At 46.2% G+C, this 70,557-nt stretch overlaps 3 protein-coding genes across 6 annotated transcripts in view; 2 read left to right on the top strand and 1 right to left on the bottom strand.

Annotated features, from left to right (window-relative positions):
• The window catches only part of Adprh (ADP-ribosylarginine hydrolase), a 9,150-nt gene extending 1,149 nt beyond the window's left edge, over nucleotides 1–8,001 (top strand). For both annotated transcript variants that reach the window (XM_050148713.1, XM_050148714.1), the window contains 3 exons: nucleotides 2,310–2,664; nucleotides 6,096–6,456; nucleotides 7,222–8,001. In XM_050148713.1, coding sequence (XP_050004670.1) covers nucleotides 2,352–2,664; nucleotides 6,096–6,456; nucleotides 7,222–7,636 — 1,089 coding nt within the window. In that variant the 5' untranslated portion in view covers nucleotides 2,310–2,351 and the 3' untranslated portion in view covers nucleotides 7,637–8,001. The remainder of the gene's footprint in view (nucleotides 1–2,309; nucleotides 2,665–6,095; nucleotides 6,457–7,221) is intronic.
• Nucleotides 8,002–14,848: 6,847 nt separating this feature from the next.
• Pla1a (phospholipase A1 member A) lies at nucleotides 14,849–49,692 on the top strand. Of its 2 annotated transcripts, XM_050148712.1 has the most exons (11): nucleotides 14,849–15,120; nucleotides 31,075–31,276; nucleotides 32,804–32,981; nucleotides 33,390–33,498; nucleotides 34,190–34,291; nucleotides 36,250–36,339; nucleotides 38,868–39,035; nucleotides 41,466–41,555; nucleotides 45,772–45,880; nucleotides 48,567–48,731; nucleotides 49,273–49,692. In XM_050148712.1, exons 4-11 carry the CDS (start codon nucleotides 33,456–33,458, stop codon nucleotides 49,355–49,357), a joined length of 852 nt encoding a protein of 283 aa, XP_050004669.1. In that variant the 5' UTR covers nucleotides 14,849–15,120; nucleotides 31,075–31,276; nucleotides 32,804–32,981; nucleotides 33,390–33,455; the 3' UTR covers nucleotides 49,358–49,692. The 2 variants fall into 2 exon arrangements, with proteins under 2 accessions (XP_050004669.1, XP_050004668.1); XM_050148711.1 differs by lacking the exon at nucleotides 31,075–31,276.
• Nucleotides 49,693–67,294: 17,602 nt separating this feature from the next.
• Nucleotides 67,295–70,557, bottom strand: part of Popdc2 (popeye domain containing 2) — a 17,041-nt gene continuing 13,778 nt past the window's right edge. For both annotated transcript variants that reach the window (XM_050148701.1, XM_050148700.1), the window contains exon 4: nucleotides 67,295–68,255. In XM_050148701.1, the coding sequence (XP_050004658.1) occupies nucleotides 68,173–68,255 (83 nt within the window). In that variant the 3' untranslated portion in view covers nucleotides 67,295–68,172. The remainder of the gene's footprint in view (nucleotides 68,256–70,557) is intronic.

Below are 70,557 nucleotides of genomic sequence, written 5' to 3'. Positions count from 1 at the left end.
TGCACACACAAGGAAGCCAGTGCTTTGGCAAGGATTTCATGTGTGGTGGGAATATTCAAAGCATCGCAGCTTGAATGGAAAGGGATCCTGGCAGCTGGGAACCAAGGAGTGCTAAGTGTTACAGCCTGGGTGGAAAAGCAGTCTGGGAATCGGGGCCAGGGAATACTGAGTGTTACAGTTCGGATGGAAGAGTATTCTGGCAATCAGGGGCTAAGGAATACCACAGGTCATAGCAAACATAGCGGCTTACAGCTCTGGTCTAGGGAAAGGTTTCTCCAGTGTAACAGCTCTGTTCCAGTTCGGCTCCAGCTCCTGTTTCCTGGAGTGTAGGAGTGTAGTTACTCCCGCTCTGCTAGTGGGGAGGTTTCCCCAGCAAAAGTGTTAACAGCCCTGCTCTGCTCTGCTATGGCTTCCACGAAAAGTGCATTCCTGTGAAGGAAGGTCTCACTCAAACCTCATTCAAGAGATTTATTGGGAGGGAAGAATCCAGGAGGGTGCCAGGGTGCCAGGGTGGAAGGAGACAGCAGCAAATCATATAGGGTTTCTTAGGAGCCAAGTTTTTCCAGGGAGAAGATTTTCAGGGTGGGAATCGATCAGATTTCAGTCCCTTGAGCTCAGATTTGCTAGAGCTCGTGCTCAGGGATTGGTTGGTTTTCTGCTCAGGGATTGATTCTTTTCTGCACAGGGATTGGTTGGTTTTCTGTTTATTTGGAGTTGGTCAGGCCCTCTAGTTTGAGGGCCAAATTGTGTTTCTTTTGACTCTAATTTCAAGGCCAGGGCATATTTCTTTTTCTGACTGTGATTCTAGGGCCGAAGTGTGTTTCTTTGGCTCTAGTCAGGGTGTGTTTCTTTGGCTGTGGTTACCAGGCCAAAGTGTATTTCTTTCACTGGCTTAGGTATCAGAGCCGGGGCGGGTTTCTTGGGTTGGCCCTTTTCCCCTTCCCCTACACAATATCATCTGTGATCCAGTACTATAGAACTTTTATTTATTTATTTTTATTTTTGGATTTTTGAGACAGGGTTTCTCTGTAGTTTTGGGTGCCTGTCCTGGAACTAGCTCTTGTAGACCAGGCTGGCCTCAAATTCACAGAGATCCGCCTGCCTCTGCCTCCAGAGTGCTGGGATTAAAGGCGAGCGCCACCACTGTCCCGGCATAGAACTTTTACCATATATAAAGCAAACAGGGACTACAGAGATTGCTTAGCAGTTAAGAACACTGGGTGCCCTTCCAGAGGACTCAGGTTTAAGTCCCAGCACCCACATGGCAGATCACAAATGCCTATAAGCCCAGTTGTAGGGGATCAGACATCCTCACACAGACACACATGTAGACAAAAAGCCAGAGCACGTAAAATAAAAACAAATCATTCTAAAATGGAAAAGCAAAAATATTGCTGGTAAAAAGGAAGAGTGTGGGCAAAGCTTAATTATGGAACTGGTTGTTGGTGGATAATAATCATAAAGTTGTGTTCTCTATACACTTTATGGGAACTCATTCATTCCTTGTAACCTTCCTCTGGGAGGTTGTTGCTGTTTGTTTGTTTTTAAATCATTATCTTTCTAAGTGCCGTCCAAGAAGTTGCCCAAGGTCAAGGCCAGGGCTGAGGCCACTTGAAGTCCTTAGATGGAACTAGAAGTCTGGGGTCTGCACGTTTTGGTTGTAAGCTTCTGTTTCCTCATCTGTGAACACTTACCTATTAACAAGTACTTCAAGGAGAGATACACTTGGGCTTGGGCTGGAGAGATGGCTCAGTGGTTAAGAGCATTGTCTGCTCTTCCATAGGTCCTGAGTTCAATTCCCAGCAACCACATGGTGGCTCACAACCATCTGTAATGAGATCTGGTGCCCTCTTCTGGCCAGGCATACACACAGAAAGAATATTGTATACATAATAAATAAATATTTTTTAAAAAAATAAATAAATAAAAGAGATGCACTTCCAAGCCGCATGTCACCTAAAGGAGAAAACTACAGGCCTGGGTTGACTTGTAGAACCTAATGGGTGTGCCACTACCCAAGAGTCCAAGATAGAGCTAGAGACCCGGCTTGGGAGTTAGTTCTGTGCTAGTATCCCAGCCACTGTTAGCTCTGATTCAGTTCTCTTAACACTTATAAAACTGCGTTATCTTTATGATGCTTGACTTATTCGGCTTAAGATGCACCTAGTAGCAAATCTCTCACAGCGCAGTGATGAGGATCAAATGGGATATATTTAATAAAGTGCCTGCAGGGAGAGTGCTCTGTAAAATACAGAGTTTTATCTTTTACTTGCTTTTTTTCTGACTGATCTTTCTCTTTCTTCCTGCAGGTGTCTTAGCTGTCCCCCAAGACCGCCTGTGCCAGGCGCAGCATGGGTGGGGGGCTGATTGAGAGGTATGTGGCCGCCATGGTGCTGAGTGCAGCTGGAGATGCCTTGGGGTACTTCAATGGGAAGTGGGAGTTCCTTCGGGACGGGGAGAAGATACACCGGCAGTTGGCCCAGATGGGTGACTTGGAAGCCATAGACGTGGCACAGTGGAGAGTCAGTGACGACACGGTGATGCACCTGGCTACGGCAGAGGCACTCCTGGAAGCCGGCACATCCCCGAGCTTGGCTCAGCTGTATTCCCTTCTAGCTAAACATTATCAGGACTGCATGGGGGACATGGATGGCCGGGCGCCAGGTGAGTGCTGCTGGGAGGAGGTGGCTCCTGGGGACAGAGAAATGTTGGTGGGACTAGGGATTGGTGACTGTCTCGACACTCAGGAGGACTTTGACTTCAAAACCAGCCTAGACTCTGGAGTGAGATTCTGTTTCAGAGAACCAAAAGTAGAAAAAAAAGTTGTGGGGCATTTAAATATCAATGAAATGATAGTGTAGATTTGAATTCTTGTAACTTATTTATGGTGGCATCACAGTTTGGTAAACTCTGCAGATGAATATGGAAAGGTTTTATCCATGAAATAAAAAAAAAGTAGGTTTCAGAAAAATATTTTATGGAAATAATGTCATGTGCCAGGTGTGTTGGCGCATATCTGTAATCCCAGAACTTGGGAGGAGGAAGCAGGAAGGTCAGGAGTGGGGTGGTGTGGGAGGTGGTAGAGATACGGCTCAGCAGGTAAGAACACTAGCTGTGCAAGCGTGAGGACCTGAGTTCAAATCCCCAGCACCCACATAAACAATCACATGTGTAGCCCCTGTGCAAAAGGAGACAGAGACAGGAGGATCCCTGTAGTTTGCTGGGCTATCTCTAGACCCTGTACCGAGAATCTGAAAAAGAGACAGGACACCTGGCAGCCACCTCTGTCCTCTGTATGCACATGGGCATGTGCTCAAACACTACACACACAAACACACACACACAGAACAGTTGCTTCTCTCTGTTGAGAGAGGTCTGGAAGCATATTCATAAATATGTTCATAATTCTACCTAAGTTATAGAAGTAGATGTCATTTGTTATTTTCCTTCTATTTTCTATATTTTGTTATGAACAATTACAAAGAAAACTGTTTTTGTTTTCTAATTAAGAAAAAAATGAAGACTCTCTTTTGTTCCAGTTCTGCACACAGTGGCTCTTACCCACTTTGGGAACTTATTGTGGTCCCCTAGGGGCCTCCAGGTTTATGTCACCTTTTCCCTGACCAACCTCCCTTCCTATAAGAGTCTGTTGGGGAATTATTACAAAGTGTTATACAACTGTGCCACAAGGACATGTGCTCAAACATTTAAAAGTAATAGAATAAAAAATAAGCCATGTAAAGATAAAATATACAGAGAGTCTGAATTATGTGTATTATTGTGTTTTCTTTGGATTTTTAGATGGTTAATGAGTTAACTGCTGAAAAACATTTGATTCTGGGGGTTGCTAAGCTAAACCAACATACATATTTTAAAGCTATCTTGACTTCAAAATTTGAGTCTAAGGATATATTACTTTGAAAAAGAAGCTCTGCTTTTGCTTCTACAGAAGATAAGAACTTGTGGATTCCTTCCAGGCTAATGTGGTTTGATGGAACATGACTCCAAAAGGTCTCTATGAACCCTAAAAATATTTCACCCAAAAAAACAACAGGAAGCACCTTGGAGAAACAATGCCCAAATTCCTAAAATGATTATTTATAAATGTTTGTTTTCATTTAAAGGGGGTTTGTTGTAAGTGGTTAATGGTCACAGTTAATCTCTTTCTAAAAAATGGAGGGGATATGATATAGAGATAAATGCTTTACATTAGTATAGATTTTGGTCTGTTGGTACAAATTTAAGGTTAATTTTGTTATACTACTTTTGTTTAAAGTATTATGTTTATACCACTCATTTAAAATACAATGTAGAGTTAAAATTACAGATTAATAGATAGTCTTTTGTAATAGTCAAACTTGTAGTCATATTAGGTTTTCTAGGTACACAGATATATTTCAGTTACATAGATAATCTTCAACACTTCAAAGACCTACAGAATATTGCATTTAAAGGTTTTAAGAACTTAGAGTTTTCTCAATAGTGAGACATGCCAGCTTCTGACAGCACCAGTTACTTTATAGAGAGGTTGATGGGCATTAAAGAAATTCATTATGTAATGAATTTGCCTTCAATGTGACAAAACTATCCATTTGGGCAAGAAACTCTTACCTGGACTGCTTTATGGTATTCTTTATAAACTGGACATACAAGACCCACAGAAAAATGACTGCTGAACTTGCAAAAAGAAGGTGAGACAGTCCTTCAGGGTTCCTGCTTCATGAAAAAGTCTTCCAGACATTCTACAGGACACAGAAGAAAGTGACTGACAAACTGCCAATATAGACAAAATAGTCTTGCAAATTTTCTGCTTCATGGAAAAGTCTACTGGATACTATGGGCCTGTAGGCTGAAGATGGATACCCAATGTTACAGAAGAACTTTGGGTGACTATCCAGGCAGTGAGATGTCTTTGTCAATTCTAGAGTTTTGGAGGTTGCTTACAATGTACTTCCTGTTTACTTAGGTAATATTATATCCTTCTGGGCTCTTTGATGGATTTGAAGATAGGTAGTTATGCTTATAGTTTTCCTTAGTTATAATAAAAGATAAATATGAAACTTTAGACTCACAAAGATAAAATAGATAGAATATTTTCTTTAATTTTTCCAGATACAAACAGACTATTGTAACTGTAATTCTTGCTTTGTACCCATTTTGTTATGTGTAATTTTACTATGTTAAAGTTAAAAACCTTCCTTTTTATTTAGACAGAAAAGGGGAAATGATGTGGGATGTCCTGTATATGTGTTGCTTTTATTGGGTCATGAATAAAGCTGTTTCTATCAAGGGCTTAGCAGAGTAAATAAAAGCCCAGTCTCCATTTACATAAAATGGACAGTGGACAAAAGGTCAGTGGGACAAGCCTCCTTTTACCCCTGTCATGTAGGGGATGGCCACAGTCTGTTGTTCCTGATCTGAACCTAATGTTTCTTCTGGAACTTTCTCTTTCTGATAGTCAGTAACCCCAATGGGAACCCCAACAGGCTCTTATTAGACTCACTGAGGACTTCAGCTATGGATTCTGATTATATTTCGATGGTCACTGACTAGCTGCTTCTGTGATCTTAAGTTCCCTAAGTTTTGAGTCTGATCTTATTAAAAACAAATACATGATAGCACACACCTGTGGTCCCAGCACTTGGGAAGCAGAAGCAGGAGAATGACTATGAGTTTGTGGCCAGCTTCGGATACAATAGAGAGTCCCAGGCCAGCCTGGTTTATGTAGAAAACCTTTCTTTCATAAATAAAAGCAAATATGGTACAGCAATCCCAAGGCTTACTCCATGTATATGAATTACTTTGTTAATTCATAATATCACACTTAGGATTATATATAAAAAAGGACAACTATTGGGCTGGGGTTTGAAGTTGTGGGGCCATCCATATCATATGTTCCGCCCATATCATATGTTCCGCCCATATCATATGTTCCGTCCATGTCATATGTTCCGTCCATATCATACGTTCTATCCATATCATATGTTCATGGCTTTCCTTTTGTTTCAGAGAAACTTGGGAGTCTGTTTTGTTCTTTATTCTCACAGGTCCTTTGTTTTGGTCTCTGACCCTTCTCTCTACCTGACTCACCCTAGGTGGTGCTTGCATGCAGAATGCCATGCAGTTGGAGCCCAACAGGCCCGATGGCTGGAGGATCCCCTTCAACACCCACGAGGGTGGCTGTGGAGCTGCTATGCGTGCCATGTGCATCGGGCTGAGGTTCCCTCACCCCAGCCAGCTGGACATGCTAATCCAAGTGAGCATCGAGAGTGGCCGCATGACCCACCACCACCCCACAGGCTACCTGGGAAGCCTCGTGTCGGCTCTTTTTACAGCGTATGCCGTGAATGAAAAGCCACCGAGGGAGTGGGGAAGAGGGTTGATGGAGGTGTTACCAGAAGCCAAAAACTACATTATCCAGTCAGACTACTTTGTGAAGGAAAATCTCCAACACTGGTGAGTGTCTGTGTATGCGCATGCACCATCCGTGTGCCTAGGGTTCAGAGGTCACAGCTGCCATCACAGTTCTTCACATTCCTGTTCCTCCCTGCTAAGGAGACCACAGTCCTTTCCAGTCGTGGTTGCCTGAAGCAGCCAGTTGGGTGCCTTGGTGTGTGGGCACCTGTAGTCACCTCAGTCCTATTCTTGACTCCAGCTTCCTATAAATGTCTGTGACCAGCCTGTGCAGAGACGCACTTTTCTTGGTCACCTCCTGTTTCTCTGAGGTTTCTTTTTCCAGTATTGCTTTGAAGCAGTATTTCAGAGCCTTTGGTTAGAATGTTCGAGAGATAAGTTTCCTCAGGATCTGAGTGACAAGGCCACCTCTCCCCTCTTCATGGCTTACTTCACATCGGCTTCCTTAGAAGCAAAGGGCTCAGCGCTCTTACTAAGGGTGCTCATGTTGTGGTGTCCCAGAGTTCTCCTGGAAAGGTAATAAGGTGTTGCTCTGGACCCAGAAGAACCAATGTTTGTTTCCTGTTCCGCCGCCCTGACACATATCTTCCTTACTGAGCAACTGAGTCCATACCTGGTCTCAGTGGGTGGTTAGTAAAAAATGGATGAATGGCTTGTAGAGTTAATGCTGTTTTTTTCCCTATGAGTTTATGACACTAGTATGAGGGGCTGAAGTCATTCTGGACTTTTCTCTATTTACATATCTACCTGGTATTTTTCCATATGGCTTTTGACATTAGCTTTTTAAAATTGATTTCCCCTCCGCAGGTCTTACTTCCAGAAAGAATGGGAAAAGTACCTGGAACTTCGAGGAATTTCAGATGGCAAGTCAGCTCCCGTCTTCCAGAAGCCCTTCGGGGTGAAGGAGAGGGATCAATTCTACATCTCCCTGAGTTACTCTGGCTGGGGCGGCAGCAGTGGACACGATGCCCCCATGATCGCCTATGATGCCCTCCTGGCTGCGGGGGATTCCTGGAAGGAACTTGCACACAGAGCCTTTTTCCATGGCGGAGACAGCGATTCCACAGCGGCCATCGCGGGCTGCTGGTGGGGAGTGATGCACGGTTTTAAAGGAGTCAGCCCTTCTAACTATGAGAAGCTGGAGTTCCGACAGCGGCTGGAAGAGGCAGCTCGGGCTTTATATTCTCTCGGGTCAAAAGAAGACACTGCATTTGGCCCCTAGGATAGGGTGGTGTTTTCTTTTCCTTTCTTTTCCTGGTGACTTATTTCTTCATAGCCGTGGTTCTGCTCAGTCTATTCAAGTATTCTCATCTCATGCTCAGATTTTAGCGAGGACAAGTTCCTTGGGCACGCTTAGCTCTGACTTCTCACACGCTTTTCCTGTGTCCCCACGCTTCCCTCCTCTCCCCGGGTTCATCTCTATGTTTGAGAATCTTTTTATTTCAGTTGGTGATGTCAGCTTTTCCCCTTCCAGAAGCACTTTGTATTTGAATCTTTGTTTTTGGATCATAGAAATTGTTCCAAATGCTTTGTCTGAGTTTTCCTCAATCGGGTCCCCCACCTACCTCAAGTAGACTCAGGCAAAGATTTGAGTGCAAAGAGTTTCTTTGGGAGGCAATTCCAGGAAGTAGGAACAGGGAAGTGAGACCCGGAGGGAAGGGAGCTCACAGGCTGTGTGAATGAGCATGAATCCCCGTGGCCATTCGAGGTGCATTCTATGGGGGTCCTCTGCCTGAGGCAGTCCTCAGCGTTGTCCTCATGAAATGCCGTGCCAGTTTTGAGTGTGTGTCCACTGATGGGTTAAGGACCATCCCCAGCAAAGCTGTCAGCTCCCTGGGACATCTCAGCTTGTCCATGTGCAAGCCAAACATGAATGTCCTCAAGGCAATGGCAAGTTATACGTCCTGAGAACAGAGGGCCCTGTGGGGATCCTAAGAGCATCGTTATCTTAGTCAGTGTTCTCTTGCTGTGACGAGACACCATGCTCACAGCACTTCTTATAAAGGAAAACATTTAATTGGGGCTCGATTACAGTTTCTGAGGTTTAATCCGTTATCATCATGGCAGGAAGCGCAGTGGCAGACATGGTGCTGGAGAGGTAGCTGAGAGTTCTACATCCGGATCTGCAGACAGCAGGAAGAGAAAGACTAGGCCTGGCATGGCCTTTGGAAACCTCAAAGCATATCCCCCGACACACACTTCCTCCAACAAGGCCGGAACTCTTAATCCTTTTAATTCTTTCAAACAGTGCCATGCCCTGGCAACTAAGCGGTTAAATATATGAGCCTTTGGGGGGGCCAATCTTATTCAAACTACTCCATCTGCGGGCTGTTCTCCATCCAAAGGTACTAATGTACATTACTTCCTTTCTCCCTCTATCCTCCCCTCTCTCTTTTCTGAAAGGGTCTATAGCTCAGGTGGTCTCTAAGGCCTCAAGTACCTAAGATGGTCTACCTGCCTTTACCTCCTGTGCATTGGGATTACAAACATTCAGCGTCGTGCCCAGTGCTGAGGATCAAACCTAGACCTTCGTGCTCGTTAGGCAGCCATTCTGTGAGCTGAGCTACATCCCCAGCCCTGTACTTTAAAACGATCATCTCCTCCTCCTCCTCCTCCTCCTCTTCCTCCTCCCTCTTCTTTTTGAGACGGGGCCTTAATACGAGTCCCAGTGGGTCTCTGACTCAGAGATCTGCCTGCCTCTGCCTCCTGAGCAGCACAATACAAGGTGCGCCACCAAGTCCTCTCCTAAATCTGTTGCTTCTTTGGCGCTGTGGCACTGACTTTCCTAGCTGGACTCCTGCCGTCCCCGAGCTGTGCAAGCTTGGCTTGCCGGATGCTGCCGTTAGCCGTCCTCAGTGCTGGCCCTGTCGTGCCTCTGGACACACTGTGTTATCACCTGTTTGTCTCTGTGCTCTGCACGGACACTTGCTGGTGCCTCGCTTACTCAGTGTGGGTTAAGCGTCCATTGCTAGGTAGCCTCCCGTCCCCCAAAACTCTCCAAGGTACCTTTACAGATAGCAAGCTTATGGCGTCGAGCCGCTAGTTGCCTTCTAGTGGGTCTGTCACCTCCTTTACATCTTGATACTGCTTTTCTGTCGTGTCCTGTTCCATTTCACCCACAGCCCTAATTCATAGCGCTGTCCCCACACTGAATCTGTTGGGAGGTGGTTGGGTACCCTTTTGGTCACTCTCAAGGGAACACGGGCCTAGCAAAGGTCCAGCCGCTACAGTTAAGTCCCTATGGTCACTTCAGTCTTCCAGGAGGCTTCCTCACCTGGCTCTCCGCCAAGGGTAAGGACAGGAACTCACTTCCCTCTCTAAGTACAACCACAGAGTTCTGACTCCTGCAAGTTCTCTTTCAGTTTCCTGGTGCTCACTGGGTTTGTGGGAGGGAGATCTCATCACACTAGTTTGGGGTTTGACTTTCTAAGCCCTTGGGTCTATTTAAAATGTGAGGGAGGAAGTGCAGGAGACTGTGGGCATGTTAGCATCTGCTGAGATCTGGGGTAGGGCTTTAACCATGGAGGCAACAAGAGAAGGCCCTAGACATCCTGTTCTGTTCGCATGCCGAGTCTCACTTCATCACAGACACCCTGGGAAATTCCAGGATTTCTCAAGCCCCCCTCTTCAATTACCACTCTGAACCAGTGATCTTGGAAAGCAGGGAAAGGGAGGGAGGAGTGAGAGGAAGGATGAGAACGAAGAAAAAGATGATCAATGAAATGGATAATGTCCAAGCACATCAATAAAAGTGAGGCTTCAGCACGAGCCTGTCATATGGATCCATTGGACACATGTGCCGACAACCAGGGCAGTCCTGTGCAGCAGGGCAGGACAGACAGAGCTCTCTCTCTTTTGATGTGCATCATTTGCTTTCTTTGCTGCCTAAGGTTGCTAGGGGAACAGTTTCCTCTGTGACCTGCAAAGTTTACATTGTCCTAAGTTGCATGGTCACCAGTCTCCAGCCGCAGTCACCGTCAGCCCTCATTCTCGGCCTCACTGGAACAAGCAAACATGCATCTTTCCTTTGTTGGCAGCTGTGGCTGCTGCAGGGTCGAACTGGAGCCTATCAGACCAGTGCATCCAGATACGAAGTAGTAGGCAGGCTTGCCATGATTACTATCACTATGTTGTCTTTGGGATGTAGGAGTGGCCTCTAAGGGTTTTCACATCTGGGAAAGGAAAGAAGAGGAGGGACAATGTGTTGCTCTGCATTAAATGATTCATAGCAACCAAACCAATGGCACGGTGGGTCAGAGGGCTGCTGTTGTCCATGCAAAAATCACAGCTTGGGAGAGAGAAGCTGAGCTGTATGCTGTATTTGACTATAAAGATGGGATAAACATTCAAGCCTTTTCCTTACTCCTACACCACCTGACACTTAGCAGCGGGTGTGAGGCAGTTGTTTCTCTAGACCCTCAGCCACTCCCCAGAAGGCTCCAGCTGCTTGCCTCAAATCCTGTGTTGACGTCATCCACGTAGGGTTAGCATCAGACCCACAGGTTGAGGGTTCCAACCCACAAGCCTTCCCGCTTGAGACTCCCTTCCCAAGTCCCAGACTGACCTGTGTGTGTCTCATGACTGTAAGCCAGACTCCCCACAACTTCCTTCTTACAGCCGATTAAGTCCTGGGGGCAGCTTGCACTGCTCGGAGACTCTTCGGCGTCACCAGCTTGCTATACAGGCTACAAATGGGGAACAGATAGAGGAGGTGCACAGGATGCGACATACGGGCAGAGTTCCTTGGTTCCCCCCCCCGTCTGTGAAGCTGTGGACTGAAGTTTCCATTTATCGATAGAGAACCGTGCTTCCAACCACAGCCCTCCCCAGCACACCCTGGACTATGCTGTTCAGTGCTAGTGCATGAAAGGCTCACTGCACTTACTGGGCTTTCTTCAAATAGGTATTCTAGCCGAACGACATTTATTAAAGTTTAAGTTGGCAGGGCATTCCATGCCTGTGATGAATCCAGCATTCTGGAGGCGGAGACAAGAAGATTGCCATAATTTTGAGGCTAACCTGGGCTACGGAGTACATGTAAGATCAGCCTGGTCTACATAATGAGCTCCAGGCAAGCCTAGACTATCTACTCTGAAAACACCTCTGCCCACCCCACAACAGGCTATTTAAATAAAACCTTCAAGTTCATGTTAGTACAACTGGCAAGTGGAAGGAAGTGACAGTGACTGAGAGGCTGAAACTGATAAGGGGATTGTTGAACATGGTCTCGAGAAGAACAATCTCCAACAGAAGGACCTCTACCAGTGACATCTCAGCGGAGGAGGGAGCATCTGAGGTTAAAGTGGGCTTTCTGGGTCCCCCAGCCTTGAATGCGGGAGGCTTGGGCAGGTGGCACTTTTGCTTCAGGAAATGGTGACGGATGGGCCGTTAGAACTAAGGAAGGCCTGCTCTGATGCCATGCAGAAGCCTGCCTTTGGGAGTCCGCTCTGCTGCCAGGCATGCCCTCTGGGCCTCGCGTCACTAGGACTAACGGAAGGTAGGGGATGCCGCCTGCCTCGAGGGCTGCTGGGAGGCAGTGGACCACCCACAATAGTAGCCACATTTAGAGGACAAGTATGTGGTGTCATCTTCTCAGATTAAAAACTTTCTCGGCTACTTTGTGTGGACTTGGGAGAGTTATTTAGCCTGGTTCTGCCTTGATTTCCATGTACAGAGCAGAGATAGTAGCATCCCTGGTCCTGTGGACTCCCGTGTGACATGTGGCAAGTTCTCAAAGGAAGGGCGACAGTAGGAAACGGCTAAGTGCTGGTGACATCTCTTTAAAAAGTGCAGCTGGTGTCTTCTTCCTGCCAGCCTGTGATAAGATGGGAGATACAGGGAGAATTCCAGACATACCACTTCAAGCCAGTTTCTTCCACGGCTTGGGAAACTGTTTCACTCAATCCAAGGGACCCACGTGTCTTTGTTTCCTGAGGGTGTCTCTTGGTTCTGCCTTGCAGTACTGCACCCCAGAGATAAGCCTGCAAGACTCACAATTTTTAGTTTAAGAACAAACGTTAGCTATAACATTTTAGCACCAAACTTTCATTCTAAAGCTACAGATGGTTCTCAGCACAGGCAGAGCCCTGGAGTCATTTGTGGGTTCAACATCTTTCTATTGCGAGAAACCCCACCCTTCCCCCTGACCTTTTATCTGGACAAAAGCAGCCCAGGTCTGCATCTGGAAAAGCAGGATTATTGCTTTAAAGCTGAAAGTTGTGACTGGGGTGTAGCTCAGTTTCACAGCCCTTGACTAGTGTAACAGGACTAGGGTTCAATTGTCAACACTACCCTGGTTAAGAACAAAACAAAACACACAAACCAAAACCCAGAATGGGGTCTAAACCTTGTGGTGTGGTACAAAGGGCACATGGCCTTCTTTCTCGGGCACTCTTTAGATTGTGAGAAGTGGCTTCACTTCTCATTACTAACTTAGACCAAGACGGGACTTCTTCTCCTCTTCCCAAGTTATAGGAAGCAGATTTACAACCCGCAGAGCACACAGTCTAGGATGCATTTTAGCCAGATCCCCAAGACCCAGGAATGCTGCCCCCGGTATGTGTTCCACTTGCACAATAGCTGAGGGACTCAGAGAGCAGGCAGCCCTGAGTGTTATACACAGGAGACACATCATCATTCTGTGGGTTAAGACGTTGATGATCCTCCTGCTTCTGGGAAAGAGGAGGCGGAAGGGTTGGAGCAGGGCCCAGATTCATCTGGTCAGATCTCGGCTGTTTCCAGATGCTGTGCTCCCTGCGTGGTCTGCCATTGATCTTGAGGACGACTGGCAAGAAAGGGGAACTGGGACAGTTGGAGATAGTTCATCTGTGCCTGGCTGCTGTCCTCACTTGTGTGCACGCGCACACACATGCTCACATGTAAGACATACAGGGCATCAGGAGTGGAGACTCCAATGTCCTACCCTCAGCTCGAACTGAAGAGGAAGTTGCAGGGAGATTAGGCTCCTGAGTGTTGTAGGATGAATACCGTTGGGGTTGGGCCCCCAAATTTTATGACGTGGTCCGAGCACCCTGGAAACAAGAATGAGGAAGCTCTTAGGTACATTTGTGAGCCTGAAAGGCAATGTCTGAAGGTCTGTGGGGCTGGAGAGATGGCTGAGTGGGGACAGGCGCTTGCCACGCAGCCTGATGACCTGAGTTTGATCCCTGGGCCTCACAAGGTGAAAGGAAAGAATTGACTCTTACAAGGTGTCATTGCAAACTGCAGGCACATTCATGCACTCCTTTGTACACGCGTGCGCACACACACTGTGTCTAATAGGTTAGGACCATGTTGCTGTTCTAAAAGGCAGGGGCGGGAGTGAGATAGAATATCTCCAGACGACTTATAAGAAAATGGTGATCATGGGGCCTCCTGCGCACTCTGGGAACTGGAAGCGGAGGATAACAGTGGGTAGAGACTCATTCTTCACCCTACATTTTCAAACACTGTAAATCTCAAAAATTTATTTATTTATTTACTGTGTGCTTGTGTGCATGCACGTGTGCGTGCGTGTGCGTGCGTGTGTGTGTGTGTGTGTGTGTGTGTGCATGTGTGTGCAGACCAAAGGTCCATGTCTGCTGATTCCCCTTTTAAGACAGGGTCTGTTGCTGAATAAGGGACTCACCAATTGCCTAGTCTGCCCCAGGGATACTTCCAGAGCAGAGCCCGTGTTCTGGGCCTAAACTGTCTTGCTCTAAACACCTACTCTCTATCAGTTTCTCTCGATGCTCCCTGGTGGGACTGTAAACACACATGTCAACAGCACTCCCTGCAGAGAGCCTGCCTGCCGTCAGGTCCCTGCCCTGTGACAGTGTGCATTCACGACAGGACCGCTGGCCTGTCAGAAGCGCTGCTCTGTCCTAGGCTGCAAGGAAACACCTCCCTGTGGTCTCCACTACCCCTCGGAGTGAGGATGCCCCATGATAGGACAGACTCCCTGGCTCCAGGCCCAGCGCTAGCCCTTCCACCGACAGTGTCTCTGTGCCACCTCCTTTTCTACTGTTGCTCCTTTACCTGTGCACTCAAGCAGCAGGAGGTCTTTTGAGAGGTTAGATTCACATTCTAGCACCAGGAGGCTGCAGAAGGCAGCACTCTGCAGAGCCACACCTGGTCTCCTCTCTCCCTGTCCAGTAGGTGTGCACAGTGGTTGGCTGCACGCTGGGTGAGGCCCCAGGGATCCAAAAGTGAAAGAGGCTTCCAGCCTCCGAAGGCTTGGTCTTCCCAGGGCCAAGCTTGTCCACAGAAATTCCATCCCAGTGAGAGTTTTGTAACCACGAGGAGATGAAAGGCTGGCCTGCTCATCACTGACATTTCATAATGGGAAATGGGAGCGGCGTGGAAAGCCATTTCCTGATCTTGTTTGGGGCAGAGAGGAAGAACAATGTGTTTCAACGCTCCTTGGTTTAAGAAAAAAAAAGTGTGGGAAGGGTGCTCGTTTTCATTGAGAAGAAGAAACCGAAAACTCCAGGGGTTAAGCAAATAGGAAGGGTTATGTATTTATTTATCTTATAAGTCACGGAGTCAGTTAACGATTGCTGAGTCCCACGTGGGTGTTGCATGTTTGGTGGGAGGCTGGACTATGTGATCCTTAAGACTCTCCTTCAGACTGGCTCCAAGACTCCAGTTCAGCGATGCCTCTTGGCCTCTGGGAGAGATGCTTCTGGCTGTGGGGACTGCTTTTCTGGCTCAGCCTTGGAAGCTCAGGTAAGCCAAAGGCTGGGGCCTGGGGTGGAATCTTATTTCTTTAACTGCTGCCTTACGCAGCTCTGACCTTGGAAGGTCCCCTAAAAGTCCTTGATCTCTCCAGGGGCGATTTTAGAAGAAGGGGGAAAACCCTCCCATCATAATGGGAATGGTGGCAAGATCAGTGCCTACTCGGTGACCAGAGCTGAACTTCCCCTGATCCCCTGACTCAGTTTTCTACAGCCCAAATCACAACCCGCGTCACCTTGTACAAGTCAAGGCGACTGTAACAAAATAAACTTTGATTTACTCTCAAGTGCATACACTTTTGTCCTTCAGCTAGCCACTGTTTCAGGGTGCAGTTAACTTTAAATTTGCCAAATAAACTTTAGAAAACTTCCAGAACAATTTTGTCATTGAGATTATTAGGTGTTCTAATTAGACCAACCCAGCTCAGGCTTCGGTCAACCCAGGTCAGCCATGTCCCTTGGTGGACTCATGATAGGTCGTCTCTGTTAACCCCAGACGCCTGGCAGAGTGGCTTCCTTCAGATGCCATTTGCATCATATCTTCCCCCTGGTGAGAGTCAGAGCATGCTTCCTACATTCTTGATATAGTAATTACACACACACACACTCACACACATGCACACAGATCCATACACTCACACATGTACATACACATATGCACATGCACGCACGCGCGCGCACACACACGGAGAGGAGAGCAGCACTCTCAGAAGGGGCCCCTCCCTCCACCTCCCACCAATAGACTGCTTTTCTGTCCTCTCTTAAGCTGTTTCTCATCTCCCAGCTTCTGTACTTCCACCCGGAGCTGTTCTGACTTTGGGGCTGTTCCTAGCCTTCCCCTCTTGCAAGGGGTTTTTCCTGCTCCCTTGCAGCAATCTGCTGCCCTGCTCGCCACTCCTTCCCTGCTCCAAGTCCAGCTCATGTGGATCTATTCTGTCCTTGCAGCCTGGGTGCATTTTCAAGGTTCTGCTTGGCTGCGTGTTTTTGGTTTTTTTTTTTTTCCCCTCCTCATTTGTTTGTTCCCGCAAGGGGGGAATGTTTGGGGCTGCAGTCTCTTGCATACACTTAGCTCACTGAGTGGTACTGCATTGCTACCCAACGGCCAGGCACGAGTCGGCAGACATTGACTGGATGCGGGCTTTGTGTCTTGGTGACTGCGAGGCTTTGAGGAAATGACCTTTCTTTCTGTCTGTCCTTGGTGACTATCCTTCCCAAACTGGGATGCTGTAAAGGACTGCATGCAGTTTGTGCAAGCCTCACCTCTGGCAGTTGCTCTTGTTCAGGTGGTTTTATTATTACTGAATAGTTGATGGGAGAAAGGGGGACAGAGCTGCTACAAGTCATTTTGGAAAAAAGATGGGAGGCATCTCTGATGCTCCCAGGAGAGCTGTGGGTGCTTCTGGGGGAAGGGGACTCAGCAGGTTCCTTGGCTGCTACACAGCTGCTCCTAGCCCTTGTTGAGGGGCAGGAGGCAGTCACTATGGAGCCGGGCTTTGAACTCTGAGCACGGGAAGACACATTTCCTTTGCATCCTTTTCTCTCAAGCAAAGAGAAAAGCCCAGGGTCTCAGACACAGACAGAAGGGGACCAGAGGTCCTAAGCCAGGTTCCTGGTTGGGGTGAAGCCAACAAGGAATCCAGTTCTAAGTGTGGGGAGGATTCCAGGTGCCCGTGCAAGGAGGGAATGGGAAATACTTGCCAGCAAGATCTCAGGAGTCTTCACCATCCTGCGTGCCTGGGCCTGGGGCCCTTTCTTCACACAGCACGGCTGTTTTGAGACCGCCCACAGGAAGAAGAGGGAGAGGAAAGGGGGATTAAAGGAGACAGAGGTCAAGGCAAAGGAGAGGAAGAGATCAAAGGAGCATGAATGAAGGAGACAGCAATGTGCCTATTGACCGCTATGACCCTGCCTTGATGTCTTTTTTTTTGTTTTGTTTTGTTTTGTTTTGTTTTGTTTTTCGAGACAAGGTTTCTCTGTGGTTTTGGAGCCTGTCCTGGAACTAGCTCTTGTAGACCAGGCTGGTCTCGAACTCACAGAGATCCGCCTGCCTCTGCCTCCCAAGTGCTGGGATTAAAGGCGTGTGCCAACCACCACCCTTGATGTCTTTCTTGGCTGGGCACCTGCATGCTTCTTCATGGTCACTCAGGTCACGGCCTCAAGGGCGTTCTTTCTTTAAATTTCATTAATTGATTGTGAGTATGAATGTGTGTGTGTGTGTGTGCACATGCGTGTGAGTAGATCAGTGATCATGAAGTCAGAGGGCAACTTGGACATCAGTGGAAATTAGTTTTCTTTCCCAACCATGTGGATTCCAGGGATCCATCGCAGGTATCAGACTGGATGATAAGCAGCCTTAAGAGCTGAGCCATCATGGTCCCTGAGCATTTCCTAAAGTCACCCCTAGCCTGAGTCAAACAGCATCCCAGGGGTTCTGCCAGCACCACATTTCCTAGCCACGGGCCCCGTGATCCAGCTTCCCACAAGGTTTCAGGTTTATTTCCACTTTCTCACTAAAACTTTGGAGCTTTTGAGAGGAGATGTGCCTGGTCTTTTATCCTTGAGTCCTTCTAGCCTGGAGTTGAGGTTGCTTAGGAGGAAACATCTGGGTGTGGGCCTCATTTCCATTTGCTGATCTTTATGTAAGGGTCCCTAGGGTGGCCTACATTGCTTACTGCTGACAAAGTGACCCACAGACCAGTTAAGAGCACAGCTGTGTCCTCTGGGGACCAGAAAGCTTAGGGCCTATTAGTGTTGCACAGGGACAGAAGCCGCTGAAGAGAAGCAGCCGGTAACGCCTGTGATACCCACCCTTCAACAGCCAGCTGAAGGTGATGCTGTCCCTTGCACATCTGATGGGAGCCCACCTTCCATTCAGCTATGGTGGGAGTCTCCACCCTTTTCCCATTTTGCAGTATCCGCAGAGCAATGTGATGGAGGGAGCTCACTACTTGGAACACGGGAGTCTTCCGCCAGCTCCACACTGGGGCAGCCAATATTTAAGCCCACATCCTCCTCCCTATTGCTTACAAATCCATTACCAGCTGGCATGACACACAAATAAAGACAACCAAATAAAGTGGAAAACCACAATTTCTAAGATTTAAACTGTAATAAAGTATGAAATTATATTCTAATTATAAAAATATACCTCTAAAGTGTGATCCCATGACAAATACTTTATGTGTGAGCAGAAAAAAAAAATAACGACATCTTGAATTTTGCAGGAAAATGGATGGAGCTAGAAAACATTATTTTGAGTGAGGTAACCCAGACGCAGAAAGACAGTTATCACATGTACTCACTCATAGGTGGTTTTTAAACATAAAGCAAAGAAAACCAGCCTACAAACCACAATCCTAGAGAACTTAGACAACAATGCTAACACTAAGAGAGACTTCCATAGATCTAATCTACATGGGAAGTAGAAAGTAGAAAAAGACAAGATCTCCTGAGTAAATTGGGAGCATGGGAACCTTGGGGGAGGATTGAAGTGGGGAGGGGAGAGGCAGGGAGGGGAGTTGAGAAGAATGTAGAGCTCAATAAAAAATACTTTTGGGCCGGGCGGTGGTGGCGCACGCCTTTAATCCCAGCACTTGGGAGGCAGAGGCAGGCGGATCTCTGTGAGTTCGAGACCAGCCTGGTCTACAGAGCTAGTTCCAGGACAGGCTCCAAAGCCACAGAGAAACCCTGTCTCGAAAAACAAAACAAAACAAAACAAAACAAAATACTTTATGTGTGTAAATAAAATACTTTTATTTATGTAAAACATTTATTCTGTGCCTGTGTGTGAAATCCTTCCGGTGGATTTAACTCACGGTAGAGCTCTTGCCTAGCATGTGTGAGATCCTTGGTTTAATCTAAGCCAAATTAATTATCATTCACCTTAACCCCAAAGCAGGATTTGGTGGTCTTGGGACCATGACCTTTTCATATCTTCTAAACAGACAGGATGCTTTTGTGTGTAGGCAGGGCATCTAGGATGACGAGGAAAGATTTTCAATTTCAATTTCGTCAGCTATCAGCCTAGATTCTTCAAACCCTCAGGCCACACTCTGGCCTGGTTTGTCTGACCTCCCCAAACCCTGATTCCCACAGCCTTGGTCCCGGAACCCCATCTGCTATTCTGGCCTTGACACGTACTCTAACCCATCTATCTGCCAAGCCCTGCTCTTCCCTTGGGCAAGAGTCTTTCAGTCTCGGGCTCACACCCTCTCACTGCATCCACATGAATGCTGACAGGACCATTTCCCGTCAGAGTGTGCTCTCAACGAGGGCATCACTTCATCGTGGCAGAGCTAGACAAACAGCAAGGTTCCCAGAGCCTTCCTGATATCCACTCCCCCTGAGGACTGGCTGGTGGTGAGCTTGGGAAGAAATGCACCCACCCATTAGAACTGAACACAACTCCTTATTTTGGCTAGAGGGTGATGACTGGAACAGCCATGAAGCCCAGTTTTGACCTGAAACACTCCACTAACCAAAGCCGAGGGGGCTGGATTGTGCAAAAGAGCGAGCTTGGAGTTCAGTGGGGGGGGGGTAGCTTCTATGCTGTGTGCCTGACCTGAGAAACTCTGTGTGAACATGAGGAGGGAGAGAGTGTGTCCTCCCCCCAACCAAGGAGTTAGGCCACTTGACTTTCATCCATGTCACCTGCCACATCTGTGGTCTGTGAATGTTCCAAGTTCCCCTTGACAAGGTCTAGAACTCTGCTGTTCCCAGGGTGAAGGTGACCAGCACAGTACCAGCCAAGAGCCTCTCCAAGCCTCAGAGGGACGAGTGCCGTGGCTAGAGAATGGTCCTGGGTACAGTCATGTCCCCTTCCCCCTGAATGAAAGGCGGACACTGGCTCTGGCTGGATGGCTGGATGGTTGACTTCCTGATCCCTTTGCCTTCAGAAAGCCCTTGGTGTATCAGGAATTCCCGGGTCTGCTAAAAGGGAATTTTTGGCCCCCAAAGCCCAAGAGTGTTGTCTGAGTTAATTCTCCCAGAGAAAAACTACGCCAGAATCACAGAACGTAGAGGTTCAGTTCTCTTTTCCCAGGGAACCTGGACTCCATTACCTGGAACACTCCTTACCACCTCCCATGTCTTCTACAGAAGACTGTCCTGGAATGGCGTCTAAGGTCTTTCCTCCCATCAACCACTTCTCTTTTCTCTGAAGAGTCTTGTGCTCTGGGTTGACTGACATATTCTTCAAGGCCTAGTGCTTTTAAGTTTTCAGAATAGCTTTTTTTCCCCCTCTTTGGTTAAATTCTAGGTATTTTCCATAACAAAACCAACACCAAATGAATATATAAATATATGCAATCTATTCCTGATCGTATTTAGTTTTTCTCTGAAGGCAGAAACACGCTAACAAAATATGCACAGAAGTTACTTCTGGGGAGAGGGTATATGTAAAGAAACTTTTAAGATTTTTAATTTTATTTTTTAGGGCTGTGCAGGGATTTTCTATATTGGTAGACTATATAGCACCCCTTTGCACTGTTTTGAATCATTATTTTTTTTTAAGTGATAGAAGAGGCTAGAGGGATGGCTCAGTGGTCACAAGTCCTGGCTGCTCCCACAAAGGACCGGGTTGAGCTCTCAGCGCCTACACGAGGGTTCACAACTGCCTATAGCTCCAGTTCCAGGGCATCTAGCAATATTTTCTTGACTTTTTGGACTTCTGGCATGCATGTGCTACATAGACATACATGTAAGCGCTCACACATACACATAAAATAAAAACAAACAAGTTTTTTAGAAAAGGGTAAGGACTCAGGACAAAAGTTAGAAAATACATAAAATTTATGTAAAACTACAATTAAGTAGTTGGGAGAATACTACCTATGGCCAACATACAGACACAGTGTTTAACCTTTTTGGCTTTCCAATGCTTCCTCCCATTTACTTTTTGATTTTTTAATTTGAATATAAGAAAATTACAAAATAACTTAAGAATATAAGAAAATTCATTTAAAAAACATTACCAACTTTCTAACCATCCAAACAAAAGAAGCAACGTGAACTTCTTTTTACTTCGGACCCTCTTTGACGTCACATTTCAGGTTATTAAGTCATAAACTAACACAGTATTGCTTCGTTTCTCCCCAGATTTTTTTCTGCCATGCACGTTGCTACAGTGCAAAGCATTTGAGACTGATGTCTGAAAACTGAACCTCTGAGAGAGTGCAGACTCGGTGGTTCCTCTGCCTTGACCACCAAGTTCTTCTCCAAAGCAGCTGGTTCATGTTACAGCCCCTCCTGTAATATAGAAAATCTCATTGCTTTTCTCACTAATATTTTGGCTTATTGTATTATTTAGTTATTGCTGAATTGATACCTAGTGTAGACTTTTTAATCCTTGTTCCCCACTCTGAGAATTTTGATTTGAGGAACCAATTTTCTTTAGTTCTAATAATTACTTTATAAATATTTTTGTCTCTCATTGTCTCACTGAGGTTTGTCTTTTGTGTGTGTTTTGAGACAGGTTTTCATTATGAACCCTGACTGGCATGGAACTTGCTATGTGTGTAGGCCAGACTAGCCTTGAACTTGCTTTGCTCTTCTTGTTTTTGCCTCCTAAGTCCATGTGTACTGCTGGGGTGGCCTTGCCTTCTTTCAGAGAGCCACGACTAGGTAAGTGTTAGAGCCTCTCCCCCCTTTTTTTTTGTTTGTTTATTTTCTGGTGGAGCTGCATATTGAACCCAGGGTTTTACTTACTCCAGGAAGTGTTCTACCATCGAGCTACAGCCTCCAGCATGTTTTTGTGTGTGTGTGTGTGTGTGTTCTCGCGTGCACTCGCAAGTGCACTCTCATTGGCACTAGGAATTAAGCTAGGGCTTTGTACATGCTAAGCACACTTTTACCTTGAAACTACACTCATAGCACCTACACATTAACATTTTAAAAGTTTCTAATACTTCTGTGCTATACGTGCAGTGCTGATTCTTTTTATTTCCATGATTGCCCTTTTCATTTTCAAATGAGACAAACTTAAAAAAAAATTCTTGCAAGAGACTTTAAAGTAAATATACTGCTAATACATAGGGTAAAAAAAATGAAGATAAAAATGTTACAAAATAGAAATAGGCACAAACACAAATATATATATAGAAAAAAACCCAATTGGAAAATTAAAACTGAAAATACAAAGGGTGAAAAAAAATGAAGCCAGAAAATATTACAAAATAAAAATAGGCACAACAACAAGAACCTATATAGAAAAAAACCTAATTGGAAATTGAAACAACATCACCACCAAAAAAGAACAAAGACCACATCATGGTTAATTAGAGGTTAGTTCAAGGAATAAAGGGATTTTTAAATTATAATTTCGTTTTTATTTTTTTTGCTACTGTGTATGGGATGTGTGGGAGAGCCTTGCATGTGGAGACCAGAACATGCCTTTGGAGCTGGACTTCTCACTCGACTTTTTAACCTTTGGATTCAGAAATTGAACTCAGATTACCAGACTTACGCAGTAAGCACCTTTACCTGCTAAGTCATCTGGCCAGCCCTAAAAAGATTGATATTTGAAACACTAGACAATATAGTAATCTAATTCACACACAAGCAAACTACAAGAAGAAAAATTATATGCACACCTCATAAAAATGGAAAAGCCCAAACAACAAATGCACTTGATGGAGAACGTCTGCTAGGGTCTGGCAGCAAGGACTGTGTCTTTCTCTCTCTTTCAGTGCTTGCCTGTCCTTGATGCTTGGTTTAAGAAATGTCTGGGTGCGTGGGGCACATCGGAGCATGGCTCACTGAGCCATGTCATATACTCCTAAATTGTGTGTGTGTGTGTGTGTGCATACGTGTGAGGACACATGTACATGAGTTCAGGAGCCCATAGAGGCCAGGAGAGGGCATCAGATTCCCTGGAGCTGGAGTTACAGGTGTTGGTAAATCATCTAACGTGGATGCTGGGAACCAAAGTCAGGTTCTTGGGAAAGGCAGTGCATGCTCTTAACCTCTAAGCTGTCTCTCCAGCCCATGATCAACTATTTTATTGTCTTTAAATACTGGCATTTCCCCTCTCTTCCTTGTCAGACTCTCTAATTTATACCACTTTATTGTCTTGCTTCATTGACAAGGATTAGGACATCCAGTAAAATACTTAACAAAGGTAACAAGGCAGACAACCTTCTCTATTTTCAGCTGACAGGGTCTGTGTAATTCCAGCTAATCTAGAATTTAAGATCCTCCTGCCTCAGACTCCTGAGGCAGGACTATAGGCACATGCCACCACACCAACAAGAACTGATTGGTTCTCAGTTTTAAATGAAGTCACATCTATTGAGATGAACATACTATTTTTACATTAATATTACAAATACTTCAAAAATATATTACTATTAAAATCTTTATTTTTTTGTATTAAACCCTGGTTGACCATTGTGTGTGTGTGTGTGTGTGTGTGTGTGTTATTAGGTTTTTGGTTTTTGTTGGATTTTTGGGGGGTGGTGGTTTTTGTTTCGGTTTGGTTTTTGGTGTTTTGAGACAAGCTTTCTCTGTGTAACTGTCCTGGAACTTGCTCTGTAGACCAGGCTGGCCTCAAACTCACAGAGTTTAGATTAAAGGCATGCTCCACCCCTGCCCAGCAAACATAATACATTTCTGTGCCCTTTGTTCTTGTTATCCTTGATGGATTTTGATTTACTAATATTTTATCTAGATTTAATAGTTCGATTATTATCATAAAAAGAGTTTGTATTCTGTCTCCCATTTGCTGTTCTCTGGACTAATATGTGAAATTGAGGATTTCAGGGTTGATAAAAGCCCTCTGTAAGTCTGTCTGGCACGTTAGGGTTTTATGACCAATGATTCGAAAGCTACATTTCAATTCTTATGTGTTATAGTTTTTAAAGAATGCTCTGTGTTTGTTTGCTTGTTTTTTTTTCTTTCCTGACTATGTTTTGGTAAGCTATGGTTTTCTAAGAAAGTATCCATTTTAGAAAAATTTATAGCTTCAGTTTCTGGCTGAGTAAAAAATATGTTCTTTTATGGTTTGAAAAAAATCAGTTGTGTCTGTATTGATTTCCCTTTTCTTTTCTTGAAATTGTTTACCTGCACTTTCTTCCTTTTCTATTACCCTGTCTTATCAAAAGTATATCTGGCTTATTATTCTTTTCAGAGAACCAGTTCTTGGAGTGTCTTGTGTGTGACAGGTGCTAGGCTAAGCAGAAGAGTGAAGAGAAGGCCTTGCTTGAAAAATCTATTCTAGTGGGTGGTGGCACTGCCAATACTTTGGAGGCAGAGGCAGATGGACCTCTGAGTTTGAGGCCAGCCTGGTTTACAGAGTGAGTTCCAGAACAGCCAATGCTGCACAGAGAAACCCTGTCTTTTTTTTTTTTTTTTTTTTTGCTATGTATACAATATTCTGTGTGTGTTTATGTCTGCTGGCCAGAAGAGGGCATCAGACCTCATTACAAATGGTTGTGAGCCACCATGTGGTTGCTGGGAATTGAACTCAGGACCTTTGGAAGAGCAGGCAATGCTCCTAACCACTGAGCCATCTCTCCAGCCCGAGAAACCCTGTCTTGAAAAAAAAAACAAAACAAAATACCCAAAGTCTATTCTAATGTAAGGAAATAATCAATAAACAAGTCCAACAAAAAGTGCAGAGTATATTAGAAATTGTGTATGTAGAAATTGTGTCTACACAAGTAAAGAGATCAGGGTAAGAGAGATTGAGGGAATTTGGAGGTGCAGAAGAGGAAAGAAAATGGCATCTGACAGGCAGGCTTAATGGAGCAGACGGAGGGAATTAACCATGCACATGCCTAGCAGAATGTTCCAGAAAGAGAAGACAGCCTGTATCAAGAGCATCTGAGGGAGAACCAAGGCGATTCTGGCTGGAACAGAGTGTGCAAGATAAGATAAAGAGAAGTGAGGTCTCTGTATTCACAGACAGGCACTAGGGCATTCCCAGGGCTGATGAAGTTTCTGTATGAATTTTCCTGTATTGGACGCTGGGTCTCTTTTCATTTTCCCTGTGAAGGGACAATCTATACTGGGTCATCAGAGTGGTATTAAAGTAGTTTTAAAGGCTGTCTGGACAGCCTTTGGCCAATGACTCTGATGGGAGGGGGTTAGGCTTTCATATATTGTAATTGCCAGATGATTCATTAGTTGCAATGATAATATTGCTGGCATTTGTTGTAATATGTCTCTTCTCCACATGTTGTAGAAAAGTACCAAGGCCGCACAGTGCCAGAAGGAGAATCTTTGTCAGTCCAATATAACATGTTAGTGCTTTTTTACAGAATCCTGTTGGCATCCAACAGTTTGTAAAGGCTAGTCTAGATCTTGGCCAGTGCAGGGGCCATTGTTCCTGACTAGTAACGGAATGATCTGCTTTCTGTTGTATGGCTGTCTTCAAAGGTCATTAACCTTTTGTTTTAAAGTGGCTAGAGAAGGCACGGTTTCCCCAAGATCAGTAGTTTTCCAGGCTCACAGTGCACAAAGGCATACTTGGTCAGAATACTGGGCCAAAACACTTCCCTGTACTGGAGAGTCACTGTATGGCTCTGCTCCCTGAAGCATGTCTGAATTACTAGGAATGCTATTTCTAAGGCTTCTTCCCGCATGTTATCATACTCGTCATATTATTGTGCTTTCATCAAGTATTATCCTGGGACTGAGGAAGTTTACATACTTGCTTATAGTCCCAAGGAGGAACAATATCCCTGTTTAAATTTTCTCACAGTATATCAGTAAATGGAGCATGTATGCCATTGGCCAGAGACCAGTTTTCTGCAATTCTTTAAGAACTCGAAAGCAAGTGGGCAATGTTGATGCACATTTGGGTTTTGAGGGTTTCAAATCCCAGGCATTGTAAGAGCTGTCTCGATAGGGATTTAGTCCAATTATTTTCCCATCGGTCATGCCCCTCATCTTCCATGACTAGTCTTCTAAAGTAAGGGAGTATATGCTGAATTTCTGAACTGGATTGGTGAGAATGAATATTTGTTGGAAATGTGTGTAAATATGGTGTGTTTGAAAGGGGAGGCAACCTGTCTAAATTGGTCTCCTTGAATGTAGGAGCAGTAGTCCCCTAGTGAGATGTCCTGATGAACTTCCTCTTGTGGTCCTTCTGAAGAGGGTTCAACCAATACATCATTACAGTCTAGACTGCAAAAGAATGACAGGGATTTTATTCCCTTTTTCGTGGGCTCTTTTTATATTAGCTCCTATGTTTTCCCATTTGTCAACATCAGCAGCTTGCTCAGAAAGCAAAGGACTGGACTGTACAGTCCTTTGTACAAAGTTGCAGAGCTGTTGTTTGAGATTTATTTTTCTCCCCTGGATCTTAACAGACAGCTCAATAATTTTGTAAAATGCTTTGCCGCAAATGATGGAGAAGAACACTTACTAGTTCACTCTCTCACTTAGGGTCATGACTCCTCGGCTGAGAGGACTGAACTCCTACTCTCTGCTTCTATTTAAAGAAAAAATGTCTTATCTTCTCTTAGGGTCGAGCCCCACAGATCAGGTGCAGGTTGCAGGGGTCCCCGTGACCTTCACTGGCAGCTGAGAGACAAGCCATGGGAAACCGAAGGCAGCTTGGCACAACACTCGTCAGTAGCCAGGGAGTGACCCTGAGTGGTTTATTTTAGGCTTATTTAAGCACAGCACAACCTGGGGATAACTATTCCTGTGATGGATGACTAATTCGATCCCAGAAGCACACAAAGCATACTAAATCCCTCTGAGGAACAAGATAAGCTAGATACAGATCAGACGTGACTAAACCAAAACTCTTTGTAAAACACACAGACACCTTCCATAAAGATGGGTTCTCCAGACTGACTGAGAAAAACAAGCACAGAGAGGATCTGGAGGAGGGTCTCCAGCCACATGGACAGCACTAAGGTCGCCAGTCTAGAAAACGTGTCTGCTTCAGCCTTGGGGGAGGGGGAACAAAAACAAAAACAATGGGTTTTTTGTTTCTTCCCCTGAGGGAACAACCCTTTGTGCTTAGCATTCCAGGTTCCCTTAGTGCAGTGGTTCTCCACCTTCCTAACGCTGTGACCCTGCAAACAGTTCATGCCGTGGTGACCCCCAACCATAGAATTATGTTTGTTGTTACTTCATAACTGTAATTTTGCTATTGTTATGAATCATCATGCAAATATCTTTGTTTTCTGATATTCTTAGGTGATTCCCGTGAAAGGGTCATTAGGTCCCACCGAAGGGGTCATGACCCACAGGTTGAGAATCACTACATATCTGTGAACATAAAGAACTCTGTGCCCTCTACAGGGAATGGCTTTCAAGAGGTTAGGCAAGATCCTTGAGAGCCCTGCAGCCCAATCTGTGGACATTAGCTTCTATTCTGAATGAAGTACCGAAGGTCACTGTGCTGCAGGTAGACCCAAGGGACCCGGAGTGCAGGCAGGAACAGCAAGGACAAGCTGGGGCAGTAATCAAGAAATGGCCACGGCTCAGCCCAAAGTCGTAGCTAGGTAGGGAGGGGTGGCTGAATTCTGAATATGCTATTCTGATGACAACTGGGGCCTTCCTGTTTCTTTCGCTATACCTGGAGTAGCTGTGTTAGTCTTTCCTTAAGGACTGACTTGCCTAAGCAAGCTTTGAATTCACATTGGCCTTTGCCTCCCCAATGCTGGGATTAAAGGCGTGTGCCACCACGACTGCCTTGAGAGAAAAGTTTTAAAAGTCGAGCAGTGTAAAGAAACTGATTGGTTAAAATGGGGGTGCCGTCCCTAGTCAGAAGTGTGTGAGCTGCTTCCGGTTGCTGGGGCCTAAGTTTGGTTTCCAGTTCTCCACTTATTGCATGGAGTTTCTATTCGCTAACTTGGGGACTCAAGTTGCCTTGGCATAATGGCCTCCCAGTTGTTGTAATAGGAGCGGCGGGGCTGTGTCCCCAGTACCCCGGCTGCCTGGCTAGCTTATGCCCCAAAATAACAACACACAAACTGTATTCATTTAAACACTGCTTGGCCCATTTCTATCTAGCCTCTTATAGGCTAATTCTAACATATTAATCTAGCCCATTTCTTATCATCTGTGTAGCACCTCTAGGTGCGCTTACCGGGAAGATTCCAGCCTATGTCCATCCTGGGTCGGAGCTTCATCGTGTGTGTCTCTGAGAGGAGCTATGGAGTCTGTCTGAGGTGTCTGGCTCTGAGAGGAGCTGCATGATTTCTGACCTCACTTCCTCTTCCTCCCAGCATTCTGTTCTGTTTACTCCACCCACCTATGTTCCTACCTATGAGGGCCAGCCAAGCAGTTTCTTTATTTTTTTTAACCAATGACCTTCCTCCATCACCCAGTGAGTCACGTTGACCCTGCAAGGGCTGCATTAGGCCACTAGATACAGATTTTAACGTGTTTATTTTACCACCATTCAGCTTTTGGATGTTCTTGGCTTTCCATTGTGATTATTCTTTAATGGGTATATTAAATAAACACTGCTTAGGGTTTTTAGACTTCCCATGTATTTTAAAATGCATTTTTGTCATTGGTCTCTAAGTTTGCTATTCATTTAGATGCTGTTTTCTGAGTGGTGTTGATCCTTTGGTGATTTCTGGCTCTATTAGTTGGTTTTTGTATTCCTACAACAAAATACCCGATGCAACTAACTTTCAAAAAAGTGAGTGTTCTTTAGCTTAAGATGACTTACTTTGGAAAGTGCAAGGACAAGACCGAGCAGCCCTGCTGGGTTGTCCTCTTCTTTGAATGGCGTGCTAGGATAGAAGAGGCATGAACGGGAGAAAAACGGCAGGCGTATAAAGAGTTAAGTGAAGACTCTGAGGCCCTGCCACACCCCCTTCCAGGGCATATCTAGGACCTCACCAGGCCTCCCTTCTTTCGGTGCTGCAGATCAAACATACACATTGTATAAGTGTTCTGCCACTGAGCTACCTTCTCAGTCTCTGTTTCTTTCAAAGGATTTAGTCCTGCCACATGTGGTGACACAATCCTAGTATTCAGGAGGCTGATGCAAGAACCTTATGAATTTGAGGCCAGTGTGGAGTCCTGTATGTAAGAAGATCCTGTGGTAAGAAGCTGTTAGGGCCAGGCTCTGGCTCAGTGGTGGTGTACTTGCCTAACTTTACCCTAGGATCAATCTTCAGTACTGCTCACACACAGAATGAGGAGGGGGGGGGGAGGGAAAGGAAGTGCTCAAAAAAGAACATTAATGCCAAAGGCTGGAAAAGGCAGATGAAGTAGAATAGACAGATATTTCTCATCTACTGTGTGAGCTCAAATCGTAGACCGAGGAGGTCGCCACGCTTAGAATGGGCTTGATCCCAAGAGTGCCGAGGACCTGGCTATTTGGAAGGGTTACATCAGAGGCTGGGGCTCAGACTCAGCCATGTGGTGATACTGGATGAGGGTTCTCTATGGTTGGATTCCCAAGACCCACAAACTATAGTTTTACACACACTCCGTGTGTGTCCTAGTTACTTCTGACAGCATATGACCATGGCAGAATCTAAAGGTGCTGCCATCACTAGAGGTCTCCATGAGAATGAGTCTGTGATCTTTGTTCTCTAGCAGGGACTCTCGGAAGCTGCCACAGTGCCACAGGTTGGGTGAGACTGCATCTTGCCTTACTCCAGTCTGTTCCTGTGAGAAGTGCTGGGGGCAGGGACCACAGCTCCTCTTCATAGAGATAGGTAGACATAGGGATTGGCTGCTCTAATCATATAAGCCATATGTTCCTTTGGGGAAAGAGCTTTATGTTGCCTTTGTTTGTTTATTTGATGCTGTTCTTTGATGACTTCGGCTAAAAATACCCAATACGTTGGAGGACATTTATCTAAGGAGTACATTGTAAAGTGCTATAAGTAGGTGTGGCTTGTGAAGGGTTTTTTAAAAAATATTTTTGGAATTTATTTAACTTATTTATGTGCGTTGGTGTGAAGGTGTCTGGAACTGGAGTTACAGACAGTTGTGAGCTGCCATGTGGGTGCTGGGAATTGAACCAAGGTCCTCTGGAAGACCAGCCAGTGCTCTTAACTCCTGAGCCATCTCTCCAGCCTGGCCTGTGAAGGGTTTTACGGTGTCAATCAGGGCAGGTTCTTTCTGGGATTCACAGTATCCCAGCCTGTTTTCCTTGATCTCTTCCTGTGCCGTTTGTTTCCCATCATCTTTCCTCTGTTCCTGTCAAAATTTCTTTCTGTAAGGAACCAACAATATTCTATTAAGGTCTCATTGTAATTTAACCATCATTGTAAAAGTTCCCTTGCTAAACATGGCCCCGTTCTGAGGCACGTGCTGTTAGGACTTCAGTGTATGATTGGGGGTGGGGCAGGGCTTGTATTAGCTACTTCTCTCCTCACTGTGAGACCAGGACTGACAGAGGAGAGTTAAGATAAGAAGGATTTGATTCGTCTGAGGGTTTCAAAAGGACACAGTGCTTGGTGACGGGAAGGCACAGCAGTGGGGCATGAGGCGCCGGTCACACCGTGGCTCTAGTCACACCGCATCCACAGCCAGGATGGAGAGAGAGATGAACGCTGATGCTCATCTGGCTCCCCTCCCCTTTTCTCCTCATTATTTGGTCCAGGATCCTGTTTTGTGGAATAAAGCTACCCACATTCAGGGTGGAGCTTCCCTCCTCACCTAATCCTCTCTGAAGACGCCTTAAAGTCACACCCAGAAAGTATGCTTCCTAGGAAACCCGAAATCCAGTCAAGTTGACAAGGTTAACTTCCCAGGTTACTTCACTCAGTCCCACAACAGCCCTTCCGCCATGGTCCTTAACGCCCATATTCTCTGGGCTTTCACTCTGAGGCATGAAACATAGGCACAGATTTTCGCTCACAGCACTGATGCAACTTTTGACAGGTGATTCATCATTGAGCTCGCTGATTCAAAACACACCCTGTGCTCACACTTCCTGTTCCTTTCTTCCTTCGAGGACACCGTCCTCCTAAGAAGAGATGGCCACACTCTGAATGCTCTTCTGCTTTGCTTCCCCCAGGGAACATAGCTCCTACCACCCAGCCATAGTGCACTGACTTCCAGAACGCCAACATCCTCCGAGGCACCAACCTCAAAGTCCAGTTTCTTCTCTTTAGCTCTTTGGACCCCAGCTGTGGGCAGCTGGTAGAAGAAAGCAGTGACATCCAAAACTCCGAGTTTAACGTCAGTCTGGGAACCAAACTAATTATTCATGGATTCAGGTGAGAGCTAAGCAACCAATAGGATCTTCTCAGCCAAGAACCAGAGAGTCCATAATGCCATGGGGAGATTGTGGGGAGGCTGGGGAGGCATGGATCGAGTGCCCATCCCATGTTCCATCACTCACGTGAACTGTGCACCCACCGTGTGCCTCATTCTTGCGAGCACACCCTTCATCCTCTACCCGGTCTTTAGGACCATGGCAAGGCCTTTCCAGTTTCCACATCTAGATTGAAGAGAAAGGTGTAGCTATAGTCTCCATGGTTCTTAGGCAAAAACCTGCGCCGTTGTCCCCAAAGTGTGGTTGAACAGCATGATTCATCTTGGAAAACGAAGTCGTAGTCTTTACGCAGGCACTCAAGGGTAACAGCCTGGTACTTTCTGCCCAGGGTTTTAGTTCCTCTTTTATTCTTCACTTTTCCCCATGATTTTATAGAGACACTTTTGCTTATGGTATAATTTCCATCCTACGCGGGGGTTAGCATTTCTCAGGAGCCTGACAGTTCTGCGGTTTCTGGTATCCTACCTTCCAATTCAGTCACAGCCCTTCCTTCAAACATCTCTTCCCCCAAAGCCCACTGACAAGACATGAAAACAGAGAAAGTTTCCGAGAAGAAAGGGAAGAAGAGACTGTGGGGCATATAGAGTGGGAGCGCCCATTGAAGAGGTGCTCCCTCTTCTTCACATCTGGCCTTTCTCCCAGCCACATCTGCCCCTCGTTGTCACCCTTTTCCCACAGTCGTTTCTTTAGCAAGTCTTACATCCAGCCACCACCGCAGGCAGAGTCTGTGCCTCTGGCCCGGGATGGCTGATGGAACCAGAACATTCATCACACAGCTCTGCTCTCAAGCCTCGAGGATCACTTTCCAAAGTGCATGCCCCATCTGCAGTCCTGTCTTCTCGTGAGCATGCTGACAGTGTCCTACAACAGGAGCTGGGATGTCTTTCCATGCTGTTAGGAGAGCTTTCTGAAATTTTTCTATCATTATCTTTTTAGAGGAGTCTTAAACTATAGGTTCTAGACAGACAGGGACTGGTCTTTATAGCTTGGAAATCACCCAGCAAACCCTTAGACCCACAGGTACTCAACAAATGTGCTGTAAATGGATGGAAGGGCACGTGGATGAATGAAAAGCCTCCTCAAGGAAAGAACCTAGCATTTAAAATGAGAGTTTTAACTTAGTTAAGGCTGCACGTCTTCACTCTAAGGTGCAGAGCTCTCCCTCGAATAGTACAGAGAGAGCAGGGCAGGAAGTCTGCAGAGTTTAGCACAAAGGGGCAGACTGAAGACAGGTGTGGCTGGAGTCTGCCCTGCGTTCTACATTCTTACCTGGAACAAGAGACACTTTCAGATAATTTGCATGAAAGTTCCACAAATACTGAATGATGTCATCCCTCTACTCAAGGCACTCTGTGACTGGCTGTCCTTAGTCTTGACTTCTCTAGTTTGGGGACTAAGTTGAGTTTCTATCAATGGCTATCAATCAGGTTGGTCAGCAATGTTTCTTTGTATTTTGATTTCCATCTAGGGCATTAGGAACAAAGCCTTCTTGGATTGACAAGTTTATTAGAACTCTCCTGCGGGCCACAGATGCCAACGTGATTGCAGTGGACTGGGTTTACGGCTCTACAGGCAACTACCTCTTTGCTGTGGAGAATGTGGTCAAGCTGAGCCTGGAGATCTCCCGTTTCCTCAGCAAACTTTTGGTAGGTAGGGAAGGTTTAGGTTAGTTTTGTACAGGACGGAGTATCCACAAAGAAAAGGACCCCCCTTGAGGTCAGAAGCAGGAGCAGAGTCACTCAGGAAGCTGGTGGGTTTTCAGCTTAAATCTGGGGCTGAATTCTTGAGGTATTGACAGGCAAGGTACTGAACCTCCCCAAGGTCCCCAGTCCCTAGTAAAACGTATCATTGCACAACAAATATCGAATGCAAAATTTAGTAGTCCTTCCCAATAAGTGACATGGTCATTATATACTTTGTAGTGAGGGAAATTGGGGGTGCAGAGTCAAAAAGAGAGAGAGAGAAAGACAAGAAAAAGAAAAGGACCAGTGATTGATGGATGAGAAGTCACTGTGGCCCAAGTGGAACCCACTGTCGACCATTGTCCATTCCAGGAGCTGGGTGTGTCGGAGTCCTCAATCCACATCATTGGTGTCAGTCTTGGGGCTCACGTTGGAGGCATGGTGGGACATTTCTACAAAGGCCAGTTGGGACGGATCACAGGTGAAAAATTTTCCTCTCTACCTCTCCTTTCGGTGAATACAGAGAGAGATCACTTCAGAGACACCCGTGAAGGGAGTAGAGGGGGTGCTGAGCCCACATCCTTAAGCTGCTAAAATGGATCTATTGTTGGCATAAAATGGTGTCACTGTTTCATGATCTCCAGTGTCACTATGAGAGCACATGCATTTATTTCCAAACGTAGGACACACTTATAAGATGGGTTGTAATAAGCCATAATTGGGATTTGGTGTGAAAATCTCCCCAGACAGTGTTTACCTACAAACACAGAGGGGTTTATAATTCAGTCGTCACTCTCAGTAAGGATGGGGGCTGTCTGGTAAATACCCTACCTTCTTAGTTCTTCACTTGGACATCTCTGAATCATGACTCACAGAATGCTCCAGAAAGGTCCTATGGGATGAAACCAGTAGGCCCTGGTTTTGCCAAATTGATGATACTGTTATGTTCATTTTAGAGCCAGAAAACTGGGCCACAACAGAAAACAGACAATGGAGTGTGTGGGGTTTCCTGGCTAAAACGATCCTGGACTGCGTCTTCCCATCCTTGGTTCTGGTTGGATGATTCTATGAGCTACACTAGAGGGACTGTTGGGGAAGGCAAAGTGTAGGTCCATGGTGTTTCTCAGAGTTGAGAGGGAAAAAAGGGTCCTAATAACAGTCTGTGTTTATAGGTCTAGATCCTGCTGGACCAGAGTACACCAGAGCCAGCCTGGAGGAACGCTTGGATGCTGGAGATGCCCGCTTTGTGGAAGCCATTCATACAGACACTGACTGTGAGCTGGGCGATGTGCCTGGGATGAGGGAGAGCACATGGGACAGGGCTAGGATGCTCGCATCTAGTGGTGTGGTCCTGGCCAGAGAGCCCTGCTCCTGGCAGAGCTTCTGTTTAATAGTGAGGAATGTATCAGGATGATTTTGAAGGGCTCCTCCAGCTCCAAGATCATTCTTTGGCTGCCATTGTCATTGTCATTGTCATTGTGACCATGGTGATTAGTAGTTTTATTTTAAGCTCCCAGTGGGCAGGAGGACTCTCACTCACAGGCTAAAATTGTTTGTTTAGTAATTTCACCGATTCAGCACCAAACCCTGTGCCGATGGGGCATTGCTGTCTGGATGACAGATGGGAAAATCAGGCTGCTTTTTTAGGTTGTCTGTGACTTGTCCCTGAGGACAGGGTGGGGGCATTTCACTCCCCAGACTCACAGGCAGGTCAGGATTTCCCTTTTCCCCAGAGGACAAGCCTAGTCCTAAGTCAAGGGAGAGAATCCCCCTTCCCATAGTTACACCCACAGGGAAGTTCACCTCCACTCAGTCCAACTTGTCTTTCTGACCACCTGGGAAAGGAGGGAGACAATCACCCTCATTTCTACCAGAAATCAGATGTCCCTAGGATATACCCTGTGCTCGGTACTACTGCAGTGAACAAGAGAAACAATGTTAGTTCTTGGCCAAAAGGGCTTACTATTTAAGGGAGAGAGATGTCTGTGTCTCATCCCTTTAGCTCAAAAGACTTCTAGCATCCAAAGCACACAGGCATAAAGAAGCCCATGCAGTGATATTGTCCAATCCCTGTTCCTACCTTCACTGCACAGATACTCACCAGGAGCCTACAAGCCTGGCTTTGTTGGGTTAACTTATCTTGCTCATCACCAAGGTAAGGTCCTTTGCTTAAGGGGAGTCAAATTCATGGAGACAGAGACACAATGATGGTTGACAGAGAATGAGGGAGGAGAAATGAGGAGTTGGTCCTTAATATAAAGTTTCAGTTTGGGACAGTGATGTTTAAGCAATATAAGGAGGTGATAACTTCTCAATATAAAAGTAGACAATCAGTAAATGCACGGAGCTGTCTACTTAAAAATTAAGATGGCACCTTTTTGCTATGTGTATGTTATCATGATAAACAATGAACCCATTGTATCCACAAAAACAATTTAAAAAAAATAAAGTAGAACTCGTCCATCCCCAAGCTCACTAAATATGTTTCATGTTAGATTCAGAGTTCCCTGGCTTAGGCCTCTCTGGCCTTTTGAACTTGGAATTTTTTTCTGTATGGGATTAAAAATAAGAATTCTGCTTATTCAATCAATATTTAGTGAGCTAGGTAGCCAGTCCTGAGAATCAACAATGAATAAGGATACGAAGTTAGGCAACTGTCCATTTATTCATCCAATAACTATTTATTAGCTCCTCACTGCGACCAGGTATTGTGGTAGGTACCAAGGACTCAGAAGAAAGACAGCGACAATAGCACAAGGGACAGGAAAATACCTGAAGGCTTCATCTGAGGAAACAGACCAGATGACAGACTGTTCCTATCACATGCGTGTGGTCATTACACGTGTGTAAGGAAGGGTGCTGACTGCAGAGGGGCCTGCTTCAACAGGCTGAGCAGGATGTGTGCAGCAGGCAAGGCTCGGTGGAGGAGAATGAATCAGCCTGCGGAAGAGCGAGGGGAAGAGGGACGAAGCAAGGCCTGGATGTGGACTGTGGCTTGACTAGTTCTAGAAACAGAAAAGAGAACCATGTGGTTAAATGTGTTGTTTGTTGATTTTATCGGGCAAACCTGGGTATCCTATAAACTGGCTCTGGTGTGCTTCCTCTCAGCCCGGTTTGCCTTGTGACGTTGCACAGCCCATTGGAGTGAGGAGGACACTGACTCCCAACCGCCCTGATGCGGACCAGGAAAGTATGTCTGAAACAGAGACTAACAGGGTTCCGCCCCTTTCAGATTTGGGTATCCGGATTCCTGTGGGACACGTGGACTACTTCGTCAATGGAGGTCAAGACCAGCCTGGATGTCCCACATTTTTTCATGCAGGTCAGCAAGCCAGGGAGAATTAGTATTTACGTGCTCCACAAGCTGAAACTCACCATGGTTCACCCTGATCAGCCAAGGGTGGGCCACGTGGGGTCTTTCTGATGATGCCCTCTGTGTTCTACAGTGTGGGTCACGTGGGGTCTTTCTGATGATGTTCTACAGTGTCTTGCAATTTATTAGTTATCGTTGGAGCCCATTAATTCTGGAGAGTTGTCTCTAGTACTGGAAGCTGACCTCATGTTTGTGCGTCATCCCATTTTATGTTACACTCTGCCATGATCTAACATTGATCAGGCCAGTAACACCTATTCCTTCCCAAGATGTGATCTGTGGCAAGACCCATAGGAGCTGCACCCTCTCTAGAATGGAGCTGTGGCACAAGCAAGACGTCGGATCAGAGCTTCATGATGAAGGCTCACTTTGCCCAACACCATACAGTTCTCTTTTTTCTTTCCTTGTCTTTTTTCTTGCCTTGTCTTTTCTCTCCTCTTCTTTCCTCTCCTCTCCTCTCCTCTTCTCTTCTTTCTTTTCTTGTTTGTCTGTTTTGAGACAGGGTCTCTTTTCATAGTCCCTACTATCCTGGAACTCACTCTGTAGACCAAGCTGGCTTGGAACTCACACAGATCCAGCTGCCTCTGCCTCCAGAGTGGTGGAATTAAAGGTATACACTGCTATACCCAGCCTCCAAAACTATCTTAAAGATAATTTTTTAAATCATATTGTCACCTAAATATATTCTTTTGGAATTCTCTTTTTGAAAATATTTAGCATGTGTTTTAAATTATAAGTATATTTAAATAACAAATATATTTAATATCTATTTTAAATAATACCAAATCTATCAAAAGCTAAGCAACAAAGATTGTTCAGCCTTACATTTTTCTTAAGATTAAAATCGATATACTGGCATTTTTTTTGGAAATATTAAATGTTGATTTCTGTATGTTTGTAGTAGTCTCTTATTTCACCAAATTCTTAATATTTTAAGGATTCTTTTGTTTGGTTTTGAGGTAATATCTCATGCTATAGTCCAAGCTGATTTCAAACTCCCAGCTGTCCTCCTGCCTCAGCCTCCTGCACCATCATACCTGGCTTCATTTTAAGGATTCTTTTGACAGTTTTTTTTAATCAAATAAATACTTCTTTGTGCCATATTTACTGATTTTTCAAAAATGTGCCTCTTAGAAACCTTTACAACACTTAAGCACTACTGATTAGGAAGCGGTTTGGTTTCAATGATTTTAGAAGCTCTTAGTGGCATTTTAATTTATTTATGATGCAGTTTGAGAAGGGGCTAGCTAGCCTGTCTCAGTTCCCTGGTGATGCTACAAGGAGCTTGGCAGTAGAAAACATCCAGACCATAGAAGAAAGGAATGTGAACACAGTTCATCCTTAATTGTCAGTCCAAAAGAGAATCCCGTGATGCAGGGGGGAGCCAAATGACCCTAAGATCCTATAGCTGTGGCTTACTCCTTACCTTTTAGCTCCAGACTTATGTGGACTTGAGCATGCTTGTGTGTGTGTGTGTGTGTGTGTGTGTGTGTGTGTTGCATGCACAAGAGTGGTTGCAACTTTTAAATCGTAAATAACCAAGACTGGGGATATGATTCAGTGGTTAAAAGCACTGGCTGCTCTTCCAAAGGACCCAGGTTCAATTCCCAGCACCCACATGGCAGCTCACAACTGTCTGTAACTCCAAGATCTGATACTCTCACACAGAGATACATGCAGGCAAAACACATAAAATAAAGAAACATCAATGCACATAAAATAAAGAAAAATAAAAGAATAGTAAATAACCACAATCAAATCAAGTTGGGGTAACTGGGTTACTTGGAAAGTTCTTTGGATCAGTTTCTGGGCCAGGTGAGTTACAGCACGTATACTTCACAAGGCTAACCATGAATGGCTGCTGACTCTAGGCCAGGGGTTCTCAACATGTAGGTTGCAGACCCCTTGGGAGTTGAACAACCCTTTCACAGGGGCCATTTAAGACCATCAGAAATATTAGATGTTTACATTATAATTCAAAACTATGGTTATGAAGTAAGCAACAAAAATGATTTTATGGATGGGGGTCATCGCATCATAAGGAACTGTATTAAAGGGTCACAGCGTGAGGAAGACTGAGTACCACTGCCCTCAATGATCTCTTTGCTGGGTAGGAAAACTGTTTTAGGAGTGTTGATGAGGAAGATATACAGGCAGAGAGGCAACTGTCTAAGCTGTAGGAGTGGTACCCCCAGCTCTGTGTGCTCCCATTTTTCCAGAGAGTTTGCCTAATCATGTAAGAATCAATCTCAAATCAAGCAATTGTCTTGGCAGGCTATGTTTCTCAGGAAGGTTAAAAGTGAAAGAGAGATCAAGGTAACCATGTCCATTAATGTCTCTAAAGTGTGGCTCAGGGGGCAGCCCATCTACTCACAGGCTTCTGTGCTCTAAAATCCAGTAGAGGGATAGTAAATGGCGGGGAGGGAGTTTCCGCCGGTCAGGGCTGAAACTTTGTTGTGGCTGTTGTCTCCTCTCAGGCTACAGTTACCTGATCTGCGATCACATGAGGGCTGTGCATCTCTACATCAGTGCTCTGGAGAACACCTGCCCCCTGATGGCCTTTCCCTGTGCCAGCTACAAGGCCTTCCTGGCTGGAGACTGTCTGGATTGCTTTAACCCATTCCTGCTCTCCTGTCCGAGGATTGGTAAGATCTCATCCCCTTGGCTTCCCTTGGCAATTTAGGAGAGTTCAAGGACTATTCATTCACCACCTCTTTTAGTTTTAAATAGTTTAAATAAAAAAACTATTATTTTTTTCTAGCATTTTATATATGAGTGCCATATTGACATTGTCATTTCTTCTTCCCCCTGCTCCAAAGACTCCTGCTCTTCCTCCTTCTGAAGTTCAAGACCTCTGTTTCTATAATCATTATTGTCAAACACACACACTCACACACACACACACACACACACACACACACACTTGCACCCCCCACACTTACACACACACACACACACAAAGTCCATTAGTCTTATGGACATGTGCTTAGGACTGACTACTTGTGTTGTAGGAAGCTGCTTGTTCGTTCCCAGCTGCCCAGACCAGAAAATAATCACATCTAAACTGTATTATTAAAATCACTGCTTGGCTTATTAGCTCTAGCTTCTTTTTGGATAGCTCTTACATCTTAATTTAACCCATTTCTAGTAATCTGTGTATTGCCTCATGGCTGTGGCTTACCAGCAAGGTTCCTTCCAGTGTCTGTTTGTGGTGAGGCTACATGGCTTCTCTTTGACTCTGCCTTCTTCTTCCCAATATTCAGTTCAGTCTTCCCCGCCTAGCTCGATTCTACCCTATCACAGGCCAAAACAGCTTTGGGCTGTCGACAGGTGCTGTTACTGTGCATGGCTTGTTTAGACAACCACGTTGTCAGAGCACTTCTGACCTAAGGCCAAGAGTCTACCCATCTGGGAAAAGAGCTAACCATGAGGTGTTCAGCCTGCTCTCACCTGGAAGATGGCAATTTTTGTTTGTTGTCCCCATACCCTTTTAAGTGATCCCTGATGTCATTCTGCTCTCTGTGTGTGTCTGGTATATATTCACAGAGCTGCACACAGGTCATCTTTAGAAATGGGAGACTGTGGTGGCCACAGGGCATCTGGGAAAGGCACGGTGACTAATTGCTGGGCAGCTCAAGTGTGTTTCTGTATGATCCAGACCAGACTAGGGAAAAGACACTAAGGAAGCTGAGGAATGAGGCCTCCACCTACTCCTGTGGAGACCACTGTACCTCATATCCTAGGGGGTAAAACTCTAGGGAAAATATAGCTCTTTCCTGTTTCCACAGTTTTCAGCTCCCTACCATCCCTGGCTGCCACTCAGAACACAGCAACGTGTCATTGCTCATACGGTGACATGGTAGTAGCTTGGAAAAATGTGAAAGGCAGTCAGTGATGTGGGATTTCCCTCTGTATGTTGTGAATGTATTTTATTACCATTGATCAATAAAGAAGCTGCTTTGGCCTAGAGCAGGGCAGAATGTAGCAAGACAGGAAATCCAAGCAGCTATAGAGGAGGAAGGAAGGTGGAGTCGGAGATGCCATGTAGTTGCTGAAGGAGAAAGATGCTGGAACAGTACCAGTAGGCCACGGCCTCATGGATTAATAGAAATGGGTTAATTTAAGATATAAGAGCTAGCTAGAAAGACACCTAAGCCGTTGGTCAAACAGTGTTGTAATTAACACAGTTTTGTGTGACTATTTGGGTATGGGCAACCAAGAAACGAACAATCAGCCTCCACTTACAAGATAGTGTGCTGTAACAACACACACCAGCATTGTTTCCTCCCCCATGGTCAAATGTCTGGCCTCCCTTCTGAGATGATGGGCCAAGTGGTTTAACAGCTGCTTCTCACTGCCCATTTCTCTCTGTTCTCCCTCACACTGAACCTCATCTCTAAATACACCCTTCCAAGTATATTATCCAAGGTTCTTCACCCTGCAGGTCTTTGTCCTAAGTTTGATCTCATTCCTGAGCATGCTCTATCCAACTGTCATCTTCCAGTCTTTGGAGCAACGGGATCCAGGTGCCGTTAAAGCAGCTATGATATGAATTAGTTTTCAAGTTAGACACAAAACATTACGTTTCTTACAATTACCTGCAAAGAATGAGTCAAATGAGGGCAATGAGAGGACACAGCAGCCAGACTCTTTCCATCAAACCTGAAAACCTGAATCACACTCCCAGGATCCACATGGCGGAATGAGAGAATTGGCTACCTAACCTACCATAGCTGTTCCCTGACTTTCACGTGTGTGTTGTAGCATGCTAGTGTGCCCTGACTCCCCCAACACCCGCACAGACAAATAAATAATTTTAAAAGAAAATAAGTGAATGTATAGAACAACCCGGAGAATGCACTCTCTGTTGACGTTCGTGTTTACACCCCATTGGACTTTGTTTGGCTCTTGGGGCCCATCACACAGTGTGAGACAGAACACGGGAGACAGAACACATGTGCAGTCGAGTATCTGCAGAACAGGGGGAGCATGAGTGAGTCCACGCCTGCCTGGAGACTGTGAGTCCAGGAAATGTCCTTCTCACAGCTATGCCATCTTTGCTTCTTTATTTCCAGGACTGGTGGAACAAGGTGGTGTCAAGATCGAGCCACTCCCCAAGGAAGTGAGAGTGTATCTCCTGACTACAGCCAGGGCCCCATACTGTGGTGAGCAGGGAGGAAAAAGGAATACTTGTGCTAGCGGGAGGATGGGGATGTCCAGGCTTCCCACGTGGGTTGCATGTAGCCCAGCGTAGGAGTCCAGATGGGAAGTGATGGGTTTGGGCAGAGGTATCCTGGGAGGTAGTCTCCGGCAGAACCAGAACTGTGAGAATGGATCCAAGCAATGCCACAACAGGGAGGACTTAGGACTCAAGAGCATCTCTCTGATTGCGGTTTCTCTCTCCTTCCTCTCCTCACTGAAATATGTGCCCTACTGGTTATGATAGCGCACACTTTTAATCCTGGCACCCAGAATGCAGAAACAGGAGGATCTCTGAGTGTGAGGCCAGTCTGGTCTACACAGTGAGTTCAGGACAGCCAGGGCTATGCAGACAAAGCTTGTCTCAAAATGAAAGAAATTAAGGAAGGGAGGGCGAGATGAATGGAGGGAGGGGAGAGGGAGGGAATGAGGAGGAAGGAAGGAAGGAAGGAAGGAAGGAAGGAAGGAAGGAAGGAAGGAAGGAAAACCTTTGTTTCTTTCCTAGGGGTACCGTGACTCTGGGATACCTGACTCTTGCCATCCTCTGTATGTCTTTCCCCCTCCTGGTTCCCACACGACACACCTCTCACTCTAGCGAACATCCTGGATCAGATCCCCTGAGGATTCATGACCTCTGCCCCCTTCTCCTTCATAGACACAATCTAGTTGATCACAGATACTGCTTGCTGCTTTCCTTTGAAGCGAAGATGCCAATGATTACGAAAGGTGCAAACTTAAAGCAAAAGTTAGTCTTGGAACCAATGAAATACACAGACACTAAGCCAGGGCTCTTCTTGTGCCATTTGTAGCTGCACAGGGGTGACTACACTTCCCGGTTTGTGCTCATTGTCTTGGGGCTCTCCTGCCTACCCCACAGTGTGTACAGGACAAAAGGATGCTGATTTGGATGATAAATTATACAGTTCCCTTAATTTGAGCTGATTTTCTCATTAGCTTGTGTTACATTGTTGGAGAGGCCTGTGTGACGACAGCCTTCCATTTACCAGAAAGGCCCAGTGTCATGGGATTTGCAGCTCAAAGCTCAGACTCTGTGGCCACACAGGCCTGGACTTGAATCACAGCTTCTCTGCTTTCCAGTTGAGTAACTAGGAGCGAGTTACTTCACCTTTCTGAAACCCAATATCCTGCTCTGGAAAATGGGAACAATCACAGGACCCACACACGCAAGTCAATTGTGAGAGTAAACTAGGGTGGAGGAAGTCAGTGCCGTAGTGACTCAGAGCCAGGCACCTAATCCTTCCCTTCCCTTAGGCAGGGAATCTGAGACCTAGATGATGATGTTTTGAGCTCCACAGATATAGCTATGTCTGAGGAGCATAGTGGTCTCCAGTCAGGTTTCCATGACAGGAGGGTCTGAGAGGCAGTACCTGAGACACACAGCCCGGTGAGGAAATCAGGATTCAACACCAGGTCTTCTGACCTGGTGACATGGAAAGCCATGTCACCTCACACCACCACCCTCGGTTCCTTGTTCCTCCTTCTTGTCACTCTCCTGGCAGCAGTGCCATCAGGGGCCAACAGTAAGGCTGTGGTGTGTAGTGGCAGAGGCAGGGCTTCTGAGACCAGATGACCTGGCTTCTCATTCCGGTCAGGGCAAGTTGGCAGCAACGTGAACAGGCTCCTCTGTCTGTGTAGCTAAGAATACACTGGGTAGGGAAGCCGGGGGAATCTTGGGGGTTCTGGGTGTCTTAAAGGTCCCCGCTGAGGCCATCACAGACCTGTACATTTCTGGTTCCGTGTTGTTGCAAACCCCCAGCAGCATAGTCCTATCTGTTCAAACACCACAGAGGGGCACAGGCAGGAAACCAGCCAGTGTGGACGCCTGCTTGCTCCCAAACTCTGAACCTTTTTCTAAGGACAGACTCAGAGTACCACCCTTGCTCCAGGCCAAGCAAGTCTGTACCGCTTAACTAGGCTTCAGTGGGGCCACGGGCCAGCTCCAGCTCTCCAGACACTCTCAGGCCATCATGGTGCTGGGCTCCCACACTCAGCCTGCATCCACCTCAGCAGTGCTCTTCAGAATGGTTGCCTCTCCTCCCCTCTTGATTTCTGCCGGGCATGTGCCCAGCAAGGGCTGATCTTCTACCCAGTCATGGTTTTAAAAACAGTATTAGTTTTCCCTTGTGGAACAGCTTTTCGGTCCGTTGCATCTTTACCATTGTAAGGCAATGGAGGGACAAAGAGCGTCCGCGTTTAGACAAGATGGCACGGGTTGCCAGCATCAGGGCCTGGCCTTAGGTTCCTACCCTCTGACCACCCACTCAGGGCTCCGGGTGCCACTCTCTGAGTCATCTTCCTGTACCAGTTCCTATTCACCCAGCAACAGTCCAGGCCCTCCTTGGGTTTCTAGGGCACTGCGGAGAAGAGAGAAACAGAACCGAAAGAAAACGTCTTGGCAAACATAGAAAGAGATGGCATACACTTCATGTTAAACCCCCTGAAGTTTTCATAAGTCAGCTAACTTTTTCCACACCACAAATATCCAGCCCTATTCAGAAATCTTACCCATTCCATAGCAATTCACACAGAACTGACAGAAGCCATGCGACTGTCTCTTTGGAGGGGACAGGATCACAGGGTTTTGTCTCATGAGTTCTTAGTATGTTGGCATTTGTCAAGGAGTGTGTTCCTAAGCCCCCTGGGCTCGGATGGATACCACGGCTTCTCTAACTTAAGCCTTGGTAGCTGCGTCCATTGGCTCTTTCCCCAATGGTCAGAGGAGAGAGCACAGGTCGGGAAGGGTAAAGGGTTACATCTCTAACCATCTTCCCATCATGGAAGGAGCCAGGGCAACTAATGGAGACCAATGTGACTGCAAAATACTCTCAGATGCCCCTTAATAAAGAGAATGTGTTAGTAGCATTGCAGCCCGTCTTTACCCTCCTCTCCTTACCAGACAGATTATTTCACGTTTCCATGAGTCAAGATGCTCACCTAGTCTATGTTGATGATACCCACCTTGAGAGCCCTAGGACCTACACTGCTCAAGGGAGGGTCAAAGTAACAGCCACCAACACTGTGCGTGGGAGGGGGAGAGGGCGCTGTGTTTTGTTAAATAAGTTGTTTATTTAGCATATGTCCTTGTCTGAGCTATTATAACAAAATATCCGCGCCTGGGAGATTTATGGAGAACAGAAATCTACTTTCTCAGCTTCTGGAGACCAAGAAGGCCAAGGTCAAGATGTTGATATTTGGTGTCTGAGGACTGTTCTCTTTGCTTCTAGGATGGAATCTTGCTGCTGTCATTGAGTCTTTACTTAATAGAGTGTAGAAGGGCCAAAAGGTCCCTAGATAAGTACTTCCATCCCTTTTATGGGGTACTGATTTATTCAGGAAGCCTCTTGGGCTCTCGTTGAACCTGATTGGCTAACAGCACACCAGAAAGATCTGGGGATCTGCCTGTCCCACCCCTACCAACCCCATAGCAGCGGGTTTTCTGGCAACTGCTGCCACACCCCGCCTTTTGCACGGTTGTCGGGGCTCCAAATATAGGTCCTCACGCTTTCACAACACTTGACCGTCTCCCCAGGGATGACGTTTAAATGTGACTTTGGGGGGGTGTCGACATTCAAACAATAGCAGTATATGAAGATTTCTCTTGGATAGTCTCAAGATTCCATTACTGCCATCAAGATGGGCTAGCAGGTAAATGAGACTCTCGACAAGCTTCCTGACTAAGTTATTCCCTGAAACCCAGATGGAGGACGGGAGAACCAGTTTACCGCAAGTTGTGTTCTAATTTCCACAGGCACCACATGGCGTGCGCGCACACACACACTAAGTAAACTCAAATGCAATTTTATATACATTACGTCACTGCAATAAAGTCACCAAACAGGGAGGAGTGAACCACTCTTGCACTCTTGCATGACAAGCAATTATTAGAAACTAACATTTCCTACATGTCCCCTAGGTGAGAACACTGTCCTCAGGCCTTTGCCTACATTGATTCACCCCGGTCCTCACTCCGGCCTGTGGGATAGCTACTTAACTCTTTAGGAACTTTGTCTTTGAGGAAGCCGAGGATCCGTGACAACTAGTAACCTGTGCCTCCCACAATGCTTTGGAGCTAGAGAATCCCAGCCATGCCCTGTTCTGTGGGTTTTTTCCCTCTGGCAGCTGTGCTGTCTGCCAAGCCTTTGCTGTGCTTTGGTTTCCTAGTGCATCATAGTCTCGTGGAGTTTCATTTGAAGCAGAAGAGAAAAAAGGACACCAGCATCGAGGTCACCTTTCTTAGCATCGGTACTACTTCCTCAGTCAAGATCACCATGTACGTAAGTGTCCCATACGGCTAAACCCCTCTTTCCTGTGTGTTTACACCCAAGCCAGGCACAGTGTGATGGCTAAAGGCTGGGCCTAGCCCACCAAGCTGGGGACAGTGGCCACCATAGATCTACTCACAGATACAAGCTGTGGGTTTGGGACTGGCACCCCCGCCCCAGCACAGTGTATTTCAGATACTGAGAAGCAAGGCTAGTGGGCAAAGGTGATGAGCAAGCAGTAATCCAGCTCTGAGCAGGAAACAGTAGGATCCAGGCGGAACTGTTTTAGGGATAGCAACAGGAAGGACAGGTAAGCCACAATCCCTTGCAGGGGTCACTGGAGTCTGAAGAGCCTCTCCATGGAAGCAGGAGCAGGACTGGGTCAGTTGCCTGAATGGAACCTAAGGCCAGTTAAGTATGAGGTTAGAGTCCAAAGGGGTGGTTCCAGTGAATCCGATCATTTCCATCCCTCTGGGGGGGGGGGGCAGATTTGGGTCCCGGAAGGTGGTGGGACCAGACTTGGATCCAGAGAACAACGAATGACAAATTCGGGGCACAAGCCTGGCAGGGGATGGGAAGTCGGTAACAAGGGTCTATGTTTCTTTAAAAAGCAACTGGGTTAAGTTACTCACAAGCCAGCAGCAAGCTGTCTATCATATATCACTGGTTCTGTCAGGGTCCAGTCAGAAAAGCAGAGCTGACGCAGAGCAGACCCCCAAAAAGGACGTGACAGAGGAAACTAATCACAACTGCACTGGGAAAGCTGAGGGAGATGGGAGGCAGGAGAGCCAGGGGAGAGATGACCCCAGTAGGGCCAACTTGGCAAAGCCAGAGGACTGCTTCCCACGGAGCCTGATCACAGCGGAGGCTGCTGGGCAGGAGCCGGAGCTCCGCAGTCCTAAGGGTCGCCCTTCCACAAGTCCTGCCCAACCCAGAGGCCCTCAGAGGCATATACCTGCCTACCAGGGTCAGCCCTTGCCAGAATCTGCTGAGCAAGTAACTGCAGACAAAGGTTTGCAGAGTGAACTCAACGCAAACGGGAAAACGATCCGCAAACATACCTTTAAACATCCCCTGGTCCCCTGTACGGAAGCTCTGAAAGCACAGACAGCGCCCAAGTGGGTTCGAGGGTGTCACAAGAGGGACAAAGGATTTGCAGCAGTGAGCTGGACAGCGGGTTAGTGAGAACCTGACATGCAGGTGTGCCTGGAAGAGAAAGCCAAGGCGTGGGGTCTTAGACAAGAGAAGGCTGGAGAGACAAATCAGGTTGGAAGGACAAATCAGAGATGGGGGTTTCTGTCCCAAGAGGAGCTTGGGGAGCCCTAGAGCATACAGGAGAGTGACCGACGTCAGCTCTGGGTGGGGAAACATTCTCGGGTGTCCTGCTGAACTGTGCTATGAGAGAAGACAAATTCCACCAGGAAGAGATCATTTCTCCTGAGCTCCCAGACATCCAGCCCCCAGGCCGAGTTCTGTCTGCAAACACTGCCCTTCCGGGCCCCACGGCCACATGAATCTGCAGGTACTCGCAGCAGCTTGTGAACTGTGGTGAGACCAGAGAGCCGAGAACTTTCCACTGTATCTCTTCAAAGCTGCTTCCAGAATGGCTTTCCTCTGTCTCTCTAAGCAGTTCGTAGATCAGTGGGATACTAGCCGGACTGTGGCACAGACTCACTGGGTCTTCGGGAGAGACTTAAAAACACTGCTTGCTCCCACGGGTCATTGGAGAGCCTCTGGGCACAGCACAGCTGAGCCTCTGAGCAGTGCTCAGTGGACCTCACTAGTGCTCAGCCTTTACTCCCGAAGGAAGCTGCCTGTCTCTTGAAGAAAGACACTTTTAAAAAAAAAATTAAAATATCAGAAATAAGAAAGATGCCTGCCAGGAAGAAGTGTGTTCTTTCCCTACTTTCTATTGCTTTGTAAAGCCCCAAGATTTCCTTTCAGTTGGAGAATTTACCCAGGCCAAGCCACCCACACGAAGCATCTTTCCTATTCCTTCTAATTTATAAGGCCTTTGATATGAGCAGTTTCTTAAAGGGAGCCACCCTGCTTTTCACTGACATATTTTAAAACACTTCTGATCAGGGCAGCTTTTCTACTTAGAGTCTTCCTGCAAAATGAGGAAACCAATTGTAGCTAATTCTGGATGAGAAGAAACACAAAGAAGACACCGTCACTCTGAAAACAGAAAGAAAAAGGAAACTGGACTGGCCTATATCACCTGCTGCCACACAGAGAAGCAACTGTACCCTGTTCTACTCCCTCTTTCTCAGAGTCCCTACTGCCTTCGAGGTCAGGGGGAAGAACACAGTCCACTGACCAGGCTCAGGCAACCAGCTTTTCCCACACCACAACCCAAGGAAGCATCTCTCTTTGAGAAGGGGGCTGTCTCAGGAGTCTTAAACCCGAGTGACCTCAATGGACAGCAAAGGGATCACGTGTGAAGTCCCTTAAATAAAAATTTGTTGACTTTCCAACAATTTAAAAAAAAGTAACAAGTATTCCCTGGGTTGTGTTCAAAATTGTTAGTCTGTGGGTAGAAGGGCCAGTGAGGGTTACACAAAATGTCTTCCTCTTCAAGGAGCCAGTGCCCCTCAGGACAGCCACCCAGGTTTACCAGCAGGGCCCCTTGGATCGAAGGGGAAGTAAAGTTCAGGGGTTCAGTGCCTCATCCCCTTCCCCTTTTCCTTCCAGACCCAGAGAGCAACTTGAAGGGAGAGGAGTCATTGCCCACCCCGACCCGCAGTGCCAGATAAACCAAGTGAAACTCAAGCTCCAAGTTCCCAGCCGAGTTTGGAAAAAAGACAGGACTGTGGTCATAGGAACTTTCTGCACTGCCCCTCTGCCTGTCAATGACAGGTGAGTCACAGAGCCCCACCCCCAGGCATTCCCACAGCCGCACCGAGTGCGTTCTGGACACTAAGGGTGTTGTTTGATGACGCTCAGACTCGCGTTAGTGATAGTCGTCTTAGAAGAGGGATTGACTAAGAGCCTGGGCTTTCCTGAATCTTCTGTAGGGTCCCATTGAGTTGAGAGTTCTAGGGAGGAATCTTTAATTCTCCTCCCAACGTTAATACATGAAACTTTCACATCTGCTTTATGCAATTGGCTTGAGTTAAGAGTTTATCAGAACAGTTATCATGGTGCGTTTCTCCTCTCTAGGCCTCCACTTCAAGTGTGTCATTGGCTACACTATGGTGTGGGGTCTGGAATCTAAGAGCGGGCGTTTCCATGATTAGCTTCCCCACCTTATGATTAGCATCCAGAGGACAGGAATAGTCTTTATTGTAGGTAGGTGTAGACTTCTTTCACTAGATATGGGGGACAGGAAAAGCCATGCAACTTCTAGCTCTTTCTCCTGGTAACCAAGGACCTGCCTTCTGTTGCTCTTCACGTACAGCAAGAAGACAGTCTGCATATCTGAGCCAGTGAGTCTGCAAGCAAGCATGCCTGTTTTTCAGGACCTGAAAATAGCCTGTGTGTAGCCCAAACCTACGCAGGAGGCAGTGGCCTGGAGTTTCAGAGGGCAGTGTGGCAAGAGCTATGCTTGTGGGCACCTTATTCCACTCCTCTCCTACCAAGGGGGAAGGCCAAGTTCGTGGTGGTTTCCCCATAAGCAGTTGCTGGGGAGGGGACAGATGACTCACCTTACAGAACTTGATCTCCATCCACGGCTTACTCGGCTTTTTATAGACACCATTTCATTCTCCCTGTTTCTACACAACTGCAATTGTCTCACATCCTTAGGTATTTATGCTTAGGATTCAATGGAAAACATACGCAGAGAAATGTTTTAAATAAACTATATGGAATATCTGAATCATTTTGGTTATTTTGTTGAAATGTAATTCTACTACTACTACTACTACAACACAGTTATTTACAGGGCCACCGAGATGACTTATTCATGTGAATGCATACTCACACACACACACCACACACACACTCACATGTGCACTCACACTACACACACACTCACATACCACGCACATTCTCACACACACCCACACACCACACACACTCCACACACAACCCACACTCACACACACTCATACACACACCACACACTCATATACACACCACACACACCACACACACACACACACCACACACACACTCGCACACACTGAGTACTTAAGCAAGTAAATAGTTTTAAAAATGAAAAAGTGACGTACAGAGGATCTGCAGTTTACCTTGGGAGAAAACGTTCATTTTGTAATGGACAGCGGATCACAGGGACTGATCACCTGCCGAACTCCTAGGAGAAAGCGAGGGTTGCTGTAGCATTTGGACACAATACTTAGCCAGAGATGGAGGAAAACAATTGAACATCTAGGCTCCGGGTACATCACAGAAGAGGGGCAGGAAGAATGTAAGAGTGGGAGGAAGGGGATGAGTGTTGTGTGACCATTTCCTCTGAATTGAAAGTTTCCCTCTAAGGAGGAGGAAAGAGGCTTGGGGACTCAGGAAGGAAACACGCGCCACAAGTCCTGGAAAGAAGAAACTTAGGAGGCCCACTAGACCCCTCCTCACAATCACATAGCGAGGAAAGGCATCCACGAAGAAGAGACTATGACCTGTCAAGCTGCCTGCAAGTTCAGAGAGCCCCAGGGATGCAGCTTTTGAGCATCTTTCCCCAGGCTGGGCTCAGCTTCTTGGTGATGCAGCTGCCTTTGAGTTGTTCATGATCCTGTAAGCAATCTCTCACTCACGATCCTATAAGGAAGCCCTAGTGCTCACATTGGTTAGTCAAGTTAGATTTCTGTGGAGTTGTTACTATGGTCAGCTACTGGCTTCTGATCTGGGTGAGGAGATCCTTCCAGGACATCCTGCGACACCAGCACACTCCCCATATGGCCTGTAATATAGAGGCCTTTTGAAGAAAAATGTCCCAACCATACTAGTATGAAATATTCCTCTTACATCATCTTCTGTGACAACATTTATTAATATTACTTGTCCAAGGCAACTTATAAAAGAAAGCTTTTAAGTAGGGACTCACAGTGGCAGAGGGTCAGTCCGCTGTCATAGCTGGTAGCCCAGCAGCAGGAGGACAGACATGGCGCTGGAGCAGTAACTCAGAGCTTACTTTTCATCTGCAAGGAGGAGGCAGAGAGAGCTAACTTCAAATGAAGTGGCCTTCCGAAACCTCAAAGGCTACCCCACAGTGGCGCAACTCCTCCCACAAGGCCACACCTCCTAATCCTTCCCAAACACTTCCACCAGCTGGGGACCGAGCACTCAAATATATAAGCCTACAGGGGCTATCCTCCTTCAAACCACATTGCTATATTGATTTTTGTCACATTATGGAAATGACTTCAAAAGTCATCTTCTCTTTAATTCTATTTGACAAGGCCATCCTTAGCAGCCTTGGGCAGAGCAGAAAATGAACTCTGGCAATAATCATGGGCCAGGCATGGTGGCAGTCATCTTTTATCCCCAAACTTAGGAGACTGAGGAAGGTAGAGCTCTGTGAGCTCCAGGCCATACAGGGACACACGATAAGAACTTGTCTCAGAAACAAGACAAAATAACATTCAGCAGCTGCCAGGGTGGATGAAACCTTCTAGAAAATACTGCCTCGTTTGGATCCTTTACCCATGAAACCGGAAAGACACAAATTTATTGTTTAAGCTCTTGTGTTTTGGTATCTGTTACATAATATATATATATGAAATACAGATTTGATACCCAAGAAGGTTTCCCTTTTAAAAAGGAAATCTATAGTCCAAGAGGAAGGAGACAGCAACTATCAAATTCTCGGCTCTGCAAAAGTTTCTCCCAGGTGACTGATGTTTGGAGGATGAGATAGCCCTTGGGGAATCTCATCACCCAAGAAACCTATAGGAGCCACAGCTTAGCAAAAATCAGATGGTAGCCTCAAACTGGGTAATTTGAAGAGAATTTAACAGTATTTTAGCTAGGCTGGTGGCCAACACCTCTGAAACTTAAGCACTTGGGAGGTAAATGCAAGAGGAGTGAGATCTGAGGGTCATTCTCAGCTGTGAGGGGCCAACCTGGGCTACTTGGGACACTCTCAAACCAACAAATAAAAAAAAAAAGACCGTTTACAGTAATCCTTTGGGTGAAATCCCAAGCAACCGTGCAGTTTTCTGTGGCTAGCGGAGTAGGAGCCGCTATGACCCTGAAGATTCAAAGAGAGGCTGGGAGCTGTGGAGCTGCTGTCAGGAGCAAAGGGAAGAGGCAGCCGCGCAGCCCTCCCTCCTCACTCTTCTTCTTTCCTCCTGCTCATGACCCTGAGTGACCCCAGCAGAGCGCATAGAGGTCCAGGGCATACAGCAGGGCACAGAAGGACGGAATGCCTAGGAACAAACAGACTGCATCCACCCTCATTACTTTCCCTCCTAGATAAGTCTCTTTAAAGAAAAAAAAAAAACTCAAAGAAATGTGCTTAGAAGGAAACTGCTGACTTTTGGTTCACCCTGTAACCAAGGCCGGAAGAATGATGTAAACCGTAGGGTGTGCTTTCGTCATCTGGGCCAGGTCATACAGGGTGCGGAAGCCATGTGACAATGCAAACCACTGGACAAGTGACACAATGTCCACCCGTGAGCTTCATTCTCTAGCTGCCACCGCCCATAGGAAAAAATCATGGGAAGAACCCATGTATTCTTCAGTAAGCAGGCTTGCAACTTTGCTCCTTTTTAGAGCCCCCAAACCACCTTTTCCTTTACGCCCTCTTGTAACACCCAGCATCTCATGAATTTTCCCGGAGGTGACCTCAGCTGGCTTGGGTTTTATCAAGCTGAGCTCCCTGGGATTATAACTGGAAAGGGTTGGCTTTCCTGGGAGACACTATTTAGCCATACTTCTTCCTTAGTTTTCCCTTATGCCTGCTGCTCTTTTTCCAAGTATGGATAAATCATATTATACTTCTGTGATAAAATTCTATATATCATATGCTGCTTCTGCTTCTCTGGCTAAGCTTTGCTCTGTCTCTGGGGAACAGCCTGTGTTCCTTCACTAACGTCTTGTCTTAAAACATTGTTAAATGTACCCACGTGGTATTATGCGTCCCATCAGAAACGTTAGATCATTGCCTTAAATGGGAAACTAGTTTCCCTTATCAGAGACTAATCCTAGAAATAAATACAACGAGAACATAGCAATGTTTGAAATTCCAAGCAGATGCTGTGGCCTGCTGGCCCCTGAGATGCGGGCCCTCTTTTTCCCTAGCCGAAAACAAACGTTAGCAACTTATGAGAAAAGTTTTCAAAACTCATCTGCAGGGCTAGCAAGATGGCTTGGTGGGGAAAGGTGCTCGATCCCAAGCCTAATATCCTGAGTTCAAACCCAGGACCCATACTGTGGAAGGGAAGATCTGACTCCAGGTTTTCCTCTGACCTCCACACATGTGCTGTGATGCTCTCTCTCTCTCTCTCTCTCTCTCTCTCTCTCTCTCTCTCTCTCTCTCACACACACACACACACACACACACACGAGTGTGTGTAAAAATATCTACACCTCCTACTAATAACACATGTAATCAGTGGACTGGAAGACATGTAAAGCTTCCTTACTATGAGATTTCATACCACACAGTGGTAGACCTGGGTGCCTTCTAAAAGCAAACCCTTCACCTCCACGTCACTCACAGAACTCTACCGAGATCTTTAAGATTGTGACCTAACTCAGGAGTCAGATTCCTCACCAAGCCAACACACCTGATGGAAGATTAAAACACCTTGATCCTGGAACGAGGACGCAACAGACCCAGCTAGCTCTGAGCGGCATTTTCCTGTGGTCCAGACGACATCTGAGTTTGTCTCGTGTCTTACCACGTTTTGTCCTCTCATCACGCCAGTGAGACACACGCAGCGACCACCCCAGGTCACACAATGAAGAGCATTCAAGATCACAGGTCTGGTATGCAAAGGAGTCAGGACTCACATGCCGGCAGTCTGGTCCCAGCGCAGGGCGCTAACCGGAACCGTCATTAGTCTCTATGTATAAAGCGTTTAAAACCATGGCCGAGTAAATGCCCCTCAAAGGCCCACAGTGATGCCCCCAAGACTGGCTACAGAACTTTTGAAGTCTTGGTGAAACTAAAATATGGATTCATCATTTAAAAAAAGTTATTTAAAATTTCAAGATAGTGATAGCAGAGCAGGAAACAGAACTACAGGTCACGTGTCCGGGCAGCCAGCCCTGCAGTAGCCAGCTGACGGGGAACTCAGACCGTCAACTGGTGAGTTCTTTTAGGAGAACAGGGCTGGTCCATCGATACAGTGTGGACAGAGATGGGAGCAGGGAGACAGCGGAGGGGGGAGACATGAGGGTGGCTGGAGATCTCTGTCCTCAGAGAGACAGCGGGGCACACAGCCCTCTCTGGAGCCCTTCTATGAGGCGTCACACTTCAGTGGCTTCCGGTGGCTCCCAGACTCTGCCTTGGCTATAAATCTCTCCCGGGGAAAAAACAGTCCTTTGCCCTATCTATTGTAACAGCAGCAGCTAGCACATTGGTACGGTACAGCCCCACTACTTATAGGATACGTGGTTCCCTGGATATGTTCTCTTCAATGACCTAATATGCTAGCATTGGTTGTCTGTGGGTTCTTTCCTTCTTTCTAATTCAATCTCCTCACTCGATAGAGAACTATTCTGATTTTTTTCTCTTGAGTCAGTGTCTGCAGTTCAGACATTTCTAGGAATCTGCACATTTTACCTGCTTTCTAGTTTGTTGGTGTACTGTCTCCGTAGTGTTCTCGAATATATGCTTATTTCTGTGAGGTCAGTAGTGATGTCTCTCATTCTTGATTTTAGAAACGAAATCTCACAATTTTGCTAGTAAGACCTGCTAAAGATGTATCAGCTTTATTGACCCATTCAAAAAATAACTGGTATTCCACTCTCCATTTTGTTAATTGTCACTAATCGTTATTTTCTCCCTTGACTGGAAATTTTTCAATATTATCTTTTTTTTTTTTAGTAGAAAATGTCAAACATTTGACTTTGTTTTTTGTGTTTTTCCTTCCGCACTGCCAGTCTTTCTGAAATCACAGAATTTTTGTTGGCTTCCTACCTCAAACAAGCAGGGTCATGGGGTTACAGTTCCTGAGGAAACTTTGGGTATTTTGGCAAGGCATTATTCTGCTACATGTCTTTTAGTTATTTTCATGCCTGGCTACAAATCTCAGAAGACTAATATATTTCCTTACCGTTAATTCTTCATAGAAATCTGAAGTCTAGAATATACTCACTTTTTCATTCAAATCAAAGACCTCAGAAGCTGTGTTCTGGCTACCCCGAGCTTGCATTCCCAGAGGGACCACTGTCTAAAAATCATATTGCTCAGATCAGAAGACATTTTCATGGGCCCCTTCTCTGAGATGTGAAATGGAGGACCCTGTCCTTAGCCTCACCTGAGTGGACTAGACGTGGACTAGCCGTGGACACCTGACTGAAGCTGGACCAGACAGACTTCGTCTGGACCACCTGAAACTGCAACTAAGAGATGGCCGACCCTTCTCTTCTGGTGCATGGAATGATTATGTACAAACGAGCAATGAGGGCAGCCTATTTCCCCACGAGATTAGAGAAACAGGGAAGGCGAGTCTGTCAGGAAAGAGAAACACATTGCCTGTCTCCTGAGAGAAGCAGAAAAGAGAGAAAGGGTCCGGGTCCCTGATGACTTTCTGTTTCTCTGATCCAGCCCTATTTTGAAACCTAGCCGTAGTCTTGACATTAATTCCATAAGGTCACCTGTACTCTTGACGATAAATTTCCCTTTGCCCCATCAATAGCATTGTCAATGAAAATGAAACTCCCAGAGCACATAATGTGACGTGTAGGACTCTAATCACACTGCACAGTTTATCATCCATAAACCTCCCAGTAATTCCATGTGTTACCTTATTTTACATGTGAAAGTACTAAGGGACAAGGGAAATTCTACATATATAATTGTTATTTTATTACATATTGTATTATCATATAGGTTATATAATCTGTGATACAAATTATATATTATTCAAATTAGTAATTATAGATTACATATATATATATGTATAATTTGCCCACCCTGGTACTTCTAGCTGTTGTGGAATATTAGTTTAAGATGTTTTACATTTATGTATGCTGTGGAATATTTGTTTAATGATGCAAAGAGGTGTTGCGTTCTTTTATGTTGCATTTGTTTAACTCTGTGGAGCTGTGTGACTTTGCCTGCCTAAAACACCTGATTGGTCTAATAAAGAGCTGAGTGAGCAATAGCTAGGCAGAAGAAAGAAACAGGTGGGGCTGGGCAGAGAATAAATAGGAGGAGAAATCTAAGGAGTGAGAAGAAAGAACAAGAAAAGGAGGAGAGAATGATGCCAGGGGCCAGGCACCCAGCCACACAGCCAGCCATGGAGTAAGAAGAAAGATATAGAGAATAAAGAAAAGTAAAAGCCCAGAAACAAAATGTAGTTAAAGAAACAGTATAGAAAAATTGGCTAGAAACACGCCCAGCTAAGATTGGATATTCATAACTAAGAATAAGTCTCTGTGTGTTTATTTGGGAGCTGGATGACATGCCCCCAAAGAGTAAGAACAAACAAACAAAAGCTACATTTAGTGGGTGGACTCATGATTCATATCAATGCCTGTTGGCCTCAGAATCTGGGCTCTATCCGTTATGTTACGTGGCTCCTGCTTAGTGGCTTCTGGTCCTTAAGACCCAAATGACTATGTACAGAGAGCTCTACTCAATCGAGTGCCATTCTGACTGACCAAACATCATCTGCCTTCTTCCCCAGTGTGCCAAAGCTGATTGTCCCCTGAAACATCCTACGAGTGGTTCCAGCTCCATGCCTCTGCTCCTAAACCTTCAGTCCTCCCTTGGGTTCCACCAGCCATTGGTAGCCCACTTCTCTTTCTGTGTCCTCCAGGAAACCTGACCCCACATGCCATTTGAGTCGGTGTCTACAGAACCTTACAGCACGTGTGTGAGGCTTCTATGACAGCCAAGACTTAGGTTCTTAAAAACAGGGACTTTGCTTTCTCTTTCTACGCGTCCCCCACCCACAGTATAATTCATTGGAAAGACAAGAAAAGCTCAGATCGAGTTAAAGACAGCAAACTTAAAGGTTCAGGAAAGAGGAGAGGAACAGCTTGCTGTCTTTTCCTAGGTGTCCAGCATGTTTTTCATTTATGGGTCTTGTTAAAGAATTTACCAGTGTTACAGTTTAACATTTCAAATCTCTGGAAGAAGTAATGGTTGCACCCGGAAGACATGACACTAGAATAGAAATCTTCCTTCCCTACCCACTGAATCTTCGCCTGCCCTAGATCGCCTTATCCTGGCATTTATTCTGAAAGCGGCGAGCTGCTCACCCAGCCTCGTACATACCCCTGCCCTCAGTCTTGGGCATACTTTTGACCATAGGATGACCATCGCAGACCCTGCCTCCACCTCAGGAGAGAGTCTGGAGGTGATAAGGAAACCCAGTCCTTGTATTTGATGTTTCCTCTGATTCTCAGCACACACCACCACACAGACAGACAGACAGACAGACACACACACTCACACACACACACGCACACACACATACACACACCACCACACAGTCAGATGCACGCATGCGCGCACGCGCGCGCGCGCGCGCGCGCACACACACACACACATACACACACACACACACACACCCCACACACCTGTTTATGAACCATAACATCCAGGTGGTATCCTGTCCACAGCCCACTCATTCCATGCAAAGCCAGATCAGTGTCTTGGCCCATCTGTTTGTTCTCTTCTACGACAACAGCCGCCATGATAACTCAGCTGTCTAGTCTTGAAGTTTGAGTCATCTCTGACTCAGAACATGACGACACTGAAAATGAAAGCCGTCTCTGTCCTCCCTGCTTCACGTTCACACAGCGGCTCTTGAGTTCTTCAAGTCTGGGATCTCTTCCTTCCTGCCTAGGCTCTCTTAAGAGCCCTGGATTTTGACACCAACATCTACACTGGCCTCTTTTCTTCCAGTTCTTCCAGCACCAGCCAGATAATTCTGTCCAAAACCTCCTGAAACCCATTCGCCTGCTGCCCAATTTTCAAGGAATTCTGATGTCGTTGGAAGAGCCTGGATTTCAGGACCTTCCCTGGTTAAGTCATTATACCCTTTCTCTTGATTCTCATTTACCTTTTCCTGAAAGCAGTTCTTAGTCCCTGGTGCACTGAGAGGTGGAAGGGAAATTAGGTGAATCTCCTGCAAAGGGCAACCCAGCCGGTGAATTCCCTCCCGCAGCACAGGGGCACAAGCACCCCTCTTTCTTGAAAACTCCCACAGTGCTCACTTCAGTCTCCTGGTGGAGACTCACAAGTCAAACCACCTCAAGCATGAGTTAACTCCCCCTTTTTTGTTTGTCTGATTTTTGAGACAGGGACTCATGGAGCTCAGGCTGGCCTGGAGTTCCTGATCTTTCTGCCTCCACTCCTGATGCCTCTCCGTGACTCTAACCCATAGTTCAACCCAGAGCTGCCGGCTGCCTTGTCTCTTATCTGGAAAGTACAGGGAAACAGGTAAAAGCAGAGATGAGCAATCACAAAACCGGAAGATTTATTCACTCATTCCGCAAGTCCTCCTTTCTGTGTGTTTGCTGATCCTCTTGTAAAAACTGTAACACATTGAGTTTGAATGCTCACTCTGTGTCCGGTATGATTTTAAATGCTTTTTATAGCTCCAGACATAGATTTATTAAATTCTCACAGATATTCCTTGAAAAACGTTTGTTTTTACAGTTGTAGCTATTGTGTTTGTCCTGCATGTTACATTTGAGCAAATTGAGATGCCCCACAGTAGAATAACTAGATGATAAAATAAACCCAGGTGAGAGCTAATATCTGGGTCTATGTTACTAAGCCTGTGTCTTTGTTGATAAGAGCATCTTAACCCAGTACCCACTCATATTTCCCCATACATATTTGAGGGCTGCAAGGCATCCATGGCTTACATGGAGAAGCCAGAGGAGAGCTTCCGGGAGTTGGTTTTCTGTTTCTGCCATGTGAGTTCCAGGAGTTGAACTCAGGTCCAGGTCCGCCAGGGCTGGCCGCCAGTGTAATAACACTGAGCTGTATCACAGGCCCTTCTTATATTTTAACAAACTTGATTTAATAGACACGTTCCTGGTAATATCAAATGCTTCGTCATATCCCATATGGTGAGAATGTAAGTACAAATACCACAGCAAGGCTTCTTCCCTCTGGAACAGTGGTTCCTCCACCTTCCTAATGCTGAGACCCTTTAATCCGGTTCCTCGTGTTGTGGTGATCCCCAACCACAAGATTATTTCATTACTATTTTGTAACTGTAATTTCACTACTGTTATGAATCATAGTGTAAATATCTGATATGCAGGATACTGATAAGTGACCCCTGCGGGCGTCACAAGCACAGGCTGAGAACCACTGCTTGGGAAGCTCACACCCTGATAGGAGCACCCTATCAGCCAGAGCTACCCACGTCAGTGCCGCTGGTTTCCAATTGACTTCTGTTGTTTGAGTGCAGATCGTACGAGAGGTGCACAGAACACCATAGGAGTGTTGCTTTATCGGGAGCAAGCATCTGGCATCTCATCAGAAGACTAGAGCCCCAAGTCTGGTGCAGTGAGTGGCACCCGTCCCTAGTCCCAGGAAGCTGAGACAGGAGGATTGCTGTGAAGTTGAGTCCAGCCTGCTACAGAATGAGGCTGTGTCTCAAGGGACTAAGAAGAAGATAAAGAGGAGGGAGGAGGTGGAGGCAGCGACTCAAAGTCTCAAGGAGCGATTATGGCCAGTTGAGTTATCGTCCTGTCCTCACACACCCACCTCAAGCCTAAGATCCCCCAGGGAGCTTTGGTGGATTTCAGGCCCAGTGCCCCCAAGAATTCTGTCTTCCACAAGGCCTATCTTCAGTAACTTTTTAGAATGTATTAGCCGGGTGGTGGTGGCGCATGCCTTTAATCCCAGCAGTCAGGAGGCAGAGGCAGGCGGATCTCTGGGAGTTTGAGACCAGCCTGGTCTACAGAGTTAGTTCCAGGACAGGCTCCAAAGCCACAGAGAAACCCTGTCTCGAAAAACCAAAAAAAAAAAAAAAAAAGAATGTTTTATGCTGATATCTTGTTTTTACTCTATCAAATAAAGCTTGCCTGAAGATCAGAGGGAGGAGCTAGCCACTAGTCAACCATGGAGGTCTGGACAAAAAGACAGGAAGTGGTGTGGCTGGGCAGAGAGAGAAATAGAAGGTGAGAGGAGACAAGGTTCAACCCGTTTTGGTCGAGGAGTTAGCAAGGTAAGAGTTGGCTGTGGCTTGCTCCTTTCTCTCTCTGATCTCTCAGCATTTACCCCTATATCTGGCTCCATATGTTTTTGTTATTAAGACCAATTAGAACTTGTGCATCAATGTACATACAAGCACATGTATAAAAATATTTTATGTAATTCACCGTATTAAGAACCAACCATATATAAGAAAGTCAGAAAGGTACAAGACTCATGCCTCCAGCCTGCCTTAGCAATAATCAGTCCCCATGTGCTCTTCTTTTGACCCTCGGTTTACTTTAATATGTGGTCAGAGTGGAGACTACGGGTCTAAATGATTCCAGCAAAGATATAAATATTGATGGATATAGAGGAAATAAGACAACATAGAGGTTTCCGTGACTCTTTCCTGGATCCTGAAGTCTCCAAGGCTAACAGTACCTCTGGACCCCAAAGAGAATCCCAGGCCAGCACTGGTATTCACACACAAGAAAACCAAAGACCTTATAAAATATATATGCTAAATTACATTAAAGTTGTGCTTTCTAGGTTATATAAAATGACACCCTGCAGATGTGAGTTTTTAAGTGCATTTTTGCACCCAAGACAGAAGTTAAAATAATTTAGGAACTATGTTGGGGGAACAGGAAAAGTATAAGTGGTTAAGTGAAGAGAAATTGGATTGCGAGAAAGGAAATTCACGGAAAGGGGAAGAAACCAAAAGGGATAAAGGCTAAAAACAACTAATATTTTCCTCTTTGACCCTTGAAAGAAGATGCGTAAAGACGAAGCTTCACTGGGCTGGAGGCGGGGAAAATCAGGCCTAAGTGATTCATCAGGGTCTCAAGAAACCACAAACCTCTGTCCTCACTGCTTTTAAAGAGCCAGGGAAAAAGTTGGGCACGGTGGCTCATGCCTTTAATCCCAGCACTCCAGAGGCAGAGGCAGGGGGATCTCTGTGAGTTCTAGGCCAGACTGAGTTCCAGGAAAACCAGAGCTACATGGTGAGATCTTGCCTTGAAAAAAAAAACAATTTAAAAAAGATGAACCAGAGAAAGAAAAGGGGCCCTGGCTTGGATAGAAGAGAGGCTGAAAAACCTGGAAATGGAAAGAGCAATCCAGAACTCGCAAGTGCTTGTCCTTCTCATCTTGGGATGGATGTGCAAGTCATCCTGGTAACAGCAACGGAGTTGAAGAGACCCCGAGCAATTGCCAACCGGGTGCCAAGCCTGAGACCCTGTGACATGCCCCAGGCACAGCAATGGCAGAAACCTCCCACTCTCCAGTGCCTGAGAGGAACGAGCTGAGGGCTTCAGGGGCCCCACAGAGAACAATGACAGAGTAGGCATGTGGCAGTTACAGTGGAAAGGGAGAGATACTGAGTGGGGAATAGGATCAGGCAGCGGGGCAGCAGAGGGCTGCGTTAGCCTTTAGCCAAGATTCGGTTTCTAGGCTGTGTAAATCAGATTTGTGAAGTGGCGATGTCCTGGGTTTTCCCATCTGAAGAGGTCATGTGACAATCGCAACTGGACACAGTATTGAAGAGGCACTTTGGGGAAGGAGTACGTTGGAGGAGTATAAGTCTCACGGTCTCTAGGTAATTTTCCGAAGGAGAAGACAGCTCTGTGTATGGACACCGTGACACCCGGAAGTGAAACTGCCAATATCCTCGCTCACCCTTCCGGCCCTGGGCTTGGTGTAGGCATCTGCAAGCCAGTGTGTCAAGAACATGGAGAAGGTCATTAATAGTGGATAAGAACCTCTTAAGATTAACAGGGACCTTTTTTGTCATCAAATGTACATGAAAGAGACACAATACATATACAATCTTATTTCAGAAAAAAAAATCAGAAACACCACCAGAGCTGTATGGGACACCTAAGTTCTATCACGTATAAGACCGAAACCCCAAAGGGAGAGGGAAAGGAAGACAGGACTCTTAATGTGTTTTTAGGGCAAGGGGACCCAGGATGGGGTTGAGGTGAGATGGGCCTCTTTGCTGGGCTGGTGACATCTGCTACAAGACTCAGATGAGAAGACACTAGCCGAGAGAAGGCCAGAGTGAAAACATTTAGACAGAAGAACTGGAAGGGCCCTAAATACAACGTTAGTGTAGCTGGAACACGGGGGATGGGGGTGAACACACACTGGAGTGTGGATGGGGTGAATAGGTAGGCAGACTAAAGAGTAGAAATTGCTTGGAGATTCATTTTCTTCCCCATAGTCTCTGCCTGCCCTTGGGCAACAAAACGGTGGTGTTTCGGTAGGTATGGCCCCATAGACGCATGTATTTGAATGCTTGGCCCATAAATAGTGGCATCTTAGGAGGTGTTGCCTTTTTTTGGAGTAAGTACATCACTGTAGGAGTGGGCGTTGAGGTCTCATATGTTCAAGCCATACCCAGTGTGGCACAGTCTCCTTCAGCTACCTGCAGATCAATAAATATGATGTAGAACTTTCCGCTCTTTCTCCAGCACCGTGTTTGCCTGCATGCTGCCTTGTCCCACCATGATGATGATGGACTAAACCTCTGAAACTTGAAGCCAGCCCCATTACATGTTTTCCTTTATAAGAGTTGTTATGGTCATGGTGTCTCTTCACAGCAATCGAAACCCTAAGATAGAAGGCAAAGCTGAGAACGAGCTGGATCAGTGTGACAAGGTCTAAACACTGGATGGTGGCATGCACTCTCAGTTCAGGGCAGAGGAAAGAAAACAGGAGATGTCCACCCAATGATCAAAGTCAATCAAATCACTCAGCTGCAGCAGGACAGGCAGGCAGATGCCCTTGTCCGTCACAGGGCCCCTCAGCGAATAAACCTTATGTTAATGTTATTCGGTAAGAGATTCAGATTTTGTTCAGGTGGAATAGAGAATCATTTAAAGTTTAGCTGGAGAATGATAGGCTCTTACACATGTCTATTTATTTTCCTTATGGTGGTTAGGTCCAAATTGGGTCCCTCAAAATGGCTGTGCTGGTGACAATGTCCTACACACAAGGACTTTGGCTGGGTAAAGAGAAGGATCGTTACTGGGCAAACAGCCTGAAGTCGGGTTTCTGTTTACTGGAAAATTGGATCTCACAAGGCATGTTTGTGTTTACCTGGAATCTCCTTTAATTCCTTAATCCTCCCAAAGGCTTTAACTACCGTGGGCAAGGGCATCTAGTTCCTAGTCAATCTGAACAGTTCCAAGATTCCTTCCCTGCTGACTGTCATATAAAATCCACTTGCTTCTCCACCAATCATCTTCTCTCTGCCCTGCCCCACAGCCTTGGCAGTCTGAGCCACAAAGAACTTTTCTTTCTGCCTGGGGAGTGGTCTAGTTTGGTGACATCACTGGACGCTTGAAAATGATGAAATGTGCCAGGAGGTGGTGGTGCAGGTGTTTAATCCCAGCACTCAGGAGGCAGAGACAGGCGGATCTCTGTGATCCAGCCTGGTCTATATAGTGAGTTCCAGGACAGGTTCCAAAGCTCTAGAGAAACCCTGTCTCAAAAGCCAAAACAAGAGAAAATGGTGAAAAGCATTCAGACTCCTGCACATCCAAACGAGCATTTTGCTGTGTGTGGAATAGAACCGTGGGGAGAGGGACAGCAGAGTAGTTACATCACAGGGAATCTAATTCTGAAGTGCCGCTGGCTTCATGTTAGCACTTACTGTGAAATTGCACGGGTCAGAATCTGAAGACGGAACCAACTGTGCGACAAAAACTCTCCAAGGTTTGGGGTGGGAACAAATTAGCAAAGAGTAGACAGGGCGAGGCGGAAGGGTGGGATTCAAAATTATGCTTTGATGAAAACATCTGTTCCAGAGAATGTTTCCTATTGTAGAATTCACGGTGTTAACAGGATAAAGGAGAAAAATAATCTCAATAAATGCAGACCACCTGCTGTGGTGAGACACACCTGTCATCTCGGCATTGGGAAGTGGAGGCAGGGGACCGGGAATTTAAGGCCATCCTTGGCTACAAAACAAGTTTCAGTCCAGCCTGGGTTACATGAAACCCCCAAAACAAAACAACAACAACGAAAAACGAAGAAAACTATCGATAAGATCAACAGTCATTAGTGTTTTAAAGAAAGAGAAATATAGAAAACTTTCATCTGAAAAAGAAAAGCATTCTAAAAACCTACTAATAGATACATCGGTGTGTACCTGTGACAGCCAGGCACACGGGTATGCCTGAGATAGCAACACTCAGGGGGCAGATACAAGAAGGTTACTAATTGAAAACACTGTGAGACCTTTTGGTTTTGGTTTTGTTTTTTTTTTTTCTTAAGTAAAAAAAAAAAATAGAAGTATCCTTTAGATTACTGGCGGAATATCAAAAATATTTTCCTCTGGGTAACTGTAAAAGGAAGATGCCTTCTGCCATCCACTATGTCCCTGTAATGAGGTCCTACCTAACCTACAGGTACCAGAAAGGGAAGAGTCAGGAATGAAGAAACAAAACCGTCATTATTTTATCTTTGGAAAATGCTGCAGCATGTATAGATTAATGATCGAATTAATACATGTATTTATCATAATCACTGGTGGAAGTTACAAAAATTAGTTGTACTATATAAGCAGCAATGGACAATCAGAAAGTAAGAAAGTATTTAATGATACTACTTACAGTCATATCAAATTTATCAAATAACTATAAAAATATGCAAGGGCATCTACTTCAAAAACAAAAAAATGATTGTGAGAAAAACGCATATGAAATGCTAAACTGTGTTCACAGGTTTAAAGATCAGGGTTGTAAAGATAACGCTTTTTCCACACTTGATCGGTTTGTGCTTCAAGACTGACACGCTGGTTGTGAAACTTACATGGATGTGTAAGGGAAAGACCTACAGTAACCAAGATCCGAGGAACGGTTAGACTGCCAGACTGCAAAGCTTACTACGACACCATAGTAACTACACCAAGGTGGGATTATTAATGGACAGAAACACAGAACAGAGAGAGCCGGGATGCAGCACAGGACTAGTACAGAGAGCAGACAGAGCGATGATACAGCTCTGAAAAGAGTCTCCGTCCAGGGACATTTGACTTATGACAAAGGTGATGGTGACCACCAGAGTGAGGGCTAAAACAGCCATTTCGGTGACTAATATCCAGGCAACTGCACACCCAAATGGGCCCTTGCTTCATGCCATACTCCAAAACCAGATACAGGCTGTCACCAGCCTCGTTGTCAACTATAAAACACCTAAGAGGTTGAGAGGGAGACCATCTTCACAGGAACACAAGATCGCTCAACAAGACACAGAAAGCACTAGCCTCAGGAAAGGGCAAAACCAGCACTATGGTGAACTCAAACTCTGTTCATCAAAAGACACCATTTAGAGGAAAAAGAATGCGTTGGGGGAAATGTGTAGAAATTTTTAACCTGAATATTTTTAACCTGATTAAAATATTTCTTTAAGTTTTTAAGAAAAAGAGAAACAAACTAATAGAGAAATAGCTAAGAGACTAGATTAGCCACTTAAATAATAGGAGACATGCACGTGAGGGATGGGGCAGTGAAGGGAACCTGTTACACAGCCAGGAAGAATGGAGTTTGGATTCCAGCAGCCATGTATTAAAGCCAGGTGTCCCAGCACTTAGTCCAGCTTTGAGGAAAGGGTGGGGAGGTGGGAGAGTTGGGACAGGAGATAGCTGGAGTTTGCTAGCCTCCAGGTTAGCCAAGTAAGGGGGCACAGAAAAAAAAAAAAGGTATTCAACCTTAATATTCATCAGGAAAATGAAAACCGTCACCACAATGAAATGTTGCTATTCATGCCCGAAAGGCAAAGGTTAGAAAACAAAAAACAACAACAACAAAATAATGACAACTACCGGAGAGGGAGCCTCAAACATTGGAGAACAGAATGCGAGTTGCTACGACCACTTAAGAAAACAAACGATCTGGAAGGAGACCTGGGATCGCTATGCTTCCCACGTGATGGTGGCCATGTGGGTCTTCCCTCCCTCTGTTCAGAATGGCTAGAGCTCCACAGGAGCAGATCCAGACCATGGACGTTTGCAGAGGCAGGACTGAGGCAGGACTTAGCCAGCCACCTGAGCCAGCGACCTGGGCCAGCGCAGATCTGAGACAGCTATCTCCACAGGAGCAGGTACAGGGGAGCAACTGCTGAGTGAGTGGTCCAGAGCCAGAGACCGCTGTGGGTTCAGGCGTGAATCTGGGATCTTTGAGGGAGTAGACCTGAGTCAGGACCCCTGCGAGTCTGGGCTTGAGTCTAGGACCTCCAAGGAACTAGGCCCGAGCCAGGACCTCTGCGGGTCCCAGTGCACCCGAGTCTGGAATCTCCAAGGGTTCAGAGCTGGAGACCTTTGCAGGACCAATCCCAAGCACAAACAGATCAGGGAAATTTACAGAAACGGGTCTGAGCCAGCAACCTAGATCAGAGCAGGCCTGAGGCAGCAAGCTCCACAAGAGCAGAGCAAACCCTAGGAGAGCAACCACCAGGAATAAGGAGTGATCAGTGGGGTAACTAGAACCATGGTAGACTGTACCATGAGGAACAACCATCTGAGCCCTGGATCCACTGGCACCTAGAAGATTGATCACCAGACTCACAGACAGCCACAACTACACCTATTAGAGGAAAAGATGAGTAGATAAAGTAAGAACACACACACACAACACCACAATAGCAACACTACACCAGTAAAATCTAAAGACCCTATAACAGCAAGACTTGAACAACCAAAGACAGATGAAAGAGAAGAAAATGACCTAAAAGAAAACGATCTGGCAGAATCCACTGTAGTTGAACATGTATACACTGGATGCCTGAGCAGTGCCTTGAGGATACCACTCCTAGGTATCTGAAATGCAGAGGTATGCGGACCGAAGCATCTGTACAAAGATGTCCACAGGAACACTGTTTTAATCACGCCAAGATGGGAACAGTTCAAGCGCATACCAGGAGTAGAATGCATGTGTACATCGTGGTACACACTAACTAGTCAACCGCTGGCCATGGAGCGAGGGTCCCCAGCTGGCTAGTCCTCAGCTGTTTGAGGTTTCTAGTTTCACCCCAGTCAGTTGACCGAGGAGGTCTTTGAGATGAGTCCTGCTCCGAGCATGTGCCGAAAGCAGTCACATGAGCGATAGCTCGGAGCTGGGTAAGCACCGCGTAGCCACCCCAGCTAGTCCCTGCTTCATGAGCAAACCAAGTGATTACACCAGTTTTTAGCCGCTGTATTGGGGATAGGTTTTACACAGCAGTAGGTAAGCAGAGCACACACTGAGCTTCTTAATGATCAACAACGTAGAATATATTCAGCAAAGCACGGTGGTGTCCACCCGCAGTTCTAGCATTCAGGAAAGGGAGGCAGGAGAACTGTCAATTCAAGACCCATCTCAGGCACGGTAGTCAGATGTTGTCTCAATCAAAATAAATGATCAGATAAAAAGAGAGCAGGATAGATCCAACTTGTAAGTCACTTTTATATGTTTAAGGAAGGAAAACGAATTGGTTAAATTTATAAAATTTTTCTACGAACTATTATCTAATACTAGATTCATAAACAGGACATGGTTATTTGTATCCTGAACATAAAAGTTGAAGAAAATATTAGGGTTAAAAATTTTCTACTTCAATAGAAACTTATTTGGGAACCAAAAATACCCACGGGAGGAAGTCAGTGGATCCTTACAGACAATTTAAAGCAACAGCATCGGGAGAGGCGTGGGTGTGCTTTAGTGAGCGCCGGCAGGCGGCCAAGCTATGTCATAGGAGCTCTACCTCACTGGATCCTCACGGTGACCCTGTGAGGTGAGTTCATAGCCCCGCTTGGCAGACCAGGTTCAGAGGCTGTGTAACCAGCCAAGGTCCTACAGCCCATAGAAGATGGAGTCCATCCTTCCGTGAGGAAGGTTCGTGAAGGCAAGTTTCCTCCGTGTCACCCTTGGCGCAGTTGTGGGACTAGCATGGCATGTCCGTTTCCCCATCGTGCCCCAGCTCTTTCTGATGGACGAGAGTAGGGATGTGGGTACAGGTGGCCATCCAGGGAACACGGAAGGGAGCTATCTGGAAGAGGAGCCATTGTCTCTGTGATCCTTAAAGCTCAGGAGTGTGGGTTGGAGCCAAAGGGGCCTGTGCTCTGGTCATAACCTGAGAAGAGTTCTGGAGAGTTCTGAAAGCTGTGGAGAGAAACAGAAGGGTATCAGCACCTGGCTCCATGGGGCATGCGCAGTATCACAGGATCCTGTGGGTTTCCATTTCCTCTGCGGACACCCCCATCCCCGCGGACCCCATGCCCAATGCCTGGCCATGGGCAGCTGTGTCTTTCAGTTCTTTCATTATGGAATACAGGTGGGGGACAGGCGGGGGTCACTTCTGAAGCTATCCATCCCTGTTCTCTTAGTCTACGGTTCTATCCTCCTCTCGCAATTTCAGGAAGCTCAAAGGAACGCATTCTGCTTCCCACTTGCCACTCATGGATGATAAAGACAGCCCCAGCCCCACACTGAAATTCAACAGGTGTTCTACGGTCCGGCCTTTCATTTCATAAAACGAAGAAGAAACTAACAGTGTAGAACTGGAGAAATGACCCAAAAACTGTGCAGGGAGTGACTGCCGCCCTGGGCCTGACCAACACAGGGGTGTCTGCGAGCCGATGAGCCACTGAGAGACTCCAGAGCCTGCTAGGCTACTAAGAACCAAATGTCTGCCCAGGAATCTGCTCAGGAGCTGTCTGCTTGCATGGGCAGTCACCAGCTTTCCCTCTGAGGGAAGAGTACGAAGGCAATGTGACGGCGGTGGTAGGTAGAGCGCCAGAGGGTTCTTCGGAAGCTCGGGGAGCGGGGCGTGGTCTTTCTCAGCCTCCTCCCAGGCTGCCGAGGAGGCAGGGAAAGGATTCTGGCAGCTGTCGGAAACCAAACCGCTTCCACCGGGTCCCATCTGTTGCTGAGCTGTTGAACTGCTGTCCCCACCAGCCCTTTCCCGTGGGGTAGGTTTCAGGGAGGAAGGTGAAGCAGCCAGCCACTTGGAAGCTGTCTAAAACAGGACCAATTATGACCACGTTTTCACCTCCTTGGGAACATTCCGTGGTTTGAAAGTAAAAGCCACCTGCTGTTTCCTTCCTCCAGGCTATTTAAATAGCAGGGACAGACGCGGGAGGATCTGGGGGCCAACAGTGGTTCTGGGAAAGACTTCTGACAACTGGAACCATTCTTAGAGGAGGAAATGAGCTTATTGCTGCAAGCTGGACGGATTCCAGCTTGGTAGGAGCAATGGATCGCCCCTGCTCCAAGAATCACACTGTGAGGAGCTCCTGCGGGGACCCCAAGACACTTTGCGATTTTACAAAGTGAGTTAGGCTCCCGGCAAAGGAGGCCTCGGACTATTCCTGCTGAGGTGAATGCTAACGCTGACATGCGGTCTGTTCTGTCCTGACGTCCCTTGCTGAGGGGCTGGGTACGAAAGCTCCAGTCTCCTCATTTACCAAGCCGCCTGTCCTTTGATGTCTGGGGGGCCTTTATTTGAATGGTTTTCTTTATCCTTATAGGAAATGGGTACTGACCTTGGAGGAGTTAGAATTCAAAATGAACAGAGACACAAGGTTGCTTAGGGAAGAGAAGAGAGAGCAAAGCCAGAGATTGGGCAAGAGGGGATGGGCAACAGCGCTAAACAAAAACAAAAGCAGGAGAAGTCAGGGGCAGGTGGAGAGGGAGAGAGATACTCAGAGCCACAAACTGAGACGGCAGGGACAAATAGGAGTCAGGAATGAGAAGGGCAGCAGTCAGAGCTCCGTGAACTGAAGAGGCGGTGCAGCACCCAGGGGTCACACTGGTCAGCAAGGAAGGGAACTGAGCAGGAGGTGCGGAAAGATAATGGGGGACCAGGGAGCAGGAAAGTAAACTAAATTATCTTGGGTCTCAGAGCCCTGGAATTCCTCCCCGGGAGATGACAACGTCTGTATCTCTAAAGCCAATGTCTACCTCTCTTGCCTCTTTCATCTGCTATGCGGATTGTTCTGGAAATACGCATCCACTCACTCACTCCTTGTGCCTCAGAGTCCTTCCGCACTGGGCTAGTTCCTCAAATCTGCCGGTGCTTCCCAAAGAGCGATAGGTCCCTTCAGTGGCTCCCCTGTCACTTAAAATACCTTCTACATCGTGAAGAGTGTGTGGGGTTTTCCTCAGGAAAAGCCAAGCCTCTGCTATATTTGGGTAGAGACCAGAGGAAAATGTCACAGCATTGTAAGGTCAATCAGGGGAACATGAAAGTGACTTTCCAGAACTACGGAGCGCGGCCTTCCTGGCACACACTCCTAGGAGGGAAATCCTGTCTTCCCCTGGAGGTCACCTGGGTCCAGGCCCGGCCCACGGCCACTGCCCACACGTGTGGGCTGCTGGGGAAAACCAGGCTGTCCTACACCTGTCATGGTAATGTTTAAATCAAAGTAGTGCCCAGACCTCTGCCTGAGTGACCAGCACGTCT

The sequence above is a fragment of the Alexandromys fortis genome, unplaced genomic scaffold (assembly GCF_014885135.2).
Source record: "Alexandromys fortis isolate MF-2015 unplaced genomic scaffold, M_Fortis_MF-2015_v1.1 scaffold_4, whole genome shotgun sequence".
NCBI classification, from domain to species: Eukaryota; Metazoa; Chordata; class Mammalia; order Rodentia; family Cricetidae; genus Alexandromys; species Alexandromys fortis.
Note: the sequence above shows the minus strand (reverse complement) of the source record. Positions and strands in the feature narration are given on the sequence as shown.

Excerpts from the sequence above, each read along its gene's own strand:
- Pla1a (XM_050148711.1), top strand. The coding sequence starts at position 15,071 with ATGCTTCTGGCTGTGGGGACTGCTTTTCTGGCTCAGCCTTGGAAGCTC. Across the intron at positions 33,499-34,189 it reads CCAGTTGGGACGGATCACAG|GTCTAGATCCTGCTGGACCA; the intron begins GTGAAAAATTTT and ends CTGTGTTTATAG. Across the intron at positions 41,556-45,771 it reads AGCCAGGGCCCCATACTGTG|TGCATCATAGTCTCGTGGAG; the intron begins GTGAGCAGGGAG and ends TTGGTTTCCTAG.